At 37.1% G+C, this 72,089-nt stretch overlaps 6 protein-coding genes and 1 pseudogene across 6 annotated transcripts; 3 read left to right on the top strand and 4 right to left on the bottom strand.

Annotated features, from left to right (window-relative positions):
* The first annotated feature begins 1,484 nt into the window (after nucleotides 1-1,484).
* Or52s19 (olfactory receptor family 52 subfamily S member 19) lies at nucleotides 1,485-2,429 on the top strand. Its single transcript, NM_001000141.1, has one exon. The coding sequence runs from the start codon at nucleotides 1,485-1,487 to the stop codon at nucleotides 2,427-2,429; it is 945 nt and encodes a 314-aa protein (NP_001000141.1).
* A 7,711-nt stretch (nucleotides 2,430-10,140) lies between these two features.
* Or52ad1 (olfactory receptor family 52 subfamily AD member 1) lies at nucleotides 10,141-11,085 on the top strand. The gene is given in 1 exon segment (NM_001000140.1): nucleotides 10,141-11,085. A coding segment is annotated over 1 exon segment (945 nt).
* Nucleotides 11,086-17,914: 6,829 nt separating this feature from the next.
* On the bottom strand, nucleotides 17,915-18,862 carry Or52ab4 (olfactory receptor family 52 subfamily AB member 4). The gene has a single exon (NM_001000139.1). It carries the CDS (start codon nucleotides 18,860-18,862, stop codon nucleotides 17,915-17,917), a length of 948 nt encoding a protein of 315 aa, NP_001000139.1.
* Nucleotides 35,913-36,857, top strand: Or52ad1b-ps1 (olfactory receptor family 52 subfamily AD member 1B, pseudogene 1; annotated as a pseudogene).
* Nucleotides 48,808-49,758, bottom strand: Or52ab2b (olfactory receptor family 52 subfamily AB member 2B). Its single transcript, NM_001000745.1, is given in 1 exon segment — nucleotides 48,808-49,758. A coding segment is annotated over 1 exon segment (951 nt).
* Nucleotides 49,759-56,664: 6,906 nt separating this feature from the next.
* Nucleotides 56,665-57,612, bottom strand: Or52ab2 (olfactory receptor family 52 subfamily AB member 2). Its single transcript, NM_001000746.1, is given in 1 exon segment — nucleotides 56,665-57,612. A coding segment is annotated over 1 exon segment (948 nt).
* A 12,562-nt stretch (nucleotides 57,613-70,174) lies between these two features.
* Nucleotides 70,175-71,112, bottom strand: Or52e19 (olfactory receptor family 52 subfamily E member 19; the record flags this gene model as incomplete). Its single annotated transcript, NM_001000543.1, is given in 1 exon segment — nucleotides 70,175-71,112. A coding segment is annotated over 1 exon segment (938 nt), but the record flags the coding sequence as incomplete, so codon positions are not given.
* Between the last annotated feature and the right edge of the window lie 977 nt (nucleotides 71,113-72,089).

Raw genomic sequence — 72,089 nt, 5'->3', positions numbered from 1 at the left:
TTGATATTAAACTCAATGTATTTATTACTAATAAGCTGTAAATCCTATTGCCGAGGTCCATTTAGAACCTTTCGATTGATATAAACTTTTTTCAAAAATCCTCAATTAAGTTACATTTTTAATATGAAACATAAACACAAAATTAACAGACCACGTTTAATATAAACTTAGAGCAATCATTTTTCACACTAAAGTACAAAACCAAAATTTATGTAATGTTACCTTGAAGAATCTGTCTTTTAAATGAGTCCAAAGCATTGGTGGGTTATAGTTGACTGCATATTTAATATTCAAAGTAGAAAATAGTGAGTTTATCATGAATAAAATGACAAAAGCTTGCACTCAGGAAGAGGTGTGTTAAAAATGCCTGTGTCTCAGCGCCTCGTCTGTGATGATACTGGATTATCTGAAAGCTTACAGGGTTCTAATCTCTAACAGTCAAAATTGGAATGCTTTCATGAATTTTCTAACTAAGGCTTAATGCCTTTCCTAGGTTAGAAGCAATAAAGTAAGTCTCCTTCATTACCTTATATAAAATGATGTGAATTGAGGTACAGTCTCAAATTTATAATACTAGGATCAAAAGAAATACGTGATGTATTAATCTCTTTTGTGATTAACAGGCTCAGAAACAGTGTAAGTTGAGATAAATCAGGCACACTAGGAAAAACGCAGAAGAGTTGAAATGTAAGATGAGAGTTTCTCAAAGTTGAGATAAAATAAATGGATAGATACATACACACGCGCACACACACACACACACACACACACACACAGAGAGAGAGAGAGAGAGAGAGAGAGAGAGAGAGAAAGAGAGAGAGAGAGAGAGAGAGAATGGTACCATGTGAGGAAAACAAACAAACAACAAAAAAATAAGTGGGCAAGAACCTAATTGTCACTATCAAATCTTGGAGAGACTGCTCTGCCATGTGAAGGACCATGAAGTATACAAATATTTGAAGAACAGACCAGTATCTGCTCAAGGCTCCTGAGGAAAGCTTCTGAGCCACTAACTGGAAAACCTAAAAACCAAAAAAACATACTAGCTGACAAATAAAAAGTGTCTCTTGAGAGTACTCAGATAAGTGTCAGAAATTTATCTTTTTTAAGACATAAAGAAAGTTTGAATAAATATGTTGGATATGTTCTTTTTAATTTGATAGCTATGAAAAGATAATCGATAAATAAAAGGAACACCAAATTCACAAATGAGAAAGGAACTTTTACTTTATCATATAAATGTTAGCAAAGCTTTCTTTGAGTAAATTTGTGATATGCTTGATTTATAATGAGATTTTGCTTCAGGGTGCACATTCTAAAGAAGTATATCTAAGGGGTTCTGCACACAGGAAACAACAATGAGAATTATCTAACATGGTATTTTTTTTATTTTCTAGCTTTATTCCTCAATTATTTTCAGAGTTGTTTCGAAAAACATGCACTTTGCATGAGGACTTCAGCCACAAACAGTGGGCAGTGCCACCATGGGGCCAGGTAATGAGTCGCAACTCTCTCCAAGCACCTTCTGGCTGATGGGCATCCCTGGCCTAGAACACCTCCATGTCTGGATTGGGATTCCCTTCTGCTCCATGTACATGGTGGCCCTGATGGGAAATGTAACTATTCTGGCTGTGGTGAGAGCAGAGCGCAGCCTCCATGAGCCCATGTTCCTTTTCCTGTGCATGCTGTCAATCACTGACCTGGTCCTCTCCACATCCACATTGCCACGCATGCTCTGTCTTTTCTGGATGGCAGCCCATGATATCACCTTCGATGCATGTCTTGCTCAAATGTTCTTCATCCACAGTTTCACTGCCATGGAATCTGGCTTTTTCTTGGCCATGGCCATTGATCGCTATGTAGCCATCTGTGACCCACTGCGCCATGCCACAATTCTCACCCACAGCCGCATCGCCGTGATGGGAGCAGTTGTGGTGCTGCGGGGAGTAGGCTTCTTCTCCCCACACCCCATACTGCTCAAGCAGCTGCCCTACTGCAGAACTCGAATCATTGCACACACCTACTGTGAGTTCATGGCTGTGGTGAAGTTGGCGTGTTTGGACATAGGTGCCACCAAGCGTTATAGCCTTGGTGCTGCTTTTGGCATTGGCTCCTGTGATTGTTTCTTCATTGCCATCTCCTATGTTCTGATTCTCCGTGCAGTCTTCCGGCTCCCGTCTCGAGAAGCAAGTCTTAAAGCTCTAGGCACCTGTGGCTCACACGTCTGTGTCATTGTTGTATTCTATTCCACAGCTGGGTTTACTTTCCTGACCCACCGTTTTGGCCACAATGTGGCCCCCCAAATTCATATTCTAGTAGCCAATATGTATTTATTGGTTCCACCATTTCTCAACCCCATTGTTTATGGTGTTAGAACCAAGAAAATTCGAGATTATGTTCTTAATACACTAAAAGTAAAAGGTAGCTGATCACGCTGAAGTTGTTTGAAAGTGCTGTAATAAAGCTTAAAGGGAAGAATGCATCCTTTCTCACGATGGAATTTTCGAGTATAAACATTAGTTTTTAATGTGGAGGAGCTACTCCGTATAGCAAAGTAGTTCAAATTCTGATGAAATTAGTAGCTGTATTTTTATTGTGTGTTCTTTGTTTATAGTAAGCTTCTTTAAAACTTGATGCTAAGTAAATGCAGCCTTTATCTCTGTTGGTTCTTCCAACCTACCTTTTAATTTAGTATAGCAGCTTACTTTAGAATAAAAGCAATTAAAAGGGAACGAAACACACGACCATTTTTAAATGTTCCTCAAGAACAGGGTACTGAAAAGTTAATGATCACTGTCAATAATTGACATGAAAGTTATATATTTGGTTTGGCCTCTAAATTTATGAAAATGTCCTGTTTATTTATAAAAAAATATTGGTACACAGACCTTGATGGGAAATATACACTATCCTTTACAATGATCTAATAAACAAATACTTAATATTCTTCTATTTTAAATGAGTATGTATAATATGGGTATGTGCAAATGAGTAAAGCTATCCTCAGAAATATAAGTGCTGGATGGCCTATAGCTGGAGTTACAGGTGTTTTGTGCAGTGTGGCTTCTGGGATGGAATGCTTAGCCTTCCACACATTCTTTTTTTTTTCCGGAGCTGGGGACCAAACCCAGGGCCTTGCCCTTGCTAGGCAAGCGCTCTACTACTGAGCTAAATACCCAACCCCCCTTCCACACATTCATATAATAGCCACAGAGGCATCTCTCCAGCCTTATTCAACTATTATTTAAATCACCTTGTAATTATAGACTATTTTCTATAATGAAAGAACTGTAACCAGTTTTAACACAAGCTAACTAACATTTGGCCTCTTTAAACCTTTCATTTTAGTAGACTAGGATTCTATTCATGACTATCTCTACATTCTTGGGAATCACCCCAAAGCTTGCTCAGACACAATGATCTTAATTTTATTTAATTATTATTTGTACTCATAAATTAATAGTTACTTGCTTTTGTAAAAGTCTATTTTTTAAATAAATCAGCTTAAAGATTTGAACCATTATATATAAGCAATAGAGAAAATATTTTTTTCATTTATTCATTTTTATATATAAGTACACTGTAGTTGTCTTCAGATACACCAGAAGAGGGCATCGGATCTCTTTACAGATGGTTGTGAGCCACCATGTGGTTGCTGGGAATTGAACTCAGGACCTCTGGAAGAGTAGTCGGGTGCTCTTAACCAATGAGCCATCTCTCCTGCCCTAAAATTATTTTTTAAAAATACATTTTCTTCTGGAACAATTTGAGCAATTGAACATTTACTCTTGATAAAATTTAACTCACTTCCTTATTTCTTTTCTTTTGTTTTTTGTTTTTTTGTTTTTTTTTTTTTTGGTTCTTTTTTTTTTCGGAGCTGGGGACCGAACCCAGGGCCTTGCGCTTCCTAGGTAAGCGCTCTACCACTGAGCTAAATCCCCAGCCCCCCTTATTTCTTTTCTTATACAATATAGATGTGCAGAAGAATTCAATAAATATTTGTGAAATTGATGTTGTCTCTATAGTGGCTTAAATTTTACAAAAATATTGATTATACGTTAATTTTGGATAAGGCATGTGGATATGTTTGAGGTGGCTTTATGTGTATAGTCATGTTCACAGATGTGTGAGGACACAGGTATGTGTGTATGTATGTATATATGTATATGAATGTTTATATGCATGTATGTATGTAAATATATGTGTATGTATGGGAGCTAACAGACAGGGAAGGAAAAAGAGGTTGTGGAAGTGGGGTTATTAATATCACATGGACAGAAAGTGTGAATCGGGGTTGGGGATTTAGCTCAGTGGTAGAGCGCTTGCCTAACAAGGGCAAGGCCCTGGGTTCGGTCCCCAGCTCCGGAAAAAAAAAAAAAGTGTGAATCATGAGTTGATGTGGGTCTTCAGATAGTATAGGATGTGAAGTCATGGAAGAAATAAAGCAAAGCACTGTTATACTGAAAACAGAGAGATGATTCAGACTGGTATAGTATCAGGCAAGGGTGAGAAGGCATGACGACTGTACTCAGCTAAATACTGAGCTAGTAGCTGAGCAAAAAGGGCAAGATGAGTAGTGTGTAGATGAAAAATATATGCAGTTTGCAATTTGAAAAGATATTATTGGGCCTAAAAACAAAGAAGACTCTGCCTCTTCTTTCAATATGAAAGAGTAAAAGGGACAGCATAATAAATTTAATGATCCCAATCCAGAAAGAAAAATAACTGCATTGCATTTGTGAAATCAAAAGTAAATAATAATTAAGAAGGGAAGAAAACTCTACGCAAAAAAAAAAAAAATACAGGCAACTAAGGAATGCTTAAGAGTGAGAGAAAGTTTTACCAAGGGAAAAGTACAGCAGTTGGATATTCAATACAAAATAGTCAACACTGGAAACATGCCTGTTAGTAATATTATGTACTGAATGAGTAGGTTATACTTAGAGAATTATATGTAAAGGCATAAACAGATGCACCTGTAACAACAATTAATGAAAAAAGAAGTCATGAATTTGAAGAGAGCAGGGAGGAGCATGTAAGAGGGTTTGGAGGGGGAAAAAGCAAGGAGGAATGATATAACTACATAATAATCTCAGAAATAAAAGAAAATACATTTTCAAAAAGTGTATTAAACAGAGAAAAGAGAAGAAACATAGTTACTAGGGTGGCCTAGGCTGACAGGGAAAAATAAACCAAATGGTGCACAGTTAACGGCTATGAAAGATAGGTCAAGTATTGATGTAAAGAAATAATATCTACAATGATTAGATATTGTAAATTCTGAGTTTAATGTATTTTATCTTTCTCTAATAGATATGCTAATTCACTCAACTTCATTAAATACTTCACAATGAACAGCATTGCATTGCACAAGTTAACTTTATAAATTAAAACATATATTCATAAAAAGATTTTTGTGTTCACAATGTTGTAAATAATAGTGAGATAAAAATAGAAGAAATGAATGAAGTAGATGTCATAAGGGAACTTTCACTGTCCAGAAAGATAATAAAGACCTAGATTGTTCATAATAACCAAAAAAGAATGTATTTTATTGAACTTACTTGAGTATCATGAACTTACTTTACCCTGAGGAACATAGCCTAGTAAAGATTCTGCTAACCTCTGAACTCACATAACTGTCATTTTCCCTTGGCACTGTTATTCTAGGTCTAAGAGCTCACAGTTGACAATTGATGAAAAACCAGTGTGTGTGTGTGTGTGTGTGTGTGTGTGTGTGTGTGTGTGTGTGTGTGTGTAAGCATGTGGGCACGTGGTTAGGAATGTTCACATATATTAATAGATATTATTATTGTTTGAAGGCCAGTCTTTGCCTGGGCAACAATATTTGGGCAAATAGAGATTAGCTCCCAGTAAACTTCCTGTCCATCAGGAACTTACAGTCTTCCTGCCCCTCCTTCTGCAATGATCACTGAGCCTTAGGTATGGGAGTTGTATTGAAAATGTATCCATTGCAACAGGGATCCACAACTTTTCATTTATATTGGTTGTGGTTTTCAGTAATGCTCTTCATCTGGTTTAACCAGAACTTTCCTTGATGGGAGTGAAGAGTACTGTTCTCTCTGTGTGTGCAAGGACAAAAATTTATAATGTAATCTGCTTAGATATTGGGTCTCCTAGAAATTTCAAAAGCTATGTCCATACAGTCTTATCAGCATGACTGTCTAAATATTCTGGACAAGAACATCAACCATAGAATACTGCCAACTGCCAGAAAAATTCCATGAGGTCTTAATTCTACATAAAGGGATACAAGCAACCAAGGAATGTTGAGAGTTGGAGAAATAGTTTTTTTTCCCCCGGAAAGCATATAGCAATTGTTTCTCAAATAAAAAACTTGTCATATATATTTCAAATGTTTGTCATTATATGTCATATATACATACATACATGTATATGTATCTAATATAAATACAAGCACTGTTTAACTACCAAGAAGATGAGATTGTACATATGTTTAGAAATATATATGTAAATAAGTATACATATATTTATGTAACAATAAATCAAACAAGACATAATTTGAAAGAGCAAGGAGTAGTGTATGTGAGGATTTGGAGAGGGGAAAAGGAAAGATGAAGAAGAACATTCATACTATAATCTAAAATTTGAGAAATAATTCAAAATAATAATAATTAGAATAGATAATGGAAAAGCAAATAGGTAGACCCCTAATCGTTCTCTTCAAGATATTTATACTCTACCAGTAATTTCGAAACAAAATAAAAATTTTTCTTTCTTTTTAGGCATATCCACAATTCTGCCAAGAGTCATTTTTAAAACGGTTCCTCCAGAACATTATCTTTTACCATATTTATCATCTAGCACTCCAATCTTGCTCAAATTTCCTTCAGTTCTTCCCTTTCTATTTATCTCACAAAGTTTACTTTGTCTATACTTTTTCTAAATATGCCTGGGCTTCGATCCCATTTAAGAAATTAAGAGCCCTGATATCTGCTTCTAATTTATTTATGGAACCCTAAAAGTGATTAGAAGTAAAAATAAATAAGTAACTTGAAAACAAATCAATGTACGTGTAATTACAACCTACTACAGCACTGTTTTGACTGTGACTCCCCATCTGCCTAATCTATTTCCAAGAGTCTTAAGATACCCATTCTGATTCAACTGCTCCTGCTTGTTCCCCTGTGATTTCTAATCCCTATCAAACTGCTACCAGCAACTCATTCACAGCGAAGTCTATGGCACTTAGCAAATCTTGTAGGTCCTTAGTGATTCACTTTAAGGGTTTTGTCTAACAACTTTCAAGCCAAGAGCAGCACATTTGGGTAAAGACAAGGTCACTTGAGACCCAGGGAAGAAACCCAAACCAACTTAAATGGGTCTCAAGCTGAACTCCTCCATCTTACTCTCGAGTGACACAGCACTTCTTCAGACTCTAGTGTACTGGATCATTCCGGGTCTGCTAACCAGATCTCTCTGCAGCTAGGACTCCAGGAGAGGAAACAAAGGAGCGAGAGGAAAAGGTAAAAATGTCCTGGGACACAGACAGTTATGTAGGTAGAATAGATTCTCACTTGCGTTCAACCAAATAGAGAAAAAAACCTAAACCCTTTGTAAAGTGTTTCATGTTTTAAAGAATGATCAGAGGCACTTGTGTAAAGAAAACAAATCAAAATGAGAGAAAGTTGAGTGTCAACTCTTGAATTGATTGAATTTTTCTATAACATTCACATAATTTTACCAATATTTTGTGATAACACAGAGGAAAAACCTTGTCACTTTGTTTAAAATTCTGGTGCTGTCCTAAGAAACTGTCTTGTGGGGAACATCACCCATAGAACTCCTGATAGATAACTATACATTCTCCCCTGGGAACTTCAACATGTACAAGTTTCTGCTTTTGTGGTGCATCTCTTTTGTTGTCAAGCAGTCATTTATGACAGGATACTGACTTCTAGCCGTTTATACATTTAACTGTTCTAACTCCCACTATGTCCCCAGATATTTAGCTACAGTGGTGCCAAGTACTTTCTCTGTAAAGAAATTATTAACCTAGAAATATTAGAGTATGAAGGCATCAAGATTTTCAAATATTTGTGCTTAGTGAATCAGTTCAAGACTTTTCTTTATCTTCATCACAGTTCCTGCTAACTAACAAACAGAATACAATACTTCTACATCCTACTTCAAATTGATAATACATTGAAAAACAAGAACAGTTGCAGTTTAGAACAAAACTTTTTTAGGAATGGTGCCAAATATATACATGTAATATTTGTACAGGGACTAATTTTGCCTTATTTGGCTTATCTAATTTTTGACATGAAGAAGTTTAATTTAACACTTAATTTCAAATAAAGCAAGAAAGATAATATGTGAGAGTTTAGAGGTAGAATAGAGATGGTAAAAATAATAAAATTATAGTATAATATAAAAAAGAAATTAAAAAGATAAGATCCAGTCACATAAACTAAGATTTAGGTCTGATATTCCAAACTTCATATATTTACTATGCCAGATCACCTCCTAGGAGATATGTGTATTGTTAAACACCAGTGTGCCATTGACAAAATGCAATTTTAATATAAAATATTGAATCAGTCGACTTACTATGTAAAAATGCTATAGTAGAATTTGAGTACTAAGTCAATTATCACAACATATTGGACTCTTACATATTTATAATAATTTAATTATATAAAGACCATTTATTTTGTATATTACTAAGCCTAAGCATATATGTATGATTTAATTGCCATTATAAATCCAGGGATATTAATATACCATAAACTTAACAATAGCTGGGTAACGGGCACGTGAGGGAGTCTCCAATGTTTGTCTGTAATACCAGCACTCAGCGGGTTGAGGCAGAAGAGTCCTGAGTCAGACAAAGCCCTGATTGTCTAGTGACTTTGAGACCAAACTGGGCTACAGAGAAAGACCCTGTTTATAAATAAAATCCAAAGGAAAACAACAGTAACAGGAAGAAAATCCAAATCATTAGACTTACAAATGATTTGGAAATATGTTAAATATGTCATCATGTGGATGTAACTATAAAACACTAGTAATCCAACATGTCAACTACAGGCAGGAATTACGTCCCAATATTAATATCATATTTCTAGGTAAAGCAACTTTGAAATATATGCTTTGTTTTGTGATTTTAAGTTTTTATTATTATTTCTCCTTTTGTACAATATTTGCTAAAATTATACAGTTGAAATGTTAAATAAAATTGTGAAGCCTCATGTTTAAAAGCTTGTAATTGTACTTGTATAATTTTAAAAACTTACTACTATATTTTATATCAATATTTGTTGTGACTTCCCTTTTCGCATATTGACATACATTCATGACTTTCATTTAGTGACAGAAAATGTTGTATTTCTATCAAAATAATTATATAGTTCAAAATATTTAATAACTATAATAAGGTGCACTTTTGGTAAAAATCCTTATGTTAACCCCAAACACTACTCCCTGCAGAAACACAACCAAACGTTTCCACAGAAAATTGTTAAGTCGTCTTGACTCTTAACCAACTCCCCGTTTGTCCTTGACTGGATGTCTGGAAATGCTGAATTGTTATCTGTTGAGACATTTTGAGATTGCAGGTTTGTCATCCCACACATCCACTATTCTACCAAAACGATCATCTTCCTTTCTACATAATTTTCCCACATAGTTCCTGGATATTTTATAAGAATAAATTATTCATAATGAATGTTCTTAGGGAAGAATCCTAAAGCACAAAGACCAATGCTACAAACAAGATGATACACAATTATATTTAGCTTCCCTACCTGGGATAAACACTTCAATGACTGACATGTTCATACACACACACTCTGCCTGTAATATGGGATGCATGCCCTGCTGTACCCTACCATCTAGGTGGTCATATTAGGAAATGATAAGATTGGAGTATTACTCAATCAAAGCAACTGGAAAATCTAAATCACGGAACAGGCATGTTTAATGAGAAATTATTTTTGAGAAGGTGTCTTTCTCGTAGCAAGTTTTCCAGTATTTTCTGCATTCCCACTAAAAGTAGCTCAAGGGATGACTTGATCATCAATTAACTAATCATTACCAATAGAAACTGTTGTCCTTGTCTCTCTAGGAACCAGACCTTGAAGAGCTCCTGTGACAATGCCCTCATGTAATAACTCCATTCCTCAGCCCTTGATATTCATCCTGACTGGAATCCCAGGCCTCGAATCCTCCCATGGCTGGTTCTCAACATCCTTTTTCTTGATATTTGTAATAACCATCATAGGAAATGGCACCATTTTAAATATAATTTGGATAGAGAAGACTCTCCATGAGCCAATGTTTCTCCTCTTGGCTACACTATCAGTTGTGGACTTGTGCCTGGTTACAGTCACTGTACCCCGAATGCTAGGAATCTTCTGGATGAATGCCAAAGAAATCAGCCTTGAGGCCTGCCTCACACAGATGTTTTTCATTCCTTCCTTTTATGTCATGGAATCGGGGATCCTCTTGGCCATGGCCTTTGATAGATTTGCAGCTATCTGGTACCCTTTGAGGTACACAACCATCCTGGACAGAAACATGCTTGTGAAGATGGCACTGGCTATACTGGCAAGGGCAGTGGCCGTGGTCACCCCTGCCCCCATCCTAACTAAAAGGCTGGAACGATTCCAAACACAGGTCATCAGTTATTCCTACTGTGCCTACATGGCTGTGGTGATGATTGCTTGTGGAGACATCTCCAACCACGTTGTCTACGGCCTCATGGTTATTGTAGCATCTGTGGGGATTGATCTCCTTTTTGTCATTCTGTCCTATACTCTGATCCTTTGTGCTGTCTTTCGTATTCCATCTGGGCAAGCCAAGAGAAAAGCTCTCAGCACGTGTGGTTCTCATCTGTGTGTCATTGGTCTGTTTTATTCTCCAGTTGTCTTTTCTGTCTTATCCCAGATTTTAGGGTACCATATGGCTCCCTACTTACAGATTGTAATCGACAATTTGTATTTTCTGGTGCCTCCTATGGTCAACCCCTTAATATATGCAGCCCGAACCAAACAGATGAGGGAGCGGGTGTTGCGCGTACTGACCTGTCAGAGAAACTGAGCTGACGCCTGTGATGCAAGGAAGACATGGGGGCATGGGGTTGGGTGCTATCCACAGCCAGAAGTTCAAATAATTTCTACCAGTTCAGGATTCTCTTCAGAGGGGGAAGAGAGTACTAATTCAAGAAAAGAACTCTGTCAGGTTAGAAATACAACTTGCATGTATTCGTTTGATCTTAATGTATGAAAGCTTAGTAATTCCTAAGTACTTGCTTATATGTAAGAAAATAGGGACATTGCATTGTAACTTTTATTGTTTATATGATCAAATGATATTACTTGAACTGAAAACATTTTCCAAATGGTGTAAGAGTGTGTCATCAACATGGTGAGGCTTTAATTTTGTCTTTTCATGGTTGTGATTCACTCTTTCACCAAATCATAATCATAAATAATATAAAAGAATTTTAAAAATAGATATGTAAATATATCTATGAACATATTGATAACTAATGAGCTTTATTTCTCTACTTATATTGTACATTAAAGAATCATATTGGGTATGTTATAAAATGCCTTTAGAAGTTCTAACCCCCATTGTTGGTCATTTTGGGTAATGTCATCTCCATATGGTACTGGGAGCCTCCCTCGTCCTTGGTGTCTTGGATGTTACAGTTTTTTCCTCTCCACAAGACATACACACTGTTGCATATTTCCATTCATTCGTCTCGCCCACTGGGCTTCTCTTCTGTCTCCTCTGCATACCTGATCCCGTTCACCTTTTAATCCCTCCTCCACATCTTCCTTCCTTCCCCCTGCCTCCCATGATTAATTTTCTCTCTCTTATAAGTGGGATTGAATCATCCATACTTAGACCCTCCTTCTTGTTAAGCTTCATATGGTCTGTGAGTTGTAGCATGGGTATTTTTGCTAATATCCACATATCAGTGAGTGCATAACAGGTGTGTTCTTCTAGAGTGTTTCCTCACTCAGGATGATATTTTCTAGTTCCATCCATTTCCCTAAGAATTTATGAAGTCATTGTTTTTAATAGCTGTGTAATACTCCATTGTGTAACTTTACCACATTTTTTATATCCATTCATCTGTTGAAGGACATCTGGGTTCTTTCCAGTCTCTGGCTATTATAAATAAGGATGCTAAGAACACAGTGGAGCATGTGTCCTTGTTATATGTTGGAGCATCTTTTGGGTATATGCCCAGGTGGGTATAGCTGGGTCTTCAGGTAGAACTATTTCCAATTTTCTGAGATACTGCCAGATTTATTTTCAAAGTGGTCGTACCAGTTTGCAATATCGCCAGGAATGGAAGATTGTTCCTCTTTCTCCAAATCCTCAGCAGCTCCTGCTGTCACCTGAGTTTCTTCTTTTTTTAAAAATTGTGCAATGTTTTATTTTGTCAACTACATTTGTTTTTAATCACAAGGTTTTGTAAACTTTTCCCCTTTTTATATTAACCATTTCATTCGTTTACGTTTCAAATGATATCCCCCTTCTCATTTACCACTCCATCAATCCCCCAACCCATTCTGCCCTCCTCTATACCTCCCTTCACCCATTCACCCACTCCTGCCTCACTCCTCTAGCAACCCCCTACACTGGGGCATCAAGTCTCCTTTCCTTTCACTGATGTCAGATAAGGCCATCCCTTGCTACTTATGCATCTGTTGTCCTGGCTCCCTCCATGTATATACTTGATTGGTGGTTCAATCCCTGGGAATGCTGGGTGGTCCAATTAGTTGATATTGTTCTTCTTATGGGGTTGCAATCCCCTCAGACCCTTTAGCCCTTCCCCTACCACTTCCATTGAGGCCCCCCGCTCAGTCTGTTGGTTGGCTGTAAGTATCGGCATTTATATTGGTCAGTCACCCGAGGTTTGGATCTTAACCATTCGGATTGGTATAAGGTGGAATCTCAGAGATGTTTTGATTTGCATTTTCTTGATGACTAAGGATGTTGAACATTTCTTTAGGTGCATCTCGGCCACTTGAGATTCCCTGAGAATTCTTTGTTTAGCTCTGTACTCCATTTCTAATTAGGTTATTTTGTTTTCTGGGGTCTAATTTCTTGAGGTCTTTTTATGTTTTGGATATTAGCTGTCTGTCAGATGTATGGTTAGTAAAGATCTTGTCCCAATCTGTAGGTTGCCTTTTTATCCTATTGATAATATTCTTTGCCTTATAGAAGTTTCTCAGTTCATGAGGTCCCATTTGTCAGTTGTTGATCTTAGAGCCTAAGCCACTGGTGTTCTCTTTGGGAAATTTTCTCCTGTGCCACCTCCAACATATAAACATGGCCAGGAAAGAAAGAGGTTCCCAGAACCCAACAGGGATGACTTGAGGTGAAAGTTTCAGTGAAGTGGGAGATAAAACTTGTACAGACCACCTCCAGTAAATAGGCATGTCCCCCAGTTGAGGGATGAGGATGAGGCCACCTATGAATCTCAAAGTTTTTAATCCAGAAATGTTCCCGTCCATAGAAAAGGCAGGGACAAAGAATGGAGCAGAGACTGAAGAATGGTCCATCTGGGGACTGCCCCACCTGGGAATCCATCCTGTCTTCAAATGCTAAATCTGACACTGTTGCTGTTGCCAAGAGGCACTTGCTGACATGAACCTGGCATTGCTGTTCCCTGGGAGGTTCTGCCAGCACCTAACCAATGTAGATATGGATTCTTGGAGCCAACCATGAGACTGAGCTTGAGGACCCTGGTGGAGGAGTTGGCAGAAGAAAGGGAAGAACAGAGGGGGATTGCAACACCATAGGAAAAACAATGTATGTTCACCAGATCACCAAGTACTTCCACAGACTATAGCACCAACCAAGGAGTGTACAGAGAAGGATTCATGGCTCATGATACATATATATATATATATATATACATATACATATATAGTGGAGATACATATATAGTGGAGGATAGGCCTTGCCTGACATCAATGGGAAGGGAGACCCTTGGTTCTTTGAAGGTGTGATGGCCCAGCATAGGGGATCTTAGAGTAGTGGGGCAGGAATGTGTAGGTGGAGGGGGGAGCACCCTCATAGAAGCAAAAGGGAGGGGGGAGTGGGTAGATGGGATGGGGTTTGTGGAGGGGTAATCTGGAAGGTAGATATCATTTGAGCTGTAAACAACAAGAATGATTAATTAAAAAATACAATTAACCAAAGGTCATAAAATGGTTACTAATGACTTTTTGTAGGTGAAAAGACAGAAGATAAAATATTGACTGGGTTTATTTATACAAAATTTCAATATCACTATTACTCTGTAATACTGATTGATGGTCAAGCAAGAGGGAGGAGGAATGGGATGAGGAGCTGTTGGAGGGGGACCAAAGAAGGGAGCAATGACTGGAATGTAAATAAAAAGAAAAACATAGAAACTAAACAGAGGAGAGAGAGAGAGAGAGAGAGAGAGAGAGAGAGAGAGAGAGAGAGAGAGAGAGAAAGAGAGAGAGAGAGAGAACTAGAATCCCCAGAGCAGGCCTCCAACAATACTCCCCACACATGGACAGTGCTCCTTCCAGAAGCTGAAAGCTATTAAACAATAGTTATGTCAACTATGGGATACCTCCCGATGATAGTCAGATAGGACCCTGAAGCTCCAAATTAATACATGTTTTTGATCTTGCATGCCCAGCAAAGCACTCTTTATGAAGGCATCATGCACTTAGGTCACATGTCATAGAAAAAATGAAACCAGAGTTGACTTGGATGTTTTCTTCCTAGCTACAACTAACTGCTAAAGTTACAGAAGGGTTTTTTGGTTGTGGGTGCCATTTTATTTGGTGGTGTAGCCACTGGCTTAAGTGAATAACATCCCAAACATACTCAGGAAAGAAATTGTGTGTGTTCAGTGAAGCACACAATCAAAGTCAGAGGACTGAACAGGAAGAAGGGAAATCAAATTTCAGAGAGAAATCAAGGAGATACCTTTCCAAAGGAAAGATAATTCAAATGACTACTACTTGCAATATAAATGCACAAGAGTTTATCCTGTCTTTAAGAAATGCAGGCACAGGTGATGAAGCAGAGACTGAGGAAAAGACCAACCAGTAATGGGCCCAAATTGAGACCCATCCCATAGAGAAGCACCAATACCTGACACTATTAATGATACTCTGTTATGCTTAAGTCAGGAGTCTAGCATGGCTGTCCTCTGAGAGGCACCACTTAGCAGCTGACTCAGAGAAATGGAGACACACACAGCCAAACAGTGGATAAAGTTTGGAACTCTTATGGAAGAATAGCCAGAAGGATTGCAGACACTCACTGGGATAGGAACTCCACAGGAAGGACAACTGAGTCAATTAACCTGGACCCTTGGGGCTCTCAGAGTCTGAACCACAGACCAAATACACAGTTTGGACCTAGTCCTCCCCTCTCATATGTAGTAGATGTGCAGCTTGGTCTTCATGTGGTCCCGTACAACTGGAGCGCGGCTATCCCAATAGCTGTTTATAGTATATGGGATATATTCTAGTTGGGCTGCCTTCTATGAACACAGTGGGAGAGAAAGCATCTAACATTGCAAAGACTTAAAATGCTAGGGTTGGGGGGATACTATGGGATGTCCCCATGTGTTCATAAGAGAAGGAAAGGAGCAATGGGGGAAAGGATTGTGGGAGAGGATGACCAAGAGAAGGCAGTGAACTGGGTGTAAAGTGAGTAAGTAAAAAGTAAATAAAAAATATAAACGTATAAAACAGAAAAGTAATTAAAGTGAAAAAACATGCCCTTAAAAAGATACTCTTTTTCTTATTTCAAGCTTTCCGTTTCATCTATATGGTTTCACATATTTGCATACATTAATATATCCAAAGCTGTACCTATTATTAAAATACTATTATTAAAGATTATGTATTTTGTTACAACACTGTCTCTATAGGAAACAAGTCTTTTCTTTATATCTAGTAAAATGAAAGTATAATAAAAGTAAACACTGTAATAAAATGCAAGTTTCCATTGAATAATATGACTTGCAAGCTTTTTACATGTTGAAAAGTGGCACTTTTATTGCCTTTCTAAATATCTATGGCTTTAAATTTGTTTTCACAAATTCTTAGGTTTGTCAGTACATAAACGTGTGATGTATCCATCAGTTTTCTGTACCCTATTATCTTCTATGTGACATAAGGGAACGTAGAAGAATAATTTATTCTGCTTATACAGTTTGTTTCTGCTACTTAAAATATTTTAGGTGCCATAGTAAAGACTGCTCCCAGGCTGCTCTAGTGGTTTCCTGAAGAGATCCATGTTCATAGCAACAGAGTGTTAACACTCCATCTATGAAGCTTTTGTTGGTTTGTGAAGTAGCATTCACTAATGAATACAATGTACCAAGAGTGTTATACTGCACCTTAAGGCATTGCTCTCCACAAAGAGGGTATATAGGGATCACTGGATAAATCTTGTACAGTTCTACTCCCCATTGTGGTCATGGGGAACTCTACTTCTTATACTAATTCAAAATACCCTCAACAGAAGAAAGCTCTGAAACTCTCACATATTTAAATAAAATAAAACTATCCGACAACACTAAAGTTTTCACTATGGTTTTCTTTAATAGCATATCTTTATGTCAGTGATCTAATTTTAGGTTGAAACCATTTTTCAGGTAATTTTATCTTTTTTCTTTTGTAAATATAGAATGTTATTAATTTGATCCTCAATAGGAAAGGAAATCAAAAGAGCGAATGAAGAGATTACTGAGTTAATATTTTTAGTACTCGTGTGGTGCCAGCCAAGATGGGACAGACGCTCTCAGTGCTTAGATCCTAAAGAGTGAAGACTGACAAAGTAGCCAGAGACACAAAGGTAAATTCAATGTCTCTGTTCTCTTCTTTTGTTTGTAGGAGCTTTTGCTTCATAAAGATAAGAAGAGAAAATATAATGGTCTATTTAACATGATATCTGCTCAGTTAAATAGTAGAGATCTCAAACTCTTCACATTGTCTCCTAATTAACTTTTGGTGAAAAGTTAATTTAGTGTGAGTCTTAAAATGACACAGACAAGGCATTTACAACAGTACTAGATTTTAGGCTGTTGAAATGGGTGTGTTGGTAAAGGCACTTGCATTTTTTGTAATGTGTATTTTATGTAAATGCACATTTATATGTAATGGATATTTTGCATTTGTGTAAAACTGTGTATCAGATGGTAGGGAAATTAGCAGTGATCTCATGCAACAGGATGGTCTGTGTATTTTGTTAAAATTGAATACAGGCTGCTTCTCAGGACCAGAATTCTCAAAGAATTCAGACTTATATATCAGCACAGCTTCATGAATTTTAATGACATTAATTTTAAAACTGATTTAATACTATGAATAAAATCTTTATCATCTGAAATAATGTTTGACGTTCAAATCTCACATTTAACATTACGTTCTCCAGGAAATCTTGTATGACTCCTTTTAAAATGTAGTTTTTTTCTCCGTGTATAGCCAATTATATTGTCTTAACCTTCTTATGCATTACACTATATGTGATCAATATTTTTATCTACATGTAAAATCATAGAACAGATACATAAGTGTCAGTGTTTGCCATCAGGGAAAAATTACCTTCTGCATTAAGAAAGCACAAGATATGTCTGGGTTTGGAGAAAGAAAAAATAGGGATCTAAGAATGCAAGAAAGAACGAAAAATGGAGAATAAATCTTAGGTGAGGGATCAAGGAGTATATGATATTTGTATCTTTCACCTGTGTTTATTCCATGTCTATACTGGCTTTCTGTTGAGAATATGGACTGACTTTTCATGAAAGATCAGTATATTGGAAAAAAATAATGAAAATAGTCATATATGGTTCAAGCAGTTTTAACAGGCAGTTCTCTAGTTTTCCTCTGACACAAGATTTTAAGGTTCTTTATTGAGTATTAGACTTCAAAACAAAAATGTGTACAACCCATTTGCGGATCTCCTTTGTCTTCACACCATAGACAATAGGGTTAAGGGCAGGGGGCAGGAGCAGATAGATGGTAGACAATAAGATATGGATATACGGTGACACATGACCAAAACGGTGACTGAAAAAGGAAAAAAAGGCAAGGATATAAAACTCTAGGAAGACAACAATATGAGCTGTACAAGTATTGAAAGCTTTGCTCCGTGCCTCTTTCTGAGGAAGATGTAAAACAGCTTGGAAAATCAAAAAGTAGGAGATGAAAACGAATATCATGTCAAAGCCCAGAATTGCAAAAGCCACAAAGAGCCCATATGATTTATTAATAGTGACATCTTCTGCTGCCAGCTTGACGACAGCCATGTGCTCACAATAAGAATGAACGATCACAATGGAGTGGAACCGTTGCAGTCGCTTGAGGAGAACAGGTAAAATCCCAACAAGTACAGTTGCCCGGACTGCAACCATCAGAATGACTCGAAGTAAAAATAAAGGTGTAAGGATGGATGGGTGCCTCAGAGGGTCACAGATGGCGACGTATCTGTCAAAAGCCATGGCGAGCAGAATGCCAGATTCCATTCCTTGCAAGGCATGGATGAAGAAGAGCTGGGTGAGGCAAGTATCAAAAGCCATAGAACATGAACCAAACCAGAAGATGGCCAACATCTTAGGAGCAATGGCTAAACAGAGACCAAGGTCAGTAGCTGCCAGTACTGCCAAGAAAATGTACATGGGTTGGTGTAGGCTGCGTTCTCTGGGAACAATGATTAGCAGGAAAAGGTTTCCCAGCAAAGCCACAAGACATACAACAAAGAAGGGAAATCCAATCCAAAACTGCACATGCTCTAGTCCAGGGATGCCAACCAGAATCACTGTCCTTGGGTTCAGATATGACAAGTTGGTATAGCCCATGAATCTGAAAAATCCTGTCATCACCACTGATACTGACACCTAATCAGATAGAACTGGTGAATGCGAAGGTGCAAACACTCAAATTTCATCTTGGAATCTTATACATATGGACCATGTGGCTTTAAATCTTTGAGCATCAACCAAGTTTTATAAGAATGTGGTTCCTTGATATTCTTTTGAAAATCCAGTGTACCTTATAGATAATGAAGATGGTATTATATCCATCTTCTAGAGATTATACGAGTGAAAATGTATGGCCTAATTGCATTGATTCTGTAAGTTTCTGGAATCACCCCAGCTGGTCTCAAAGAAAGCAAATGTGTCTTTTCCCGTATCTATCTATAAACTCTGTGTACCTTCCAGGCTATGTTCAACTTCACTGTGACAAAGAGCATCTTGTAGCCTGATGATGATGATGATGATGGTGGTGATGATGATGATGATGATGATGATGATGATGATGATGATGATGATAGTGGTGGTGGTGGTGGTGGTGGTGGTGGTGGTGGTGGTGGTGGTGATGATGATGATGGTGGTGAAAGTACTCACAAATCTCAGAAAACAGTGGAGTTTAAAACACAGAGATGTCAATGAAGCAAAAAGGAACATAAGCTAATAAAGGACAGTGTCAAACCTGGAATATTATATAGCTTCTAGTTAACTGTGTTTAAACATGCTTATTACACTAATGCACTTCATATGCAGGAAAGCAACAGGCCTCTCAGGCTGAGTGGAATTCAATGTAACTTATTTTATTTTACTTTTTTATTGTTTCCAGTTGGCAGGTAAATTAATTTCTAACACTTTTGAGCTTTTCCAACACAAGGATGGCTTAAGTTTCTCCTTTTTTAAATATTTGCTATTTCTCTCTCTCTTTGGCAACGAATTAAAACTTCAACTCTACAAATCTACTCTTTTGTCTTTTTAATTTTTTCACTAACAACTCTATGAACATGAAGTTGTATATGATTTTCATTCTATATCCTCTAATATCAATCATATATAAACATAATCACTGAACAGGGAGGATAATATTGAGTGGAATTTTAAAAATACTTTTTATTTTAATGAAGTGAGAGGCTGCCTTACTAAAACCAAATGAAAAGATTATAAACATAGGACTTAGCACATTAATACATATGAAGGTATGAACTGAATTTCTCCAGTGTCACGTAATATAAAATATTAAAGAAGTTGATAAAAAGTAGATATCTTTCCACATGAGCTCGTCTATTCACAGAAACTATGAGAATATGACCCAGAAATTAGAAATGTTGATTTAAATATTGGGAAATACTGCATTACAAAGTTATTCAGATGTCTATCTGAAAGGAACTTAGCAGTAGAAGTGGAAATCTATTAAAAGTCATTACTCACAAAAAATTTAATGTTTTATGAACAGGACACAAGTTGTGGTAAAAGGTAAAGGAACTGCAGAAGGAAATTTCGTGTTGAGATAATTATTTAAATGCTGATCGATGATCTAAGGACACACGACAAAATTAGTTATGGTTTCACCATGGTAGGTAGAAAATAGATAATGGTGCAAAGTATGTCTCATAGTGAAAAATGCACAGATCACATTCAGCTTCTCCATTTTAGTATGAACATGCAAATACACACACACACACACACACACACACACACACATATATATATATATACATACATATGTAATTTTTAAATAGGTATCTATGATTCTCTTTTGTGTATCAATAAAAAAGCATTTGTTTTGAGCAACATAAATTTCCCTGATAATCTGAACTTCAGGGATGAGATATGAGCTGTAACTGCTCAGAAAGCAGGATTAGATACTGAGCTAAGAAAAGTGGAATGCTCCTGTGTTTCATTCTGTCTTCGCATACTTTCAGTTGTTCTTCTCAAAGTATATACATGTTTGTACACACACACACACACACACACACACACACACAGAGAGAGAGAGAGAGAGAGAGAGAGAGAGAGACTGCACACACAAATTTCCAAAGCACAAACTATCTCTTCACATATAAAATTTTAATATGCTAATAGTAGGCAACAAACTGATTGAAATGACACTTTGATAATCTTATTCTCACCTTGTTCTTGCTACTAGTTAATGTCTTCCTCACATATGTCTTCCTCACATGCAACTAAAGCAATGATACAAAAATCACCTTCTATTTCTTCCATCCCTAAAGGTGTTTCTATATTTAGATGTGAGTCTAATCCATGTTACATAATATTAAGAAAAAAACCCTGTGTCCAAGAAAGAACACTGACTCATGCTAGAGGAATATCCATCAATAAGACACTTGAGATGAGATTATCTGATACTCTTTTTTCTTAATTTGGTTCTTCTTTTTTTTTAAATTGCTGCAAACAGAAATGCTTAGCTGTATGAAGGTCTTAATACAGGGAGAAGAAACTCACCCAGACAGAAAAACAGCCAGCTTAAATAGATCTTTGCTGACACTCAGATTTGGGAAGGAATTAATAACTTGCCAACTTGCATCATCTGCTTATGGTCTCTTCTTTTCTTGGCTTTTCTTAGAACTGAGCTGATCCCAGGTTGATGTTTTGACCTATTCCCTGGAGGACGACAGTACATTTCTGATATTCATGTCTAGTTAGTAGAGGAAAGATTCTCATTACTTCATGCTGCACATCCTGAATACAATAATCACAGAAAGCCAATTCTAAATTACAAGTTTTTTAGGCCTCAAATGATTTGGCACCTTGACTAAATGAAGAGGAGGCAAAAAGAACAAGTAGAATAGGAAAATAAAAGATTCATTATTGCTTTTGTCCAACTTGTGACCTGCGGTCAGTGTTATAACAAAATGAAAGAAAATACTACTTATCATAGAAAATATTTAACTAGAACAGTCAATCATGCACTCCTGACAACTACTATATTACTAAATTTATTTGAAAATATTACAGTACTTTGAAGTTTCAAGAACAAAAGAGATTTAGAAATCATCTTATTTCTTTTCTCCTTTTTACATTCTTGTCTATTTATTTTATTATGCCAATTTTAATACAGATGTACTGAAAATAATAGAAGTCAAATGCCTTTCAATTGTTCCAAGGATTAGGGAGAATTTTTAATAATCTCCAGCAACAGTGAAGTCAGCCAACAATGGAATCTGCCTTTAATTGTTTAAATGTTTGCAAAATTAATTGAATAATTTTTTCAATTTACTGACTGCATTTTCTGAAAAAAATTTCTGATTAATATCATTTTTGATTAGATAGTTTGGTAGAATTATCATAGGAAGATGATTAGTTGAGCTATTTGAAATGATCTTTTTCTTTTTATTTATTCATCTCTCATGAAATGTATCCAGACCACAGCTTCCCCTTCCTCCATTTTCCCAGTCCCACTCTATCCCTTCATCACCCTGAATCCACTGCTCCTCCATTTTCCTTTAGACAATGACTCCTGCAATCCTTCCTCCACCTCTTACATGGTTTTCCCTGAGTTCTGCCAAGTGTTTGGCTGTGAGTCTCTTCATCTGTTCCCATCAGAGACAGGAGGAAGCCTATCTGATGAAGATCGGGGCTAGACATCAATCTATGAGTACATCAGAGTATCATTAAGAACCATTTTGTGATTTGTTTAAATGTGTTTGTTCATTTGTTTGTCCATCATTTTTAGTTCCACCCCAGGTCTCTGCACCATCCAAATTTCAGTTCCTGGCTAGTCAAGCAGAGTCACTCATGGGTTCACTCTAGTGTCTTCAATCTCAAGTTACACCATACATTGGTTAACCACTCCAACAAGCTCTGAGCCACCATTGCCCTATGACATCTTGCAGACAACACAGGTTGTGGGTAGAAGGTTTTGTGACTGGGCTCTAAGTCTCACCACTGGAGTCTTAATTGGTTATCAAAGATGGCCAGTTTAGGTTCCTTATCTTCCATTACTAGCACTCCTCACTTAGGTCACCCTCATAAGTTCCAGAAAGTTTCCTATGCACTATTTGTCCACATAACACCCTAAACACATCCACCCCATATTCCAATAGTCTCTCCTTGGACTTTCTCAATCTCCCAACCTGATCCCTTCTGTTCCCGTCTCTATCCTCCCCAAGTCCACCCTCAAATCTATTCTAGTTCTCCTTTCCAAGAAGATCCACATGTCCCTCTTAAAGGATTTTTTTGTTTTTCTCCCTCCCTCTGAGTGACGATGATTATCTTTAACACCTAATACCCCCTTGTAAGTGGATTCACATCATGCTGGTCTTTCTGAGACTGGGTTGCCTTGTTCAGGATGATTTTTCTAGGTCCACTCATTTGCCTGCAACTTCCATGATAATCATTCTTTTCTGACAGCTGAGTAATTCTCTATTGTGTAAATATTCCACATTTTCTTTACTTATTCTTTGGTTGAAGGACATCTAGATTGTTGGGCTATTATGAATAAAGCTGCTATGAAAATAGTTGAGAATATGTCTTAGTGGTAGAATGGGTGGTCTCTTAGGTAGATGTCCAAAAGTGGTATAACTTGGTCTGAAAGTAGATAGGTTTTTGATTTTCTGATGAATCACCATATAGATTTCCATAGTGTTTTAAAAATTTTGGTTTCCTATATGCAATGGAAAAGTGTTTCCTCCTTGTTTCATATCCTCAACAGGATGAACTATTACTTCTTTTTTTTTAAAATCTTGGTCATTCCAACAGGTGTAAATATAATATCAAAGTAGTTTTAATTTGCTTTTCCCTGATGACTAAATATGTTGAATTGTTCTTTAACTGTTCTAAGCCCTGTGATATTCCTGTTTGAAAATTCTCTGGTTAGACCTCTATCACATTTTTAATTGTATTATTTGGTTTGGTTTGTCAATGTCTAGTTTCTTGATAAGTTTATATACCCCTTTACCAGATTTGATAGAAATCTTTTCCTATTCTGTAGGCTTCTATTTTGTCCTATTGATAATGTCACTTAAAGTAAACAATTTTTTTTGGTTCTTTTTTTTTTTCGGAGCTGGGGACCGAACCCAGGGCCTTGCGCTTCCTAGGTAAGCGCTCTACCACTGAGCTAAATCCCCAGCCCCTGAAGTAAACATTTTCAGTTTTATGAGACCTCATTTACTGATTATGAAACTTAGTGCTGGTTCTAACAGTGTTCTGTTTCGGAAGTTTTCTACTGTCCCAATGCATTGAAGAATATTCAGCATTTGATATGCTATCAGGTTAAGTGTGTCTGATATTATGTTCAGGTCTTTCTTAACCATGGACTAAACAAGTTTTTTGCAAGGTGAAAGATATGGACGTACTTGCATTCGTCTGCATACAGATATCCAAGTAGACCACCAATATTTGTTAAAGATTTTTTCTTCTTTCTGTTGTGTTTTTCTGACTCCTCCATCAAAAACAAGTGTCTATAAGTGTGTGGATTTATCTCTGGGTCTTCAGTTTGATTCCACTGATCAACCTGTCTGCTTCTATGTCAATACCATGTGATACGAATTTTATTACTACAGCTTTGTAGTACAGCTTAAAATCAGGGATGGTGATACCTACAGAAGTTCTTCATTATTCAGGATTGTTTTAACTATCTTGTTTTTTTGTTTTGTTTTGTTTTGTTTTACTTTTCCACATAAAATTGATTATTGTGCTTTCCAGGTCTGTAAAGAATTGTACTGGAATTTTGACGGTCATTGACACTGTAGATTGCTTTTTGTAGAATGGCCATTTTGCTATGCTAATTCTACTGACCCATGTGCATAGGTGGGCTATCCATCTAATGATATCTTCTTCAGTTTCTTTCTTCAATAACTTCAAGTTTTTGTCATAAAAGACTTTCAATAGTCTGGTTAGGATTATTCCCAAAATATTTCATATTATTTGTGAAGGATATTGTTTCCCTGATTTCATTTACAATCTATTTATCATTTACATGTAGAGGGTCTACTCATTTTTGGGTTTTTCTGGGCTCTTTTTGATTTGTTTGTTTCCTTTTTAGTTAATTATGTATCCAGCCACATTGCTGAAAATGTTTATCAGTTATAGGAGATCCCAGGTAGAATTTTTGTGTTCACTTATGTGTACTATATTATCATCTGCTAATAATGATACTTTGACTTCTTCTTTTCCAATTTATATCCCCTGGATCTTATTTAGTTGTATTGTTCTAGCTAGAACTTCATGTACTATATTCAAAGGACATGAAAATAGTGAACAGAGTTTTAATATTAACCAATGGAAAAGCTGAGGGAAGAACTGAAGGGGCTGAAGGCGATTGCAAACCCAAAACAAGAACAATTACCAACTAACCGGACCACCCAGAGCTTCTAGAGACTAAACCATCAACCAAAGAGTATACATGGATGGGTCCATGGCTTCAGATACAAATGAAGCAGAGGATGGCCTTATCTGACCTAAATTGAAGGTGAGGCCTTTGGGTGCTTGATACTACAGTAAAAAGGGATGCTAGAGTGGTGAGGCAAGAGCGGGTAGAGGAGCATTCTCAGAGAGGCAAAGGGGAGGAGGAGAGAGAGGATGAACATTTCTGGAGGGGTAACTGAGAAGGGGAATATCATAAGAAATATAAATAAATAATATGTAGATGTTTTATAAGAGTGATTTGGAACTACTATTCATTACATTCATTCCTTGAAACCTTCATATATGTATATAATGCATTCTGATTATTCTCATTCATCTTTTGTCATCTCCTGCCAACAGCTCCCTTTCCTACAAACACCTTTCCCACATTTATGTCTTTTTATTTTATTTTTGGTATACCGTGGCTTCCAAAAGCAGTGGGTTGGTAACTAATCACTAAAACTTTGTGGACTCACCTGGAGTACATAGGTGATAACAATGCTTCTCCCTTTCCCATAATCTGTAAATAGACAACAGATCAGCAGGAAGAGATAGTGGCCTCTGTTTTCCTCTCCTATTGATGACAGACTTGGGTCAGCCCAGTATAGGTCAACACAATGCCTTTAAGTTAATAATTGAAAAGTCTATGCCATTCCCAAAGATGACATTTTGCAAGCCTTCTTTCTACCTCCTTCTTTTATGTTTTAGCACTCCCTCATCCTTCTTATTTTATCCCCTGTGTCTTACAGAGGTAAAATAAGTGTTTTCCTCAGGAATGAACCCTTAAGCTTCACTTATTCTGGGCTGCGAGCACACATGTGTCTCTGGATTCACTGTCCATCATGATATAATATATATATATATATGTATATATATATCTTTTATGATTGAGACTGAAAGAAGCAAGTGTGAACATGTGTGTGTGTTTGTGTGTGTGCATCTGTTTATCTGTGTGTGTTTAATATTTAGATGCCATTTTGATACTGAGCTGATTTAGGAGGACAACTGTAATGAGATGCCAAAAATTAAGATTTTATTGCATTAACAATAGTAGGCATATATTATCATATGTATATTAGGACAAGCATCTACCTAGATAACTGTGTTAAAACATATATACTCCAGGAAGTGTATTAAGTATATTTACACTATTGAATTTTATTTCCATATTTTTATTTATATGTGTATAGTCATGTTGACAGATGTGTGAGGACACAGGTATATGTGTATGCATATATATGTATATGTATGTTTCTATGCATGTATGTATGTAAATATGTGTGTATGTATGGGAGGTAACAGACAGGGAAGGAAAAAGAGGTTGTGGAAGTGGGGTTATTAATATCACATGGATAGAAAGTGTGAATCATGAGTTGATGTGGGTCTTCAGATAGTGTAGGATGTGAAGTCATGGAAGAAATAAAGGAAAATACTGTGTTATACTAAAAACAGAGAGATGATTCAGACTGGGATAGTATCAGGCAAGGGTGAGAAGGCATGACGACTGTACTCAGCTAAATACTGAGCTAGTAGCTGAGCAAGATGAGTAGTGTGTAAATGAGAAATATATGCAAGTTTGCAATTTGAAAAGATATTATTGGACCTTAAAACAAAGAAGACTCTGCCTCTTTTTTCAATATGAAAGAGTAAAAGGGGCAGCATAATAAATTTAATGATCCCAATCCAGAAAGAAAAATAACTGCATTGCATTTGTGAAATCAAAAGTAAACAATAATTAAGAAGGGAAGACAACCCTACACAAAAAAATACAGGCAACTAAGAAAAGCTTATGAGTGAGAGAAAGTTTTACCAAGGGAAAAGTACAGCAGTTGGATATTCAATACAGAATAGTCAACACAGGAAACATGCCTGTTAGTAATATTATGTACTGAATGAGTAGGTTATATTTAGAGAATTATATGCAAAGTCATAAACATATGCACATGTAACAACAATTAATGAAAAAAGAAGTCATGAATTTGAAGAGAGCAGGGAGGGGCATGTGAGAGGGTTTGGAGGGGGAAAAAGCAATGAGGAATGATGTAACTACGCAATGATCTCAGAAATAAAAGAAAATACATTTTCAAAAAGTGTATTAAACAGAGAAAAGAGAAGAAACATAGTTACTAGGGTGGCATAGGCTGACCGAGAAACATAAAACAAATGTTGCACAGTTAACAGCTATGAAAGATAGGTCAAGTATTGATGGAAAGAAATAATATCTACAATGATTAGATATTGTAAATTCTGAGTTTCAAGTATTTTAGGTATCTTTCTCTAATAGATATGCTAATTCACTCAACTTCATTAAATACTTCACAATGAACAGCATTCCATTATACAATTTAACTTTAAAATTAAAACATATATTCATAAAAAGATTTTTGGGTCCACAGTGTTGTAAATAATAGTGAGATAAAAATAGAAGAAATGAATGAAGTAGATGTCATAAGGGAACTTTCACTGTCCAGAAAGATAATAAAGACCAGATTGTTCATAATGACCAAAAAAGAATGTATTTTATTCACTTGAGTATCATGAACATACTTTGCCCTGAGGAAAATAGCCTAGTAAGGATTCTGCTAACCTCTGTGCTCACACATTTGTCATTTTCCCTTGGCACTGTTATTCTAGGTCTAAGAGCTCACAGTTGACAATTGCTGAAAAACCAGTGTGTGTGTGTGTGTGTGTGTGTGTGTGTGTGTGTGTGTGTGTGTGTGTGTGCATGCGTGTAAGCATGTGGGCACGTGTGTAGGAATGCTCACATATATTAATAGATATTATATTGGTTTGAAGGTCGACCTTTACCTGGGCAACAATATTTGGGCAAATAGAGATTAGCTCCCAATAAACTTCCTGTCTATCTGGATCTTACAGTCTTCCTGCCCCTCCTTCTGCAATGATCACTGAGCCTTAGGTATGGTAGTTGTATTGCAAATGTATCCATTGCAACTGGGTTCTGCAACTTTTCATTTATATTGGTTGTGGTTTTCAGTAATGGTCTTCATCTGGTTTAACCAGAACTTTCCTTGATGGGAGTGAGTAGGACTGTTCTCTCTGTGTGTGCAAGGACATAAATTTATAATGTAATCTGCTTAGATATTGGGTCTCCTAGAAATTTCAAAAGCTATGTCCATAAAGTCTTACCAGCATGACTGTTTTTTTTTTTTCTTTATTAACTTGAGTATTTCTTATTTACATTTCGATTTTTATTCCCTTTCCTGGTTTCCGGACCAACATCCCCCAAGCCCTCCCCCTCCCCTTCTATATGGGTGTTCCATCCCCATCGTCCCCCCATTACCGCCCTCCCCCCAACAATCACGTTCACTGCGGGTTCAGTCTTATTAGGACCAAGGGCTTCCCCTTTCACTGGTGCTCTTACTAGGCTATTCATTGTCACCTATGAGGTCAGAGTCCAGGGTCAGTCCAAGTATAGACTTTGGGCTGTGGCTTAGTCGCTGGAAACTCCGGTTGGTTGGCATTGTTGTTCATATGGGGTCTTGAGCCCCTTCAAGCTCTTCCAGTCCTTTCTCTGATTCCTTCAACTGGGGTCCCGTTCTCAGTTCAGTGGTTTGCTGCTGGCATTCGCCTACGTATTTGCTGTATTCTGGCTGTGTCTCTCAGGAGAGATCTACATCCGGTTCCTGTCAGCCTGTACTTCTTTGCTTCATCCATGTTGTCTAATTGGGTGGCTGTAAATGTATGGGCCACATGTGGGGCAGACACTGAATGGGTGTTCTTTCTGCCTCTGTTTTAATCTTTGCCTCCCTATTCCCTGCCAAGGGTATTCTTGTTCTCCTTTAAAAAAAGGAGTGAAGCATCCGCATTTTGATCATCCATCTTGAGTTTCATGTGTTCTGTGCATCTAGGGTAATTCAAGTATTTGGGCTAATAGCCGCTTATCAATGAGTGTATACCATGTATGTCTTTCTGTGATTGGGTTAGCTCACTCAGGATGATATTTTCCAGTTCCAACCATTTCCCTATGAATTTCATAAAGTCATTGTTTTTGATAGCTGAGTAAAATATTCCATTGTGTAGATGTACCACATTTTCTGTATTCATTCCTCTGTTGAAGGGCATCTGGGTTCTTTCCAGCTTCTGGCTATTATAAATAAGGCTGCGATGAACATAGTGGAGCACGTGTCTTTTTTATATGTTGGGGCATCTTTTGGGTATATGCCCAAGAGAGGTATAGCTGGATCCTCAGGCAGTTCAATGTCCAGTTTTCTGAGGAAACTCCAGACTGATTTCCAGAATGGTTGTACCAGTCTGCAATCCCACCAACAATGGAGGAGTGTTCCTCTTTCTCCCCATCCTCGCCAGCATCTGCTGTCACCTGAGTTTTTGAACTTAGCCATTCTCACTGCTGTGAGGTGAAATCTCAGTGTTGTTTTGATTTGCATTTCCCTTATGACTAAAGATGTTGAACATTTCTTTAGGTGTTTCTCAGCCATTCGGCATTCTTCAGCTGTGAATTGTTTGTTTAGCTCTGAACCCCATTTTTAATAGGGTTATTTGTCTCCCTGCGGTCTAACTTCTTGAGTTCTTTGTATATTTTGGATATAAGGCCTCTATCTGTTGTAGGATTGGTAAAGATCTTTTCCCAATCTGTTGGTTGCCGTTTTGTCCTAACCACAGTGTCCTTTGCCTTACAGAAGCTTTGCAGTTTTATGAGATCCCATTTGTCGATTCTTGATCTTAGAGCATAAGCCATTGGTGTTTTGTTCAGGAAATTTTTCCCAGTGCCCATGTGTTCCAGATGCTTCCCTAGTTTTTCTTCTATTAGTTTGAGTGTGTCTGGTTTGATGTGGAGGTCCTTGATCCACTTGGACTTAAGCTTTGTACAGGGTCATAAGCATGGATCGATGTGCATTCTTCTACATGTTGCCCTCCAGTTGAACCAGCACCATTTGCTGAAAATGCTATCTTTTTTCATTTGGATGGTTTTGGCTCCTTTGTCAAAAATTAAGTGCCCATAGGTGTGTGGGTTCATTTCTGGGTCTTCAATTCTATTCCATTGGTCTATCTGTCTGTCTCTGTACCAATACCATGCAGTTTTTATCACTATTGCTCTGTAATACTGCTTGAGTTCAAGGATAGTGATTCCCCCTGAAGTCCTTTTATTGTTGAGGATAGCTTTAGCTATCCTGGGTTTTTTGTTATTCCAGATGAATTTGCAAATTGTTCTGTCTAACTCTTTGAAGAATTGGATTGGTATTTTGATGGGGATTGCATTGAATCTGTAGATTGCTTTTGGTAAAATGGCCATTTTTACTATATTAATCCTGCCAATCCATGAGCATGGGAGATCTTTCCATCTTCTGAGGTCTTCCTCAATTTCTTTCTTCAGTGTCTTGAAGTTCTTATTGTACAAATCTTTTACTTGCTTATTTAAAGTCACACCGAGGTACTTTATATTATTTGGGTATTATGAAGGGTGTCGATTCCCTAATTTCTTTCTCGGCTTGTTTCTCTTTTGTGTAGAGGAAGGCTACTGATTTATTTGAGTTAATTTTATACCCAGCCACTTTGCTGAAGTTGTTTATCAGCTTTAGTAGTTCTCTGGTGGAACTTTTGGGATCACTTAAATATACTATCATATCATCTGGAAATAGTGATATTTTGACTTCTTCTTTTCCGATCTGTATCCCCTTGACCTCCTTTTGTTGTCTGATTGCTCTGGCTAGAACTTCAAGAACTATATTGAATAAGTAGGGAGAGAGTGGGCAGCCTTGTCTAGTCCCTGATTTTAGTGGGATTGCTTCAAGTTTCTCTCCATTTAGTTTAATGTTAGCAACTGGTTTGCTGTATATGGCTTTTACTATGTTTAGGAATGGGCCTTGAATTCCTATTCTTTCCAGGACTTTTATCATGAAGAGGTGTTGAATTTTGTCAAATGCTTTCTCAGCATCTAATGAAATGCTCATGCAGTTTTGTTCTTTCAGTTTGTTTATATAATTGATCACGTTGATGGTTTTCTGTATATTAAACCATCCCTGCATGCCTGGGATGAAGCCTACTTGATCATGGTGGATGATTGTTTTTGATGTGCTCTTGGATTCGGTTTGCCAGAATCTTATTGAGTATTTTTGCGTCGATATTCATAAGGGAAATTGGTCTGAAGTTCTCTTTCTTTGTTGGGTCTTTGTGTGGTTTAGGTATAAGAGTAATTGTGGCTTCATAGAAGGAATTCGGTAGTGATCCATCTGTTTCAATTTTGTGGAATAGATTGGATAATATTGGTATGAGGTCTTCTATGAAGGTCTGATAGAATTCTGCACTAATCCCGTCTGGACCTGGGCTCTTTTTGGTTGGGAGACCTTTAATGACTGCTTCTATTTCCTTAGGAGTTATGGGGTTGTTTAACTGGTTTATCTGTTCCTGATTTAACTTCGGTACCTGGTATCTGTCTAGGAAATTGTCCATTTCCTGTAGATTTTCTAGTTTTGTTGAATATAGGCTTTTGTAGTAGGATCTGATGATTTATTGAATTTCCTCTAATTCTGTAGTTATGTCTCCCTTTTCATTTCTGATTTTGTTAATTTGGACATACTCTCTGTGTTCTCTAGTTAGTCTGGCTAAGTGTTTATCTGTCCTGTTGATTTTCTCAAAGAACCAACTTTTGGTTCTGTTGATTCTTTCTATGGTCCTTTTTGTTTCTACTTGGTTGATTTCAGCTCTGAGTTTGACTATTTCCTGCCTTCTACTCTTCCTGGGTGTTTTTGTTTCTTTTTGTTCTAGAACCAGCATGACTGTTTAAATATTCTGAACAAGAACATCAACAATAGAATACTGCCAGCTGCCAGAAAAATTCCATGAGGGCTTAATTCTACACAAAGGGCTACAAGCAACCAAGGAATGTTGAGAGTTGGAGAAATAGTTTTTTGGTTTTTTTTCCCCGAAAGCATATACCAATTGGCTCTCAAATATATTTCATATGTATATCATTATATGTCATATATACATATATACATGTATATGTATGCTAGTATAAATATTAGCAATGTTTTACCTACCGAGAAGATGAAATTGTATAAATGTTTAGAAATATATATATAAGTTTACATATATTTATGTAACAATAAATCAAACAAGACATAATTTGAAAGAATAAGCGGTGTATGTGAAGGTTTGGAGAGAGAAAAAAAAGAAAGAGTACATTCATGTTATAATCTCAAATTTGAGAAATCATTTAAAATAATAATAAATTGAATGGATAATGGGAAAGCAAATAGGTAGATCCCTAATCATTCTCTTCAAGATATTTATACTCTACCAGTAATTTCTGAACAAAGTAGTTTTTAAAAGTTTTTCTTTCTTTTTAGGCATATCCACAATTCTGCCAAGAGTATTTTTTTAAATAGTTCCTCCAGAACATTATCTTTTACGATATTTATCATCTAGCACTCTGATCTTGCTCAATTTTTCATCAGTTCTTCCCTTTCTATTTATCTCACAAAGGCTCTTAGTTGACTTTGTCTATACTTTTTCAAAGTATGCCTGGGCTTCGATCCCATTTAAGGAACTAAGAGCCCTGATATCTTTTTTTTAATTTATTTATGGAACCTTAAATATGACTAGAAGTAAAAATAAATAACTTGAAAACAAATCAATGTACGTGTAATTACAACCTACTACAGCACTGTTTTGACTGTGACTCCCCATCTGCCTAATCTATTTCCAAGAGTCTTAAGATACCCATTCTGATTCAACTGCTCCTGCTTGTTCCCCTGTGATTTCTAATCCCTATCAAACTGCTACCAGCAACTCATTCACAGCGAAGTCTATGGCACTAAGCAAATCTTGTAGGTCCTTAGTGATTCACCTTAAGGGTTTTGTCTAGCAACTTTCAAGCCAAGAGCAGCACATTTGGGTAAAGACAAGGTCACTTGAGACCCAGGGAAGAAACCCAAACCAACTTAAATGGGTCTCAAGCTGAACTCCTCCATCTTACTCTCGAGTGACACAGCACTTCTTCAGACTCTAGTGTACTGGATCATTCCGGGTCTGCTAACCAGATCTCTCTGCAGCTAGGACTCCAGGAGAGGAAACAAAGGAGCGAGAGGAAAAGGTAAAAATGTCCTGGGACACAGACAGTCATGTAGGTAGAATAGATTCTCATTTGCACACACACACACAAAAAAAAACAAAAACAAAAACAAAAACCCACTATACCTTTGCAAAGTTTTTCATTTTTTAAAGAATGATCAGAGGTACTTAGGTAAAGAAAACAAATCAAAATGAGAGAAAGTTGAGTGTCAACTCTCAAATTGATTGAATTTTTCTATAACATTCACATACTTTTACCAATATTTTATGATAGCACAGAGAAAAACTTTGTCACTTTGCTTAAAATTCGGTGCTGTCCTAAGAGATTGTCTTGTGGGGAACATCACCCATAGAATTCCTGATAGATAACTATACATTCTCCCCTGGAAACTTCAACATGTACAAGTTTCTGCTTTTGTGGTGCATCTCTTTTGTTGTCAAGCAGTTATTTATGACAGGATCCTGACTTCTAGCCGTTTAAACTACATTTAACTGTTCTAACTCCCTCTATGTGCCCAGATGTTTAGCTACAGTGGTGCCAAATATTGTCTCTGTAAAGAAATTATTAATTTAGAAACATTAGAGTATGAAGGCATCAAGATTTTCAAATATTTGTGCTCAGTGAATCAGTTCAAGACTTTTCTTTATCTTCATCACAGTTCCTGCTAACTAACAAACAGAATACAATACTTCTACATCCTACTTCAAATTGATAATACATTGAAAAACAAGAACAGTTGCAGTTTAGAACAAAACTTTTTTTTAGGAATGGTGCTAGGTATACACATGTAATATTTGTACAGGGGTTAATTTTGCCTTATTTGGCTTATCTAATTTTTTGCATGAAGAAGTTTAATTTAGCACTTAATTTCAAATAAAGCAAGAAAGATAATATGTGAGAGTTTAGAGGGAGAATGGAGATGGTAAAAATAATAAAATTATAGTATAATATAAAAAATGAAATTAAAAAGATAAGATCCAGTCACATAAACTAAGATTTAGGTCTAATATTCCAAACGAATCATATTTTTACTATGCCAGATTACCTCCCAGGAGATATGTTTAATATTAAACACCAGTGTGCCGTTGACAAAATACAATTTTAATATAAAATATTGATGTCTGAATCAGTCGAATACTATGTAAAAATGCTGCAATAGAATTTGAGTACTGAGCAAATTATCACAACATATTGGACTCTTACATATTTATAATAATTTAATTATGTAAAGAATGTCTATTTACATGCATTACTAAGCATAAGCATATATGTATGATTTAATTGCCATTATAAATCCAGGGATATTAATGTACCATAAACTTAACAATAGCTGGGTGAAGGGCACATGAGGGAGTCTCCAGTGTGTGTCTGTAATACCAGCACTCAGCGGGCTGAGGCAGAAGAGTCCTGAGTCGGACAAAGCCCTGATTGTCTAGTGACTTTGAGACCAAACTGGGCTATAGAGAAAGACCCTGTTTCTAAATAAAATGCAAAGGAAAACAACAGTAACAGGAAGAAAATCCAAGTATTAGACTTACAAATGATTTGGAAATATGTTAAATATGTCATCAGGCGGATGTTACTATAAAACACTAGTAATCCAACATGTCAACTACAGGCAGGAATTATGTTCCAATATTAATATCATATTTCTAGGTGAAGCAACTTTGAAATATATGCTTTGTTTTGTGATTTTCAGGTTTTATTGGTTTGTCTCCTTTTCTGTGATATATGCTAAAATTATACAGCTGAAATGTTTAATAAATTGTGAAGCATCATGTTTAAAAGTTTGTAATTATACTTGTATAATTTTAAAAACATACTACTACATCTTTATATCAATATTTGTTATGCATATATACCTTCCATTTTAGCATATTGACATACATTCATGACTTTCATTTAGTGACAGAAAATGTTGTATTTCCATAAAAATAATTACATAATTCAAAATATTTAATAACTATTATAAAGTGCTATTTTGGTAAAAGCCTTATATTAAGCCCCAGACACTACTTCCTATAGAAACAAAACCAAACTTTTCTACACAAAATTAGTAAGTCATCTTGACTCTTAACCAACTCCCCGTTTGTCCTTGACTGGATGTCTGGAAATGCTGAATTGTTATCTGTTGAGACATTTTGAGATTGCAGGTTTGTCATCCCACACATCCACTATTCTACCAAAACGATCATCTTCTTTTCTACATAATTTTCCCACATAGTTCCTGGATCTTTTGTCACAATGAATTATTCATAATGAATGTTCTTAGGGAAGAATCCACGAAGACCAATGCTACAAACAAGATGACATACAATTATATTCAGCTTCCTTACCTGGGATAAAGACTTCAATGACTGACATGTTCATACATACACACTCTGCCTGTAATATGGGATGCATGCCCTGCTGTATCCTACCATCTAGGTGGTCATTATAGGAAATGATTATAGGTCATTACTCAATCAAAGCAACTGGAAAGTCTAAATCATGGAACAGGCATGTTTAATGAGAAATTATTTTTGACAAGGCATCTTCTTCTTAGCATGTTGTCCAGTATTTTCTGCATTCCCACTAAAAGTAGCTCAAGGGATGACTTGATCATCAAGTAACTAATCATTACCAATAGAAACTGTTGTCCTTGTCTCTCTAGGAACCAGACCTTTAAGAGCTCCTGTGACAATGCCCTCATGTAATAACTCCATTCCTCAGCCCTTGATATTCATCCTGGCTGGAATCCCAGGCCTCGAATCCTCCCATGGCTGGTTCTCAACATCCTTTTTCTTGATATTTGTAATAGCCATCATAGGAAATAGCACCATTTTAAATATAATTTGGATAGAGAAGACTCTCCATGAGCCAATGTTTCTTCTCTTGGCTACACTATCAGTTGTGGACTTGTGCCTGGTTACAGTCACTGTACCCCGAATGCTAGGAATCTTCTGGATGAATGCCAAAGAAATCAGCCTTGAGGCTTGTCTCATACAGATATTTGTCATCCCTTCCTTTTATGTCATGGAATCGGGGATCCTCTTGGCCATGGCCTTTGATAGATTTGCAGCTATCTGGTACCCTTTGAGGTACACAACCATCCTGGACAGAAACATGCTTGTGAAGATGGCACTGGCTATACTGGCAAGGGCAGTGGCCGTGGTCACCCCTGCCCCCATCCTAACTAAAAGGCTGGAACGATTCCAAACACAGGTCATCAGTTATTCCTACTGTGCCTACATGGCTGTGGTGATGATTGCTTGTGGAGACATCTCCCACCACGTTGTCTACGGCCTCATGGTTATTGTAGCATCTGTGGGGATTGATCTCCTTTTTGTCATTCTGTCCTATACTCTGATCCTTTGTGCTGTCTTTCGTATTCCATCTGGGCAAGCCAGGAGAAAAGCTCTCAGCACATGTGGTTCTCATCTGTGTGTCATTGGTCTGTTTTATTCTCCAGTTGTCTTTTCTGTCTTATCCCAGATTTTAGGGTACCATATGGCTCCCTACTTACAGATTGTAATCGACAATTTGTATTTTCTGGTGCCTCCTATGGTCAACCCCTTAATATATGCAGCCCGAACCAAACAGATGAGGGAGCGGGTGTTGCGCGTACTGACCTGTCAGAGAAACTGAGCTGACGCCTGTGATGCAAGGAAGACATGGGGGTATGGGGTTGGGTGCTATCCACAGCCAGAAGTTCAAATAATTTCTACCAGTTCAGGATTCTCTTCAGAGGGGGAAGAAAGTACTAATTCAAGAAAAGAACTCTGTCAGGTTAGAAATATAACTTGCATGTATTCGTTTGATCTTAATGTATGAAAGCTTAGTAATTCCTAAGTACTTGCTTATATGTAAGAAAATAGGGACATTGCATTGTAACTTTTATTGTTTATATGATCAAATGATATTACTTGAACTGAAAACATTTTCCAAATGATATAAGAGTATGTCATCAACATGGTGAGGCTTTAATTTTGTCTTTTCATGATTGTGTTTCACTCTTTCACCAAGACATAGTCATAAATAATATAAAAGAATTTTAAAAAAATAGATATATAAATATATCTATGAACATATTGAAAACTAATGAGCTTTATTTCTCTACTTATATTGTACATAAAAGAATCATATTGGGTATGTTATAAAATGCCTTTAGATGTTCTAACCCCCATCGTTGGGCATTTTGGGTAATGTCATCTCCATAGGGTGATGGGAGCCTCCCTCGTCCTTGGTGTCTTGGATGTTACAGTTTTTTCCTCTCCACAAGCCATAAACACTGTTGCATATTTCCATTCATTCTTCTGGCCCTCTGGACTTGTCTTTTGTCTCCTCTGCATATCTGATCATGCCCACCTTTTAATCCCTCCCCCACATCTTCCTTCCTTCCCCCTGCCTCCTATGATTATTTTGTTCCCCCTTCTAAGTGGGATTAAAGAATCCATACTTATGCCCTCCTTCTTGTTAAGCTTCATATGGTCTGTGAGTTATATCATGGGTAATTTTGCTAATATCCACATATCAGTCAGTGCATAACAGGTGTGTTCTTTTAGAGTGTTTCCTCACTCAGGATGATATTTTCTAGTTCCATCCATTTCCCTAAGAATTTATGAAATCATTAATTTTAATAGCTGTATAATACTCCATTGTGTAACTGACCACATTTTTTTGTATTCATTTGTCTGTTGAAGGACATCTGGGTTCTTTCCAGCCTCTGGCTATTATAAATAAGGATGCTAAGAACACAGTGGAGCATGTGTCCTTGTTATATGTTGGAGCATCTTTTGGGTATATGCCCAGGAGTGGTATGGGTGGGTCTTCAGGTAGAATTGTTTCCAATTTTCTGAGAAACTGCCAGATTGATTTTCAAAGTGGTTGCACCAGTTTGCAATATCACCAGCAATGGAAGAATGTTCCCCTTTGTCCAAATCCTCACCAGCTCCTGCTGTCACCTGAGTTTCTTCTTTTTTTAAATTTGTGCAATGTTTTATTTTGTCAACTACATTTGTTTTTAATCACATTTTGTAAAAGTTTTTCCCTTTTTATATTGACCATTTCATTCGTTTACATTTCAAATGATATCTCCCTTCCCAATTACACCTCCACCAATCCCCCAACCCATCCTGCCCTCCCCTTTGCCTTTATGAGAGTGCTCCTTCACCCATTCACCCATTCCTGCCTCACCCCTCTAGCATCCCCCTATGCTGGAGCATCAAGTCTCCCTCCCCTTCCACTAATGTCAGATAAGGCCATCCTTTGCTACTTATACATCTGTCGTCCTGGCTCCTTCCATATATACACTTTGATTGGTGGTTCAGCCCCTGCAAATTCTGGGTATTGGGAATAATACCCTTAAAACCCTCCGTTATTGATGTTAATATTATAGTTAAAGTTAAGTATGACTGGGTTCATGGAAAATCCTCAGCCAGTTGCAGAACACTAATAAAAATCTAGTGGTCAGGATGCCCAGGAATGTGACAAACGTGTGACCTTTCTGAGAAACCAACATCCTACTGACTAATGATATAACAAATTTGTGACCTTTCTAAGAAATACATCTGATGTTAGGATGCCCAGTGATAGAACAAACCTGTGACCTTTCTGAGAAACCAACATCCTGTTGACATCAGCTTACCACAAGAGCTATGTCCTTGGCCTTTGTAAATGTTTCCCACTTCTCCGCTCCCTCTGTTACCCCTTCTATGGTATAAATTCAGCCTTGGGAAAAAATAAAATTGCCGCCTTGATCAGACTCTTGGAGTCCTTTTTCGTATCTCTTGTCCCTCATTCTCTTCCAGGTACCCTCTACACCCACGTTGACTGTCCTGCAGGATGGAACAACTGGACAGGACATCTGAATGGTCCAGTTAGTTGTTCTTCTTATGGAGTTGCAATTCCCTTCAGCTCCTTTAGCCTTCCCCTACCTCTCCCATTGGGGTCCCCCTGCTCAGTCTATTGGTTGGCTGTAAGTATCAGCATTTATATTGGTCAGTCACCTGAGGTATGGATCTTAGCCATTCCAATTGGTATAAGGTGGAATTTTGGAGATGTTTTGATTTGCATTTCCCTGATAAAAAAAGGATGTTAAACATTTCTTTAGGTGCTTCTCAGCCATTTGCGATTCCTCAGTTGAGAATTCTTTGTTTAGCTCTGCACTCCATTTTTAACTAGGTTATTTGGTTTTCTGGAGTCTAATTTCTTGAGTTCTTTATATGTTTTGGATATTATTGGTCTATCAGATGTATGGTTAGTAAAGATCTTGTCCCAATCTGTAGGTTGCCTTTTATCCTATTGATAATATTCTTTGCCTTATAGAAGTTTCTCAGTTCATGAGGTCCCATTTGTCAGTTGTTGATCTTAGAATCTGAGCCATTGGTGTTCTGTTTGGGAAATTTTCTCCTGTGCCACCTCCAATAGATAAACATGGCCAGGAAAGCAAAACATTCCCAAAACCCAACATGGATGACTTGAGCTGAAATTTGCAGTGAAAGGGGGAGATAAAACTTGTAGAGACCACCTCCAGTAAATAAGCATGGCCCCCAGTTGAGGGATGAGGCCACCTATGCATCTCAAAGTTTTTAATCCAGAAATATTCCTGTCCATAGAAAAGACAGGGACAAAGAATGGAACAGAGACTGAAGAAAGAACATTCTGGGGACTGCCCCACCTGGTGATCCAGACTATCTTCAGACACCAAACCTGACACTGTGGCTGTTGCCAAGAGGCACTTTCTGACAGGAACCTGGTATGGCTGTTCTCTGGGAGGTTCTGCCAGCACCTAACCAATGCAGATATGGATTCTTGGAGCCAACCATGAGACTGAGCTCAAGGACCCTGGTGGGTGAGCTGGCAGAAGAAATGGAGGGGCAGTGGGGGGATTGCAACCCCAAAGAAAAACAATGCATGTTTACCAGACCACCCATACTTTCACAGACTAGAGCACCAACCAAGGAGTATACAGAGAGGGATCCATGGCTCCATATATATATATTCCAATATATATATATATATATATATATATATATATATATATATATATATATATATATATTGGAAGATTGGCCTTGCCTGACATCAAGGGAAGGGGATACCCTTGGTTCTTTGAAGGTTTGATGGCCCAGCATAGGGGATCTTAGAGTAGTGGGGCAAAAAAGGGTAGGTGGAGGGGGGAGCACCCTCATAGAGGCAAAAGGGAGGGGGGAGTGGGTAGATGGGATGGGTTTTGTGGAGGGGTAATCTGGAAGGCACATATCATTTGAGATGTAAACAACAAAAATGATTAATTAAAAAAAAACAATTAACCAAAGGTCATAAAATGGTTACTAATGAATTTTTGTATGTGAAAAGACAGAATATAAAATATCGACTGGGTTTATCTATACAAAATTTCAATATCATTATTACTCTGTAATACTGATTGATGGTCAAGCAAGAGGGAGGAGGAATGGGATGAGGAGCTGTGGAAGGGGGGACCAAAGAAGGGAACAATGACTGGAATGTAAATGAAAAGAAAAAACATAAAAACTAAACAAATTGAGAGAGAGAGAGAGAGAGAGAGAGAGAGAGAGAGAGAGAGAGAGAAAGAAAGAAAGAAAGAAGGAAGGAAAGAAAGAAAGAAAGAAGGAAGGAAAGAAAGAAAGAAAGAAAGAAAGAAAGAAAGGAGGAAAGAAAGAAAGGAGGAAAGAAAGAAAGAAAGAATGGAAGAAAGAACTAGAATTCCCAGAGCAGGCCTCCAACAATACTCCCCACACATGGAAAGTGCTCCTTCCAGAAGCTGAAGGTTATTAAACAATAGTTATGTCAACTATGGGATACCTCCCAATGATAGTCAGATAGGACACTGAAGTTCCCAAATTAAAACAGGTTTTTGATCTTGCATGCCCAACAAAGCATTCTTTATGAAGGCATCATTCATTTAGGTCACATTTAATAGAAAAAAATGAAACCAGAGTTGAGTTGGAAGTTTTCTTCCTAGCTACACCTAGCTGCTAAAGTTACAGAAGGGTTGTTTGCTCATGGGTATCATTTTCTTCGGTGGTATAGCCACTAGATCTGGCTTAAGTGAATAACATCCCAAACATACTCAGGTAAGAAATTTTGTGTGTTTAGTGAATCACACATCAAAGTCAGAGGACTGAAGAGAAATCAAGTTTCAGAAAGAAATCAAGGATATACCTTTCCAAAGGAAAGAAAATTTAAATGACTACTATTTGCAATATAGATGTATGAAAGTTTATCCTGTGTTTAATAAATGCAGGCACAGGTGATGAAGCAGAGACTGAGGAAAAGACCAACCAGTGTTCCCAAATTGAGACCCATCCCATAGACAAGCACCAATCCCTGACACTATTAACGATTCTGTTATGCTTAAGTCTAGCATGGCTGTCTTCTAAGAAGCTCTACCTAGCATCTAACTCAGACAAATGGAGACACCAAACAGTGGATGAAAGTTGGGGACTCTTATGGAAGAATAGCCAAAAGGATTGCAGACCCTCACTGTGATAGGAGCTCCACAGGAAGGACAACTGAGTCAACAACCTGAACCCTTGGGGCTCTCAGACTCTGAAACACAAACCAAACACACACAGGCTGGACCTAGTTCTCCCCTCACATATGTAGTAGATATGCAGCTTGGTCTTCATGTGGTCCTGTACAACTAGAGTGAGGCTATCCCAACAGCTGTTGCTAGTATGTGGGATATGTTCTTCTAGTTGAGCTGTCTTCTAGGAACACAGAGGGAGAGAAAGCATCTAACATTGCAGAGACTTGAAATGCTAGGGTTGGGGGAATACTGAGGGATGTCCCAAGGTACTCAGAGGAGAAGGGAAGGAGCAATCGGGGACAGGATTGTAGGAGAGGGGTGACCAGGAGAAGACAGTGATCTGGATGTAAAGAGTAAGTAAAAAGTAAATAAAAATATAAATGTGTGAAACTGTGAAAAACAGAAAAGTAAAGTGAAAGAAAGTATGCCTTTAAAGTAATACTTTTTTCTTACTTCAAGCTTTCCTCTTCATCTATATGGTTTCACATATCTGCATACATTAATACATCCAAAGCTGTACCTATTCATTAAGATACTAATATTAAAAATTATGTATTCTATTAGAACAATGTCCCTATAGGATACTGAGACTTTTCTTTACATCTAGTAAAAAGTATAATAAAAGTAAACACTGTAATAAAACACAAGTTTCCATTGAACAAGGTGACTTGCAAACTCTATATGTTGAAAAGTGGCACCTTTATTGCTTTTCTAAATTTCTATTGCTTTAAATTTGTTTTAAATTTGTTTTCACAAATTCTTAGATTTGTCAGTACATAAGCAAGTGATATGTCGATCAGTTTTCTGTACCCTATTATCTTCTATGTGACATAAGGGAAGGTAGAGTATGATTTATTCAGCTTATACAGATTGTTTCTCCCACATAAAGTATTTTAGGTGCCATAGTAAAGACTGCTCATATAATCTCAGGCTGCTCTAGTGGTTTCCTGAGGAGATCCATGTTCACATCAATGGAGTGTTAACACTCCATCTATGAAGCCCTTGCTGGTTTGTGAAGTAGCATTCACTAATGAATACAATGTACCAAGAGTGTTATACTGCACCTTAAGGAGTTACTCTCCACAAAGAGGGTATATAGGGATCACTGGATAAATATTATATAGCTCTACTCCACACTGTGGTCACTGGGAACTCTACTTCTTATACTGATTCAAAATGCCCTCAACAGAAGAAAGCTTTGAAACCCAATGCTCTCTCACATATTTAAATAAATTAAAAATATACTATGACACTAAACTTTTTGCTATGGTTTTCTTATAGCATATCTTTATGTAAGTGATCTAATTTTAGGTTGAAACCATTTTCTGGTAATTTTCTCTTTCTTTTTATATTTTGTAAATATAGTATGTCATTGATTTGATCCTCAATAGGAAAGGAAATCAGAAGAGCGAATGAAGAGAATACTGAGTTAATATTTTTAGTACTCGTGTAGTGCCAGCCAAGATGGGACAGATGCTCTTAGTGCTTAGATCCTGAAGAGTGAAGACTGACAAAGAAGCCAGAGACACAACGGTAAATGCAATGTCATTGTTCTCTTGTTTGTAGAAGCTTTTGCTTCATAAAGATAAGAAGAGAAAATATAATGGTCTATTTAACATGATATCTGCTCAGTTAAATAGTAGAGATCTCAAACTCTTCACATTGTCTCCTAATTAACTTTTGGTGAAAAGTTAATTTAGTGTGAATTTTAAAATGACACAGACAAGGCATTTACAACAGTACTAGATTTTAGGCTGTTGAAATGGGTCAGTTGGTAAAGGCACTTGCATTTTTTGTAATGTGTATTCTATGTAAATCCACATTTATATGTAATGGATATTTTGCATTTGTGTAAAACTGTGTATCAGATGGTAGGGAAATTAGCAGATGATCTCATACAACAGGATGGTCTGTGTATTTTGTTAAAATTGAATACAGGCTTCTTTTCATGATCAGAATTCTCAAGGATTTTGGACTTATATATCAGCACAGCTTCATGAGTTTTAATGACATTAATTTTAAAACTGAATTAATACTATGAATAAAAATCTTTATCGTCTGAAGTAAAGTTTGACATTCAAATATCACATTTAACATTATGTTCTCCAGGAAATCTTGTATGACTCCTTTTAAAATGTAGTTGTTTCTCCATGTATAGCCCATTATATTGCCTTAACCTTCTTATGCATTACAATATATTTGCTCAATATTTTTATCTCCATGCAAAATAATAGAACAGATACGTGGGTCAGTGTTTGTCATCAATTTGCTGACTGCTTTTTCTGAAACTATTTTGTGATTGATAACATTTTTGATTAAATAATTTGGTAAATTGTTATAGAAAGACAATAAGTTGAACTATTTGAAAGAATTTTTTTTGGTTTTTTCATTTATTCTTCTCTCATGTAATGTATCCTGACCACAGCTTCCCCTTCCTCCACTTCTCCCAGTCCCACTCTACGTCTTCATTACCCTAAAGTCGCTGCTTCTCCATTTTCCTTTAGAAAATGACTCCTACAATCCTTCCTCCACCTCTTACGTGGTTTTCCCTGAGCTCTGCCAAATATTTGGCTGTGAGTCTCTTCATCTGTTCCCATCAGAGGCAGGAGAAAGCCTCTCTGATGAAGATCAGAGTCAGTCTATGAGTACATCAGAATATTATTAAGAATCATTTTTTGATTTTTTGAATATGTTTGTTCATTTGTTTGTCCATCAATTTTAGTTCCACCCCAGGTCTCTGTACCATGCAAATTTCAGCTCCTGGCTAGCCACGCAGGGTTACTCATAGACTCACTCTAGTGTCTTCAATCTCAAGTTACACCATACATTGGTTAACCACTCCAACAAGCTCTGAGCCACCATTGCCCCATCACAACTTGCAGAAAGTACAGGTTTTGTGGCTGGGCTCCAAGTCTCACCACTGGGAGTCTTAATTGATTATCAAAGATGGCCAGTTTAGGTTCCTCATCTTCCATTACTAGCAGTCCTCACTAAAGTCATCCTCATAAGTTCCAGAAAGTTTCCTATGCAGTAGTTGTTCACATAGTCCCCTAAACACATCCCACCCCCATATTCTAGTAGTCTCTCCATGGACTTTCACAATCACCACTCCCACCTGATCCCTTCTGTTCCTTTCTTTACCCTCCACCAGTCCAGCCAGAGATCTATTCTAGTTCTCTTTTCCAGGAAGACCCACATGTCCCTCTTAAAGGACTTCTTGTTTCTTTGCCTCTTTGAGTGACTGGGATTATCTTTAACACCTAATACCCACTTTTTTTATCTTTATTAACTTGAGTATTTCTTATTTACATTTCAATTGTTATTCCCCTTCCTGGTTTCCGGGCCAACATCTCCCTCCCCTTCTATATGGGATTCCCCTCCCCATCCTCCCCCCATTACCACCCTCCCCCCAACAATCACGTGCACTAGGTACCCACTTGTAAGTGGATTCATATCCTGTTCTTCTTTCTGAGACTGGGTTGCCTTGTTCAGGATGATTTTTTTCTAGGTCCACTCTTTTGTCTACAAATTCCATGATAATCATTTTTTTCTGACAGCTGAGTAATTCTATATTGTGTAAATATTCCGCACTTTATTTATTCTTTGGTTGAGGGACATCTAGTTTATTCCAGTTTGGTTATTGTGAATAAAGCTGCTATGAAAATAGTTCAGCAAACATCTTAGTGGTAGAATGGATTGTCTCTTAGGTACATGTCCAAAAGTGGTATAACTTGGTCTTAAAGTAGACAGATTTTTGATTTTCTGAGGAATCACCATATAGGCTACCATAGTGTTTTAACAAGTTTACCCTCCTATAAGCAACACAAAAGTGTTTCCCCCTTGTTTCATATCATCAACAATATGAACTGTTATTTGTTTTTTGTTTGTTTGTTTGTTTGTTTATCTTGGCCATTCCGACAGGTGTAAATGCAATATCAAAGTAGTTTTGATTTGCTTTTCCCTGAGGACTAATGATGTTGAATTGTTCTTTAAATGTTCTAAGCCATTTGAGATTCCTGTTTGAAAATTCTCTAATTAGACCTCTATCACATTTTTAATTGTATTATGTGGTTTGGTTTGACAATGACTAGTTTCCTGAAAAGTTTATATAACCCTTTGTCAGATTTGGTGAAAATCTTTTCCTATTCTGTAGGCTGATATATTGTACTGTTGATAATGTCACTTAAAGTAAACATTTTCAGTTTTATGAGATCTCGTTTATTGATTATGAAACTTAGTGCTGGTCCCACTGGTGTTCTGTTTAAGAAGTTTTCTGCTGTGCCAATGCATTCAAGAATATTCAGCATTTGATCTTCTATCAGGTTCAATGTGTCTGATATTATGTTGAGGTCTTTGTTAAACATGGGCTAAACAAGTTTTGTGTAGGGTGAAAGATATGGATTTATTTGCATTCTTCTACATACAGATATCCAAGTAGACCACCAGTGTTTGTTAAAGATTCTTACTTCTTTCGGTTATGTTTTTCTGACTCCTTTATAAAAAAGCAAGTGTCTATAAGTGTGTGGATTTATCTCTGGGTCTTCAGTTTGATTCCACTGATCAACCTGTCTGCTTCTATGTCAATACCATGTGATAGGAATTTTATTACTACAGCTTTGTAGTACAGCTTGAAATCAGGGAGGGCGATACCTCCAGAAGGTCTTCACTATTCAGGTTTGAACTCTCCTGTTTTTTGTTTTGTTCTGCTTTTCCGTGTAAATTTTGTTATTGTGTTTTCCAGGTCTCTAAAGAATTGTACTGGCATGTTGATGGGCATTGACTCTGTAGATTGTTTTTTTTGTAGAATGGCCATTTTACTATGCTAATTCTACTGATCCAAGAGCATGGGAGGTCTTTCCATCTTCTGATATCTTCTTCAGTTTCTTTCTTCAATGACTTTAAGTTTTTGTCATACAAGTCTTTCAAAGTCTGGATAGGATTACCCCCAAAATATTTTATATTATTTGTGAAGGATGTTGTTTCCCTGATTTCTTTTACAATCTATTTATCGTTTACATGTAGAAGGTCTACTCATTTTTTGATTTTGCTGGGCTCTTTTTAATTTGTTTGTTTGCTTTTTAGTTAATCATGTATCGAGCCACATTGCTGAAAATGTTTGTCAGTTCTAGGAGATCCCAGGTAGAATTTTTGTGGTCACTTATGTGTGCTATGTTATCATCTGCTAATGATGATACTTTGACTTCTTCTTTTCCAATTTATAACCCCTTGATCTTATTTAGTTTCCTTATTGTTCTAGCTAGAACTTCATGTACTATATTCTAAGAACATGAAAATAGTGAACAGAGTTTTAATATTAACCAATGGAAAAGCTAAGGAAGGACTGATGGGGCTGAAGGAGATTGCAAACCCAAAGCAAGAACGATTACCAACTAACCGGACCACCCAGAGCTTCTAGAGGCTAAACCTTCAACCAAAGAGTATACATGGATGGGTCCATGGCTTCAGATACAAATCAAGCAGAGGATGGCCTTATCTGACCTAAATTGAATGGGAGGCCTTTGAGTGCTCGATTCCACAGTATAAAGGGATGCTAGAGTGGTGAGGCAAGAGCGGGTAGAGGAGCATTCTCAGAGAGGCAAAGGGGAGGAGGAGAGAGAGGATGAACATTTCTGGAGGGGTAACTGGGAAGAGGGATATCATATGAAATGTAAATAAATAAAATGTAGATGTTTTTATAAGAGTGATTTGGAACTATTATTCATTGCATTCATTCCTTGAAAACTTTATACAGGTATATGATGCATTCTGATTACTCTCATTCATCTTTTGTCATCTCCTGCCAACAGCTCCCTTTCCTACAAACACCTTTCCTACATTTATGTCTTTTTATTTTATTTTTGGTGTACTGTGGTTTCCAAAAGTAATGGGTTTGTAACTAATCTCTATAACTTGGTGGACTCATATAAATATATATATATATATATATATATATATATATTATAACAATGCTTCTCCCTTTCTCATAATCTGTAAATAGACAACAAATCAGTAGGAAGGGATAGTCACCTATGTTTCCTCTCCCATTGATGACAGACTTCGGTCAGTCCAGTGTAGGTCAACACAATGCCTTTAAGTTAATAATTGAAAAGGCTATGCCATTCCCAAAGATGACATTTTGCAAACCTTATTTCTGACTCTTTCTTTTATGTTTTTGCACTCCCTCATCCTTCATATTTAATCCCCTGTGTCTTACAAGGTAACATAAGTGTTTTCCTCAGGAATGAACCCTTAAGCTTCACTTATTCTGGGCTGTGAGCACACATGTGTCTCTGGATTCACTGTCTATCATGATATAAAAGATATATATATATATATATATATATATATATATTTATGATTGAGACTGAAAGAAGCAAGTGTGAACATGTGTGTGTGTTTGTGTGTGTGTATCTGTTTATCTGTGTGTGTTTAATATTTAGATGCCATTTTGATACTGAACTGATTTAGAAAGACAGCTGCAATGAGATGCCAAAAATTAAGATGTTATCGGGTTAAAAGTAGTAGGCATATATTCTCATATATATATATATTAGGACTACGATCCACCTAGATAACTGTATTAAAATATTATGGGTTGGGGATTTAGCTCAGTGGTAGAGCGCTTGCCTAGGAAGTGCAAGGCCCTGGGTTCGGTCCCCAGCTCCAAAAAAAAAAAAAAGAACCAAAAAAATATTATATATTCCCCAGGATGTGTATTAAGTATATTTACACTATTGATATTTGTTGCCACAATTTTATTCAAAATATTATATGTCCTAAAGTAATATATGGAGAATACAAGTTATAATGTCATTTCTTCATGTCAGTAGTTTATGTGGATCTGGAGAGATGTCTTTGTTTTCTCTGTATTTTTATATATTAATTGCTCATTTGAATATCAGTACATGTATAATTGTAGAGTTGAGTATCTTCATGTTCTACGAAGAAGATATGCAACCCATACAGTGAACACAGAGCAAAAATCTTATCCATTTCTACAATGTAACAGCCTTTTCTATAAGGCAGTAAATGCCTGGCAGAACCCTACTGACGTCCACGATCTAGAAAAAACATCTGTGCCACCCGCTTTCGAATGACCATATTTTTCACTCCATAGACAATGGGGTTGAGAGCAGGAGGCAAGAGGAGGTAGATTGTTGAAAGAAGAATGTGAGTGGAGGGAACAACATGGCCAAGACGGTGACTGAAAAAGGAGAAAAAGGCAAGAATATAAAACTCCAGAAAAACAAAAATATGAGCTGTGCAGGTGTTAAAGGCTTTGAGCCGTGCCTCCTTCTGTTGAAGACGAAAAACGGCCTGGAAAATCAGGGCATACGATATGAGGATAAAAACCATGTCAAATCCCAGAATGCTAAACCCCACAAAGAGACCACATATCTTGTTGATCCGCACATCATCTGCTGCCAACTTCACCACAGCCATGTGTTCACAGTAAGAGTGGGCAATGTGAATGGATTGAAAATGGTGCAGTCTTTTTATTAGAAGAGGTAACAGGCCTACAAGCACTACTGCTCGAACTACCACCACCACTATCATCCGACCTAGAATTGAAGGTGTAAGGATAGACGTGTGTCTCAGAGGATCACAGATGGCAATGTAGCGATCAAAAGCCATTGCCAATAGAATGCCGGACTCCATGCCCTGCAAGGTATGGATGAAAAACAGCTGAGCTAGGCAGGCATCAAAGGCCATGGAATAAGCCTGGAACCAAAATATGGCCAACATTTTGGGAGCAATGGCTGCACAAAGTCCTATGTCTGTAGCTGCCAGCACAGCCAGGAAGATGTACATGGGCTGGTGCAAGCTCCGCTCAGCTGGGATGATGATCAATAAAACGACATTTCCCAAAACAGCCACCAGACACACTGTAAAGAATGGAAATCCAATCCAAAACTGCACATGCTCTAGTCCGGGAATTCCAATCAATATTACAGTCCCAGGGTTCAGATATGTCATGTTGTTGGGGTTCAGCATTCTGTCTTCTCACCACTGAGCATGATACCTGAGGAAAAGAATGTAGGAGAGAGGTTAAAATATCTAGTTCCTTAATTGATCTCTCTCTCTGTCAGACTAGCATTCAATCTCAGTGTATTTTTAGAAAGATTAGGGTCTCCAAGTGACTTTATTCAGTTGGTCATGAAAGATCTATGATGCTTGTCATATGAGAGGCAAAGTCTCATTGTCATCTATTCTCAAAGGAAATTTTGGAAGAATTTTTAGTCATCTTAGACTTAGAGTTTCTTTCAAGATATTGAACACTTTGTTGCTTGTATTACTGGTGGTTGTGATTATAAAATGCAATAGTAAAATAAAATTTTCCTTTAAAGAATCAGAATTTTATTGTTCTTCTGTAGAACATTGGAAAGTGAATAAAACGTCTTTTATTGAATCAGTTTCAATAAAAGTGGAAAAGAGTCAGGTCTTATGGAGAATAAATAATTTGTTTCTTGAACAAATTTAACCTCACAGTGTCCACATGTAGGCTTTGAGAAACTGTTGGAAATTTCCGTTGCATTTGGCAAATTGCCTGTAGATAATCTTGTTTTTCACCAATATTAAGTTAGACTACCTGCTTAGGCAAGAGGCATTCTCTAGGAGAATCTTGTAAGACCAAGTACGTAAGGTGGAAGTTGTGTCTGCAAGTCCTGTCTGTTTTAAAAGTGGAAATATCTCTTAAACCTCAGAAAGATATCCCAGGCAGTTCTTCCAACTAGGGCTAATATTTAATACTCTTGTGAAATGCCTAATTTTTAACAACTGGAGATGGATCACCTATGATCAGAGCCTTGATGTAGAACACATATATTGCCACACATATGTTATAGATTTGACTTCCAAATATATGGATATTATTGAAACTTTTGATACTGCCCAATGAAAGTCATGAACCAATACAGGCATTTGGATGCTCACTGCAGCAAAGTGCTTGAGGGTTAGTGTGGACTTTGGTTCTGAATAATCTAGTCTCAGGCCCCAGTGGAGGTACCACAGCTCACTGCTCTCTAAAGGAAAGCATGAATCACAAGATTCAGATCAGTGTGTACAACAATCACAAGATTATAGGAATTTTCACTTTGTTATTTGACATCTCTCTAAGTGGAGATATGTGTTTCTCACCTGAAATTTCTTTTGAAGAAACTGGAAGGAGAAACTTAAAGATGCTTTGGACCTCTGAGCCTCTGATGTCTTGAATGGTTGGGGAACTAGTTGTCCTTTTCTGCCAAACTACATTCAGCTGGCATGTTAGCTCCAAGGGATGTCAGTTGTGTGAGGCCAAGACATTGCTGTTCACACTGGGCTTTAGAAGACTTTTAGCTGGCATACGTTTTCTTGTTCAGGCCAAAAACATATGCCTGGCTACTGGAAAAATATTAGAAGTTTTTACTTCAATGCCTTTATATATGGTAAGCTGTACAAACTGATTCTTTATACCTTTTGTTTGAAGATACCAGTGAAGGTTTATTAGAACACAGTAACTAAATCATGGAACTGTATGCAAACATACATGATCATTGAAAAAAATATTTTTCTGGCTGTAAAGTTTTATGCAATATGTCGTGAAAATTTGAGAGTTGCATTTGCTTGAATCAAGTGGAAAATGAATAATATATGGCCTCAAAACATAATTTTAAATAAAATTTCTTGAAAATCTTTGAATATAATGCACATTTATTTTGGTGGGGAGGAGATCCAATTATTTAGCAAATCCTTTCCTCCTTTTAATCATGGTTTTATTAATCAGTGTATTTAAAATATCTAGAATTTTTCTTCAGTCCACCCATATGTAAACACTGACCCCAATATTTTCCATAGATAATTTATTTTCAGCTATTCACATCAGGGTGTTCATAAGAAAAGAAATTAAAAAACACAACTGGGTAGCTGTCTTGTTTCTTCCATGCATGACATTTATGTGGACCCTATCATTTAAGCATAGATTTCATTTTTAAATCATGAATGAAAATAATCTGGGACTTTTGATTATTTCTACTCAGTATCACTATTGAATGGATGGACTGTGGACTTAACAGTTTAACATTTGGGAAAAGCATTTTTCTCTGTTGTTTTCATTTGTTAATTGATGAAATTAGGGTGAGAGAAATGCTGAAAGAGCTCCATGCTGACTTTAACACAGAGGATTTGACGTGACAGAAATCATAGAAGCCACTTTGATCATTTGATAATTGCCTAACAGTTTAAAGGCAAAAAATGAGTTCTATTTCACTCACTGTATGAAAGCACCTTTATTGAATTATGAACATTGTTTTCAATAGATTTTTGAACAAAGGCTTGATATTATTCAGTAATATGATCTAACCTACCAGTACCTGATGACTATTTTCTACTAAGAAAATTTATTTAATTCTATTTTCCAATTTTATCATCTATAAATTAAAGATACCTACCTTAAATTATCACACATTTAATTAAATAATCTTCTGATGAATCACTACTTGGAACAATTCACACTAAATATATGAAAGTCTGTGAAAAATCTAGCATGTTACCCCAAACAAAACAGTCACTGGAATACTAAAGAATACAATAAACAGAATTAGAGAGAAATGAGAGATTCTTTGTAATAGAAAAGAAGAAAAATCAAGAAGAAAAGTAGGAAGAAGAGTAGGAAGAGGAGGAGGAGGGGGAGGAGGAAGAAGAGGAGGAGGCGGCTTGGCTAGAGACAAAGAGATGGGTGTCATATTCTAAAGAGCAGCTGTGACATGTTATGTTGGAAAAGACAAGGAATATCTAACTAGTTTGCTGCTCGAGTTAGCTATTTGTTTGAATTCTATGCAATATATGTAAGTTCAAATTTCTTAAATCAAGTAATTTTTACTATTCCTTTGAAGGTTTCAGAATCATATAGAAACTTGATGGAGAGTTAGCAGTACCTCAGTTTCCTAAAACTCAGTTTCTACAAGAGAGAGTAGATTCTTGACTCTATATTCCTTAAAATTCTGATAACACAATTACAAACATGTAATCAATCTCTACTGAACAAATAGAGTGATAACTAATGATATTCAAAAGATGTAAGAACGATAAAGGATGCTGGGATAATCTTTGCTCTGGGCAGATGGACCAGACAGTGAACCTTAAAGGTCCATTTTTGTTCTGTCTTTATCCTATTTCCTTCATTCTTTCTCAGAGATTAATTATTCTGAAATACTCCTTTTTCATTTTAAAAATATTATAGATTTGTAGGGTTCATTGCAATTGAGTATAGACAAGAAATCTGATTTATGTCATAAACTACTTAGAGACTGTAAGTGCAATAGTGTATTATGTAATTATCCTTAAAATCATAACTAAAGAGTGAATTATTCCTAACTATATAAACACAATCTCCATAATCTGTATACTGTTAGTTTTAACAATTTAAAAGGTAAAATATTCAAGAGTATATTGCTGGGTTTATATGAAAGAAAGGGAAGAGAGGAATTATGTAATTATATCATAATCTCAAAAATTAAAAAATTAAAGATTCATGGAACAAATTTATTCCCATTTTATGAGAAAATAATAAAAACAAAGAAAATAGGAAGGGCAATTGAATCAAGTATTCTTAAAACTTTTTATTTATATTTTTACTAAAATAAACTCCCATCATTCCCACTTGAAAATCTGTACAGAGAAAAACATACCTGGTAAGGCTGAAGCCTGGACTGGCTTATGCTGGTTGTGTTCCCACAAAGTTCCAACACATTTAGATGTTGCTCTAAAAGACATTGCACGATCTACTTCACCATGAGCTAAGAAAATCCTTTTTCATTTAATTCCCCAAGAAGGCCGTCATCTTTATGAGTCATACCTTCATTTACCTTAAGCATCAGGACACAACTTTCAACTTCACTTATATTTTAAAATAAAAGTACTCTCATTAGTATAAGAATGGGAGCTATATAGTCTTGTGTTGTAGCATGGGGATTCTGAGAACTGAAATAGCAGGTTAAAGTAAACATGAGCTTCAGAGATTTCTTAGTATGTACCTATCAAGGCTAAGTATTTTTGCAACCTGTGTCATCTGCCGAGACCTTGAGCTAAAGTAGGTGAGTAGCAACCATTCTGAACGCACAAGTGCTGCCTAGCACCAACTGCAGCCAACTACTTAATGAATGCCAGCTTTGGGATTCCCACTGCTATACATGTGCTTGTGAATTCCTGAGTTAGTCAAAGGTAAACAAATCCTTAAAATTACCAAGAAAGGATTAAGTTGCCAGAGGAAACCATAGTCCATAGTTTTACTTGTAAATACATTGAAAATCCACTTTAGGAATGTTTTTGTTTTTTCAGAGTTCCCACTATTGAAACATCTGAAAATTTGTCATTTCATTTTTTTAGGACACCGTTTTGGTTTTTGTTTGTTTTTTAAATTTGCCACTGCTCTTAAGATGGCTATTTTTTAACTCTTTTTAACTACACAGGATAGTATACGATAGTCTCAAATACAAGTTCACCATGTTATCCAAAAGAAGAGTCTAAGATGTCTTTTTGTCAACTTCTGCTTATAAATGCGCACTTAGATGCAAGAGAGCCAATTCTCTAAACTGTTAGGCAAAGTCTAGTGAAGGACATTATTACCAATGCATCTTCTTTCCTGTGGGGTCGGCCAGGTAGTTGGCTCGCTCCTTGAGACACAGTCTCAAGTTATCCAGGGTGGCTTCTAATTTGCTGTGTAATTGAAAAGATCTTGAACTCATGGTCCTTGTCCTTGCTCCTTTCAAATGCTAGAGTATTCAAGCTCAGCCACCAGGCATGAATCTAATACATCTTTCTCCAGTGCTCTCACATCCTTGTAATAACTTTATTTGAATTCTTAGCGCACAGTTCCCTCCTTAATATAGTTTGTCACTAAGTCACACACACACACACACACACACACACACACACACACACACACTCACACACAGAGGTTCATTAGGGATCTTCCTAATTCTCAAGGTAGAAAGCTCCATATGTCATTCACCATCAATGCATTCAGCATCAATAATCAGCAGATATTGAAAATGCTGAGTTTAGGAAGGCACTCATTGTCTAATAATACCAGTAACACAATAGTTACAAAACATATCTGCCTTTATCTGTCAAATTCTCAGGACACATCATCAGGCTGATGCTACATCATTTGAACAAGTATTTCACAATGTATTTTCTCAGAAACTTTACTCCCCTCAGAATGTGAATTAATTCCCTAATGCTCTCAATCCTGGTGGATCATCACTGATGAATTTGTGTTCAATATTTCAACATTCTAATATTTATCCAGCTTCACAATCATTAGTGAAGGCTCAAGATATACATAAAATTAATTCTGTTTGCATAGAAGTAAGTACATTCTCTTTAAGAACTGAAATTTTTAATTTTTTACTAAAATTCATTATTCTCTTACAGTACACCCTGACCACAGTTTTTCCTACCCCCATTCCTCTTACCTCCCCCTCTTCTCCAGATCTAGTCCTCTTCTGTTTTCCTTCAGGAACAAAAAGCAGGCTTCCCAGGGATATCAAACAAAGAGGGAACAACAAGATACAGTAAGGCTAGGCACAAACCCCCATTACTGGGGCAGAAAGATACCTCAGTAGGAGAAAAGAATCCCAAAAGGAGACAAAAGAGTCAGTGATACCCACTTCCACTATTAGGAGTCCCACATAGACACCAAGTTACATACAAGCATAAAATATAGGGGACCTAGTGAAGACCCATGCAGACTCTGCGATTGTCATTTCAGTTCCAGTGAGCACCTGACAGCCTGCTTAGTTGATTCTGTGAGCTATGTTCTCCTGGTGTCCTTGCAAATGTATTAAATATATGTATATTATTGATTTTTGCCAGATGTTGGGTTGGAGAGATGTTTTTGTTTCTCTGTATTTTTTATCTACTAATTACTCATTTGAACTTCCATTTATTCACCTTTAATTATCTATTTTTTCAATTTATTTGTTTTATGGGTAAGAGTGTCTTTTTTCATATATGAATTTTCAACAAGTGCATGAACCCTGCCCACAGAGACAAGAAAAAAGTGTCAGATTCCCTGAACCTGAGGTTGCAGGTGATTGTGAGCCATGGTCTGTATGATAGAAACCAAAGTCAGGACACTTGCAAGAGTAACATGTTCCCATACAAAGTGATCCATCTCTCTATCCTCACAAGTTATAAACACATCATTTATACACACATACACACACATTCACATACACATGCGCGCGCACACACACACACACACACACACACACACACACACACACACACGCACAGATACACAACAGAACAATCCAATAAATAATGAATAGGCTAGCTACAAAGCCACATAGTATAAAGGTTATATTGTGACAAAGCACAAATAGTACCTTCTAATGGCAAAATGAATTAGAAGTATATAAGAAATTATTTAGTATAAAAACATCTCAATAAGTTATTATTAGCATAGTAATCACAGAAAGAAATGATTTTATTAAATTTTAATTTATTTATTATTTTAAAATACATAAGGAAAAAACAATAATGAAACAACATAAGCAATACTAAAATGAAACCATATATGAAATAACCATACTAAAAGTATGAGCTAGCACAATCAGTGAATAACTAATGCTTTTATTTCAAATCAAAACCATATGCACTGCAGATTAAAATTAGGTAAAGGAGGAAAATATGACGTATATGTAGGTATATTTGAAATCAAATAAATAGGAGATGGAGACATGATATCAGTCTTATTCTGAATACTATCTACTTCAAATCATCTACAATTTTGAAAATGAATCTCTTCATGGACCCTGTGGAAGTTATGAAACCCTACAGTGAACACAGAGCATAGACCTGAGTGATTTCTACAAAGTTCTTTGTGCACTTTTCTGTAAGGCACTGTCTGGCAGATCCCTACTGACATCCTTGATTCAGAAGAAAGATCTGCGCCACCCGCTTTCGAATGACCATATTTTTCACTCCATAGACAATGGGGTTGAGAGCAGGAGGCAAGAGGAGGTAGATTGTTGACAGAAGAATGTGAGTGGAGGGAACAACGTGACCAAAACGGTGACTGAAAAAGGAGAAAAAGGCAAGAATATAAAACTCCAGAAAAACAAAAATATGAGCTGTGCAGGTGTTAAAGGCTTTGAGCCGTGCCTCCTTCTGTTGAAGACGAAAAACGGCCTGGAAAATCAGGGCATACGATATGAGGATAAAAACCATGTCAAATCCCAGAATGCTAAACCCCACAAAGAGACCACATATCTTGTTGATCCGCACATCATCTGCTGCCAACTTCACCACAGCCATGTGTTCACAGTAAGAGTGGGCAATTTGAATGGATTGAAAATGGTGCAGTCTTTTTATTAGAAGAGGTAACAGGCCTACAAGCACTACTGCTCGAACTACCACCACCACTATCATCCGACCTAGAATTGAAGGTGTAAGGATAGACGTGTGTCTCAGAGGATCACAGATGGCAATGTAGCGATCAAAAGCCATTGCCAATAGAATGCCGGACTCCATGCACTGCAGGGTATGGATGAAAAACAGCTGAGCTAGGCAGGCATCAAAGACCATGGAATAAGCCCGGAACCAAAATATGGCCAACATTTTGGGAGCAATGGCTGCACAAAGTCCTATGTCTGTAGCTGCCAGCACAGCCAGGAAGATGTACATGGGCTGGTGCAAGCTCCGCTCAGCTGGGATGATGATCAATAAAACGACATTTCCCAAAACAGCCACCAGACACACTGTAAAGAATGGAAATCCAATCCAAAACTGCACATGCTCTAGTCCGGGAATTCCAATCAATATTACAGTTCCAGGATTCAGATATGTCACGTTGTTGTGGTTCATGGAACTCAGCATTTTGTCTCCTCACCGCTGAGCATGATACCTGAGAAAAAGAAGATAGGAAAGAGATGGAAATATCTAATTCTTTAGTTGAGCTAACTCTCTGTCAGCATTCAACCTCAGTGTATTTTTAGCAAAGATCAGGGTCTCTAGCAGTATTTTTTTCAGTAGGTTATGAATGGTCTATAATGTTTGTCCTGGTGACAGAGGCAGATGCTCCCTTGAAGCCTTCTATAATGCCACGAAAGGGGCAAAATTGAAAGTGTCAGGATTTCAGATCATTTTTGTCCATGCACATACACCAGTGAGAACACTATTTTGCCTAGCACTGACCATCATCTGACTTGTTTGCTTCAAAGATCCCACTGTTCTTCCTCTGTTCTAGAAGCCAACCCTGACTCAGCAAACTGAGAAATTATTTTGAGTGTGAATTCTTAGAAGTGATCTCCTTTTATCTGAACCATGATCCCGTAAGAGCATTATCTATGAGCTAATCTGCTCCTAGCACAGTATTATTCTGATCATGGTCATCTGCTCTCAAGAACAACTTTGGAAGGACTTTTAATCATCTTCAAATTGGTCTTTATATCCTCATATTGAACAGTTTGTTGCTTCCCTGAGTATTGGTTGTGATTATAAGAGAGTGATGAAACACAGTATTCCTTCAATGGATTAGAATTTTATTGTTCTTCAGAAGAACGTTGGAAAGTGAATAAAAATGTTCTATCAATACAGTTTCAAAGAAAATTCAAAGATCTAAGACCTTATGGAGTACTAAAGAGCAATTTCTGTTTCTTGAACTGCTTCAACTTCACAGTGTCTGTTTGGAGACTTTGAGTAACGTTTGGCAAGTTCAGTTGCTTTTGGTGAATTGGCTGAGGATGATTTTGCTTTTCACCAATATTAGGTTAGACTACCCGCTGTAGACAAGAGATATCTGTGAGAGAATATGGGAAGACAAGTGTGTAGGGTGGAAGCAAGTCCTGCCTGTTTTGGAAGTATTTGCTGAACCTCACGATGATATCCCAGATAGTTCCTCCAATGAGGGCTAATATCGAATTCTCTACCACAAAATGCCTTATTTTTAAGAACCTAGATATGGATTACCTATAGTCACAGTTGATATAGAAAACATAAATTGCTACAAATATCTTCTAGTTTTGACTGTCAAGGACACATGGATCTTATTGAAACTTTCCATACAGCCCAGTGAAAGTCAGGCACCAATACAGACTTTAGGTGGTTCACTACAGCAAAGTGCTTGGTGGTTAGTGTGGACTTCGGTTCTGAAAAATCTAGTTTCAGGGCCCAGGGAGAGTACTGCAACCCAAGGCCCTCTAAAGGAAAGCATGAATCACAAGATTCAGGGGTATTTTCATTCTGAGTTATGATGTCTCTCTATGGGAAGATGGGTGTTGTTTCTCACCTGGAATTTCTTCTGTAGAAGCTGGAAGCAGTATCCTAGAGTGCTGTGGTCTTCTGAGGCTCTGATGTCTTGTATGCTTGGGGAACTAGTTGCCCCTTTTGTCCAGCTACATTTGGTCCTTGGGCTAGTTCTGAGGCACATCAGGTATGTGAGCCCAAGACATTGCTGTTCACCTCAGAGCTTCAGAAGGCTTCTAGTTGGCAGAGGTTTTTGATAGCAGTCATGAAATATGTGCCTGTCTGCTGTGAAAGTATTACGAGCTTTGATTTCAATTTTTCATCAAAGGTAAGCCGTACAAACTAATTATACCAGTCTTTAAGAGATCAGGAAAGGTTTATTAGAACATAGTAGATAATAATGGAACTGTTCTAAATGTGCATGAACATTATGCAAATATTTTGCTGATTATAACATATGAGAAATTTTTATGAAAATTTTAGAATTACATATGTTTGAACCAAGTGGAAAATGAATAAAATATGGCCTCAAAACAGGTAATTTAAATAAAAGGAAAGTTTTCTTGAAAATTGTTGAATGTAATGCACATTTTTTTTTTGTGGGAGAGATCCAATTAGTTACCAAATTCTATTCTTCCCTTTAATAATTATTTTATAAATCTGTCTATTTAAAATATTTATTATTTTTCTCCAGTCATCTCATATATAACACTGAACCCACTATGTTCTATAGAGGATTTATTTTTATCTATTCACATCACAATCCTTATAAGAGAAAAATGATGAAATATCTGTGGGCTACTGCCCCTTTTCTTTCCTGCATGACATTTATGTGGACTCTTGCATTTAGACATAGACTTCATTTTTACATTGTGAGCATTTATGAGAGAGTGAAAGTAATCAAAGGAGCAAGTTCTGTCATAAATAGGAAATGGAGGAACACTGAACTCCTGATTTTTGCTACTCATTAACAACACTAGTGAATGGACTATGGTTAAGCTTCTTTTTTAATTGGATATTTTATGTATTTACATTTCAATGCTATCCCCTTTCCTAATTTCCCCTCTGGAACCCCCATCTCATCCCCCTCTCCCTGCTTCTATGAGGGTGCTCCCCCTCCCACCCACTCACTCCCACTTCACTGCCCTAGCATTTCCCTAGACTGGGGAAATGAACCTTCACAGGACCAAGGAAGGGCCTCTCCTCCTATTGATGCCAGACAAAGCCATCCTCTGCTACATATGCGGCTGAAAACATGGGTCTTTCCATATGTACTCTGGTTGGTGGTTTAGTACCTGGTAGCTCTAGGGGTCTGGTTGGTTGATATTGTTGTTCTTCCTATGGGGTTGCAAATCCCTTCAGCTCCTTCAGTCTTTTCTCTAACTCCTCCATTGGGGTCCCCTTGCTCAGTCTAATGAATGGTTGGCTGTGGGTATCCACCTCTGGCAGAACCTCTCAGAAAACAGCTATATCTGGCTTCTGTCAACAAGCACCTTTTGACATTGGAATTAATGTCTCAGTTTGGTGTCTGTATATGGGATGGATCCCCAGGCTGGGCAGTCTCTGAATGGCCTTTTCTTCAGTCACTGCATTTCCTTTAGGCAGGAGCCATTCTGGGTTAAGAATTTGGAGATGAGTAGATGGAGCTTCATACCCCAACCAGGGTCTCGCCTAATTTCTGTGGTCTCTACAGTTCTCACTCCCCTTTGTTGAGCATGTCAGCTAATCTTACCCCTGTTGGGTCCTGGGAACCTCTTGCTTTCCTAGCATCTGGGGAAAGAGGAACACTCCTCCATTGTTGGTAGTCAAGTTTTTCAGAGACAATTAGCAGGTTATCTTGAAATACTCCTTTTCATTTTAAAAATATAGAGTTGTAAAGATCACTGCAATTGAAAATAGATCAGAACACTGTTTTATGTCATTAACTATTTGGAGTCTTTAAGCAAAATAATGTATTATGTAATTAACCCATAAAAACATAACTAAAAATGCATTAATCCTAAATACATAAACCCAGACACCTTACTCTGTCTATTAATTTTATCAATTTAAAGGGGGAAATGTGAGAGAGTATATGAGTGGGCTTCGAGGAAAGAAGTGGAAGGCAGAAATTGCATAATCAGGTCATATACTCAAAAAATGTTTACAAGTTAAAGATGCATTAATCTATTAAATTTAGACGTTCCTGATTTATAAAAAAATAATAAAAGCAAAGAAAACAGGAAAGGCAATTGAATCAAGTATTCTTACAACTTTTTACTTATATTTTTACCAAAATAAACTCCCATCATTCCCACTTGAAAATCTGTACAGAGAAAAACATACCTGGTAAGGCTGAAGCCTGGACTGGCTTATGTTAGTTGTGTTCCCACAAAGTTTCAATACATTTAGATGTTGCTTAAGAGCCACTGCACTTTTCACTATAGCATGATCCAAGATAATGCTTTTTTTTGCTAACTCCCAAAGAGGGTTGTTATCTTCACGAATCATACCTTTGTTTATCTTAAGCAAAATACCATCTTGACACACACTTTCAGCTTCATTTATATTTTAAAATAAAAGTATTCGCATTAGTATAAGAAGAGGAACTATATAGTCTTGTATTGTAGGTTGGCAAATCTGAGAACTGCATAGCAAGGTCGAGCAAACATGAGCAGCAGAGATGCTTTTATTATATCACTACCAAAGCTAAGCATCTCTTCTACTCGATGCCATCTGCCAAGGTCTTGAACTAAAATACACGAATAACAACTATTCTCATAAATTTACAAGGGCTGCCTAGCACGAACTGCAATCAACTATTTAATGAATGACAATTCTGTTGGGCAACATTGTTTAGTGGTTTCCATAGTGTGTGTGAGTGCCCATGCAAATTCATGTGTTATATGTGGGTAATCAAATCCCTATAAATGCCAAGAAAGAGTTAAACTATAGAGTAAACCACAACCCATAATTTTACTTTTAAATTCAATTAAAATCTAATTCTTCAAGTATATTTTTCAAAGTTTCTGCTATTGGAAAATCATAAAATTTGTCATTCCATTTTTTTAAGATTCTTTTAAATTTTTTATTATGCCACTGTTCTGCTCTGCTTTTAATGTGGTTATTTTTAAATCCTTTTAACTACAGACAACATAGTACATGATACTCCAAAATACAATTTCACCATGTTATCCAAAAGAAGAATCTACACTGATATTTTTTTTTGGCAAATTGCATTTAGAGGCAAATGAGCTTCTACTTCTCAAAACTGTTACTTCTCAAAGCCAAATGAAGCATATTATAATCGATGTACCTTTTATCCCGTTGGGTCATCTGGTGAGTTGGTTGGTTTCTTGAGACGGTCTCAAGTTATCCAAGGTGACTCTAAATAAAGACCTTGAACTCATGGTCCTCTTCCCTCCTTTCAAGTGCTGGAGTAGTCAGTGTTAGCCACTGTGCCTGAATCTATGCATCTTTCTCCAATACTCTCACAGACCTTGAAATAGCTCTATTTGAATTCTTCACACACAGCTCCCTTTTCCTTAATATTTATTGGTTGTTGCTAAGTGGCATATATATATGGTTTCATTAGGGATTTTACTAATTCCCAAGGTAGAAGGCTCCATGTATCATTAACAATTATGCACTTAATGTCAATAATTGGCAGACATTTAAAATGCTGAGTTTTTTGTAAGTCCTTCATTTGTCCTATGAAAGAGGGAACAGTGTTAACAAAAACAAAAATCTGCCTTATCTGTCAAGTACCCAGGTAACACCACCATGATGATGCTATAACATTTGGACAAATATTTCACAACTGGTTTTCTCAGAAACTTTACTTCACTCAGAATAAGACTCAATATCCTGATACTCACTCTTAACCCTGGTGTGTCAATACTGTTGGCTCCATGTTCAATATTTTAACATTCTGATATTTTTTCAGTTTCAAAATAATTTGTGAAGGCTCAGGATACAAACAAAATTAAATCTGTATGTGGGAATTAAACATATTATCTTCAAGTACTAACAATTGCCATCTTTTTTAAAAATTCATTCTTCTGTCATGAAATACACTATGACCACAGTTTCCCCTCTCACCACTCCTCCCATCTCCCCCTCCCACTTCCCATCTCCTCCAGATCCAGTTCTCTTCTGTTTTCCCTCAGAAAAAAAGGCTTCCCAGGAATATCAAACAAAGAGGGCACAACACGATAGAATATCTTGAATTGTTCTTTGACTAGACAGAACCCTCATATCAAGAATCAGCAAGGCAACTCAGTAGGAGATAAGGAGTTCCAAGAGCAGACAAAAGAGTCAGAGACACCCCTACTTCCTCTGTTAGAAGTCCTATTTAGATTCCAAGTTTCAAAAGCCTAAATTAAAGAGGACCTAGCATAGACCCATGCAGGCTGTACAAGCCATTTTATTTTAATTTACTGTATTCTGAGCTTTCACAAATTGTTGTGGAGCTAGATAAATATCAGGATGTTGAAATATTAAGTATAAATCCATAGTCTCATAGAGCCTTCAGGCTCACATAGTTCCAGTCGCAGGGACCTATGTGAGCCCTGCTAAGTTGATTCCATGAGCAGTGTTCTGGTGTCCTCCACCCCTCTGGCTCATATAATTCTTCCTTCTTCTTCTTCTACAGGACTTCCTTGTTATCTTTGTTCTATTTTTTCTTCCTCTCTGAAATTTGCCTATGATTTTATTATTCCTCCAGGTTTAGATTCTGTTTTAGTTCTCCTACTTCATTTAATTGTTTGAAGTCAAGTCTCATCAACTTCTACTTCTACAAAAATTTTCTTTTGTCTATTACCTCTCATTTCTTATACATGAAAATCAACAATATTAACCTAATTTTATCAGGTCCCTAAATATATTTCCTTGAAAACCATAAAATCGAACATCATTCTCATGTTCTATTATTCAAATAGCATATTATTGTTTTTGCTTTTCTATCTACTGAAAGGTTCTGAACAAATGATATCTATACCATTTCCCAATAATTCCATTCTTTATTTAGTCAAGGCAAGCAAGAGTACAATTCTGTAGTAAGATAAACGTGTTAACTTTACAACAGCTCTTATATAATGGTACTAAAGTAATACTAACCAAAAAACTTTACATAAATATAGTAACTTGATGCAATATAAGGTTTGTACCCTACTAGGGACCATCACTGAAAATATGATGCTGAAGGTCCCTACACCCAGAAAGTGCTTATTGCCTAGTCCATCTCACTATCTCCCTGCCATGACTCCAAAAGTTGAAGTTTCATTGAGTTTTGCCCATGATATATTTTGACTTAGATTTTATTTGAATCTTAAAAACAAAATTTAGTTGCTACTTGAATTTAAAACAGAAGTATTGCATTTACAAAGGAAAGGTAGGATATATATTATGCTTATTTGACACTTTAATTGTACTATAATTTCTGGTGTCATAAATGATTTGGAGGAGCAGTTTGGAGTGAGAACTAAAATTTGTCATCATAGGGGTTGGAGATTTAGCTCAGTGGTAAAGCGCTTGCCTAGCAAGCGTAAGGCCCTGGGTTTGGTCCCCAGCTCTGAAAAAAAGAAAAAAAAGAAAAAAATTGTCATCATTGTCCATGAGCACGTGCACATAAACACACACACACACACACACACACACACACACACACAGAGAGAGAGAGAGAGAGAGAGAGAGAGAGAGAGAGAGAGAGAGAGGGAGAGAGAGAGAGAGAGAGAGAGAGAGAGAGGGAGAGAGAGAGAGAGAGAGAGAGAGAGAGAGAGAGAGAGAGACATTTTAATATTATTCCTTCTAGGCCTCTTCTTTTCTGAAGAGAAATGGAGGAGAAGTAGATTGGGAGGGAAGGTGACGGGGAAGAAATGGGAGAAGAGAGAGGGGAAACTATGCATCAGAATATAAAGCAAATAAATCACTTAATGAAAACAGTAAAGCTCCCCCAAAATATTACTTCCATACATAAAAATAAATGTTGAAAGATTTGGCCCATTAGCAAAGGGTCTACTCAGTCATCATTTGCTATGAATTGTGAGAAACACTGTAAGAAAGGTGATGCATGAGTTTTAAGACATAAGAGCTGGAAAAATGGCTCTATGGTTAAGAGCATTAGTTGCTCTTACAGAGCACCTGGATTCAATTTCCAGCACCCATAGGGTATCTCACAACCACCCATAACCCTAGTTCTAGATTATCCAACAAGCATCCATAGGGTTCACATTCTTGTATGCAAGCAGAACATCCATATAATATAAAAATAGTCTTTAAAAAGGATGTTGCATATTTACTTAACCATGCAGCTGCTTCCATACATAACACAATCAGTATAGCAATACATCATATACATATACATCATATGCATACACATACATATACGTATTTGTGAGTCATGGTCTAAGGAGCCCAAGTGCTGGCTTGAACTCACTCTGGAATGTAAGAAGGACTTAAATTTGTGTTTTTTCCTGCCTCAGTTTCCTGAGTACTAGGAACACAAGCCTGTGCATCTACTACTCTGATATCTGAACCCACATGATAATGACAGACATCCCGATTCACCCTGATTAGGAAATACTAGAAAAGCAGGAAATCTCTATTGAAAAAACTAGACTGGATTTAGAAAAAAAAAACAATGTTCTTTATTTGCAATTCATTCTTAGTTAACATTGTAGTGAAGTTATAAGTGAAACAGGAAGGAAAAATCAAGATATATTTCATAATATCATAAAATATTCTGAAATTAAATTAGGATGATAATTCCACAAGTCTCTACCCAAAGGCAATGTGAAGAAAGCCTTCTGATTTTGATGTGTCCCTCATCCAGTTGAGGTAGGTTACCCATTTCCTTCATGTTCTCTGAAGTTTTTTATGAGAAACTGCTTATCAGATTGGACCTGATAATTTTCAAACATATACTAAAATGGCCTTTTGATAATGTTTTTGGTTATGTTGGGCCAGGGAAATGTTGATGATCACCAAAAAACAAACAGGAACCAATTTGATGCAACTCACAGCAGGGTCTTTATTCTATTTGAGCTAGCTCGGGCCCCCGCCCCCGCCAATGCACCACCATCACTTAGGACATTTTTGGTGGTGAGGGGACCCCAAATGTCTATCACAGCAAGGCTTTATAGTAAGAAAGGAGTATGTGTGCAATCATCTAATTGGAAAGCTACTATAGCCTTTAACTTAATTGGCTGGTGCTGGGAGTCATATCATAAACTTAATTTCTGCTCCACTCTGCATTTTTGGTCATTAGGTAGGGGTTAGTCTTGCAACCTTGGGATTCAGGTTTGTTGGGGGAATAACTGGGAGACATTGGTCTTGTTGAGAGTGTAACCTGGAAATGCTGACCTTGTTGGGGATTAGCCAAGGGACTGGACCTAGGCTCAGGTTTTGTTGGGGGACAACTTGGAAACTCATGCTAGGTACCCGCCTGTTAGTTTACCTGAGTTTAAACTTTACCTCAGGTTCTCTAAAATGGAGTCTGAATTTAATTTTTGTCATCTCAGTTACACACCAAGATAAATTGATTAGATTTAAAATTCAAAGACATTTGCTTGCATTTGAGAGATAAATGCTATTTAGAATATAAGGTCATATTAACTTCAAATTCATAAGCTTAGTCATTTTTAAAGATAAGTTTATAAAAGTCTTTATTGTCTTGTTTTATTTTTTTGGATTGAAATTTTTTATTAAACTAATTTCTTTATCACTTTATATCTCAACATTAGCCTCCAGGCTTCCTCTTCCACACTGCAGGACTAGGGGCATCCTCTCTCATTGAGGCTAAACAAGGCAGCTCAGTTAGGGGAACAGGATCCACAGGCAGACAACAAATTCAGGAACAGCCCTAGCTCTAGTTGTTGGGGGGATTCACATGAAGACCAAGATGCACATCTACTGCTACATACATTCAGAGAGTCTAGACTGGGTGTAATTTTACAGAGAATTTAATAAAATAATAACATATTATGGAGATTTAGAAAGGGATAGGTCAATATGGACTAAGACCATTGGACAAGTCTTCACACAGGAAGTCAAAGATGAGATGCGCTTCCTAGGACATATTGATTTTAATGTGCTCTTTAAAATGAAAGAGAAGTGTGCACATGTGTTTCTTGGAAAAAGATGGAAGGTAGATGTGTTTTGTTGTGTGTAAATAACCACAGGTATTTAGGTAGGCAACTGAGAAAGAAAGCACAGGGCATGTGACATAAACAGCTATTAAAGATGCTATTAAATATCCTATAAAAATAATAATGAAAGAAAGGAGGAAAGAAAGAAAGAAAGAAAGAAAGAAAGAAAGAAGGAAGGAAGGAAGGAAGGAAGGAAGGAAGGAAGGAAGGAAGGAAAGAAGCTCCTGACTGTCATCCCTGATTGATGAATACAGGAGTTCCATTAATCCTTCATGATGTTACTTCACCCTGACGGAGCTTCTGTCATGCTCTACTGAGACTCTCATATGAGCCTTATTTTGATGATGGAACCATTTAAACCATAATTTTCAAGATCTTTCCAGGCCTAGAGCATCTCAACTAACATGACTGACATCATTTACCTATTAGAAAAATTAGCTGACAACAGCATCAACACTGTAATTCAAACATGTAGGACCAAACATTGTTTAGCATGTGCATTCTCCTCCTTGTTGAATTGTTTGGAAGCATTTGCATTGTTCTTTTTTTTTATTCTTCATACTAGATCTCTTGAACACAATTCCATATGCCTAGCTCCTCTGGCATCTCTTGGTCTTCAGGTGCTTTGAGACAATAACTTATTATGAATGGCATGTTTCCATAAAATGTGAATCTGCAAAAAAGCCCTTAGCTTCTATACTTTTCTAAAATTGAGACAAATCAGACCACAAGTTACTATTTTGTGTCAAATAAAGAAAACCTCAGATTAAATACTCTGATTTTTTTCTTCACTCAGAATTTCTTCTCCTGCATAACCACAAGTTCCATATCCTTTGTTCTGTCTTGTAATCTTATGCCTTTTTGTCCTGCCAAGCTCTGATCAAGACCAAGAATATTTTTACATCCTAATCTTGATACAACAACCTTCCCCATCATCTCTCCCACTGTTGACTGAAATTCCACTGACTGTCTACTATAAAACCACTAACTCCCCTGACATGGGAGTAAGGGAAATGCACAGAATAAGTAAGGGTTTCTGACACAGAATAAATAGCAACAATGATATGAAGTGATTCCAGCAAAAGTTTCCCAGTGAATGTTCTTGTCTGTTTTTAACAAAAGAAAACATCAGTTCAGATCATGTTGAAGGCGAGAAAGTGGACATGCAAATCACAAGGGTCCCAGGAGTCTGGCTTTGGCAAATGTCCTTCAAAACCCAAATGAAATGGACAGAGACAGTGAGTAGACAGGCTCTTGGTTCATCTGTGTTTGCTCATTGCTCACAGCCTAAGAGTTTTGACCGTTAAAGAACAGGACCCAGCACAGTGCCTTCCACAACAGGAGAGGATAAATGAAAGCTACTGAAGTTTACAAATTCGGGACACTTTGAAAACGTGTGATAAATACATCTATCAATTTGAGGCTCTGGGTAAATGCAAAGGGAAATGCAGTGAGGGTTTATCATGGCAGGAGAGTCATCTCTCCGCTAGGCCAGCTACAGCGAAGACTAATTTCAAATTACATGTTTCAAAGGCACTAATATTCAACTGGCTGATGGGATGGACACCATTCTTAGGCATCCTGAAGGCATTGAGATTTATGAAGCTTTGGGATAACCAGGAGTAGTGAATACATTTTTACAAAAAGAGACCCTATGTAAATCCAAGGTAGTTATGGATTTTATAGGTTTGATATTTGAATGCATTGCAAGTATAAAGTTATTGCTACTTTCTAGATAAAATGACGATGTTGGTTTAATGGACAGGTGCAGTCTCACTTGGAATCCTAAGATTCTGGCATCAAATACAAAGCAAGAAATTCCCTAATCTATCCCTCTCATTTTGCAGATGAATAAGGACAGAACAAGAAGACAAAATGATTTGCCAAAAATAGCAGTGACATTTTGAGATTTTGAGACTGAGCTCAGGGTCAGGAGACCCAATTCTATTCTGTTCTTCAGTGCAGATATTGTCTTGTTTTATTTTCATATAAAACTTGTTTCTGATTTTGGTACTATAGGAGTATCTACAGCAGAAATTGGATGGAATTCAGAGATAGGTATGAGGATTAGATATCTTAAAGGCTTAAACTATATCCAATTAAGGAGAATCAGCTAAATAATATTAATACTGGAAGAGAAATGTGTACTTAAAGTATATGGCTAAAAATTATTGACTCATGAGTCATTTCTTAAGATATGTGTGCCATCAAATTTTTCTTTTTTATAATCCTTTTCTGCTACTAACAGTAAACATAACTTTCCACATATTTGAAAAGTATCTTCATACCTTTACTTGATTTCATTCCTCTGTGGTCTCTAGCTCTCACTAAAAAGCAAAGTCTCGAGACCTATACCATGAGAGGGAGCCATACATGATTCTGCCTAAATGACCAGGAACAAGAAGCTGAACAGCCCAGAGACCCAAGGATTGCAGGAGCCAGAGAAGTCTATGGCAACGTGAGAAAACAACCACAGAATCAACTAAGCAGGGCTCACAGGGCACCATAAGACTGAAGTGACAATCACAGTCAGTATGAGTCTGATCTAGGTCCTCTGCACATCCATTATTGTTTTAGCTTGGTATTCCTGTGGGACTCCTAACAGTGGGCAGGGGAGATATCTTCGACTCTTTTGCTTGCCCCTGGGACCATTTTCCTCCTACTGGATTGTTGCTTTGCTTAGGCTTGATATGAGGGCTTCTGCCTAGTCTAATAATAATTTGTTATGCCATGTTTGGTTGATATCCCGGAGAGGCCTGAGAGGCCTGCTTTTTTTGTTTTGTTTTGAAGGGAAATGGAAGAGGAGGAGGAGTTCTGGTGGAAGGGGAACTGGGAAAGTTTAGAAGAGAAGAAACTGGAGTCAGAATAAAAGGAAAAAATACAAGAAACATTTAAAGTCTTCTAGAGATTTTGTAAAAGAATCGTTGAGTGACAACTCCATGGTAACGGCTGAAGCACAGGAATCCCCCTTGGTCTACTTATCAGTTAGAGAACACTGAGAAATACAAGTGCTGGAGAGCAGCCTGACACCATTTATGAACCTCTGATATTTGAGTTATTCTTTCTTTACAAGTATTTTTATGACTCCCTCCCTAATTTGTTTTGTCCTCACTCCATAAATGACTGGATTTAAACAAGGAGGGACAACCACATAGAGATTGGCCAAGAGAATGTGAATGTAACGAGGAACATTTCTACCAAACCTATGAGTCATAAAAGAGAAAAATGCTGGTGTATAAAAGGCTAAGATGACACAGACGTGGGAACCACATGTGCTAAGGGCTTTGTGTCTGGCATCCCTTGAAGGAAGGCGGAAAACAGCCTGTAGGATCCAAGCATAGGAGAGAGCAATGAGGATTAAATCAAAGATCAGAGCAGCAATGGTGAATAAGCCATAGATGATGTTTATCCTTATTTTGGCGCAGGCTAGACGAGCTATCCCCATATGCTCACAGTAGGTGTGAGGAATAATGTGGTGTCCACAAAAGGGCAGGCGTTTTAGGAGAGGACAAAAAGGGATGACAAGAAGGACAGGTCTCCCTATCACAATAGATGCCATGACAGCTACCACCTTGTTGGTGAGGATAGAGGTATACCTAAGTGGGTAACAGATGGCAACAAAACAGTCAATTGCCATGGCCAGGAGTACGACAGATTCCATGCCTGTGTAAGTGTGGATGAAGAACATTTGGATGAGGCAGCCTTCAAAGCTTATCTCCCTGAGGTTGAACCAGAAGATACCCAGCATCTTGGGAATGGTGGAAGTAGAGAGGCCAAGATCAATGAAAGAGAGGAGGGCAAGAAAGTAGAACATGGGCTGGTGGAGACTCTGCTCATTCTTGATCACACAAAGGATTGTGAAATTTCCCACAAGTGCTATCAGATAAACAACGAAGAAAGGGAAGGCTATCCAGACGTGGAAAGCTTCCAGCCCAGGAATGCCCAGCAGATAGAAGAGAGAGGGGTGTGAAGCAGTTTCATTAATAGAGGACATCCTTCTCAGACTCTTGAGAGACTATCTACAACCTTCAGCATTTCTGGGAAGAGACAAGAAAATACATGAAAGTTATTGATTAATCCATATGAAGACATTTCAAGTAAATACTTAAAACCATAATTAGAGAAAAATCAAACAGCAATTTACTATAAGAAATATTCAAATAATCAGCTATTCCATTTAGAGTTATAAGAAGAATGTGAGAATTAGAAAATCTTTTTCAGACAACAGTGAAGTTATGATCAACAATTCCCCTTAGTCCATTCTTTTTCAAACTTTTCTTCTACAAAAAATGGAGAATCCTTTTAGGAATTATTTCCTTTATAACACTTTTAGATTACCTCGTATCAGTCATATTACAGAGACACACAAATACTATACAAAAAAGGGAGAAATTACAATGGGGAGAGGCTGTAACTCTGTCATTCAGAGTCCCTTATCCATAGGTTTTGCCCAGATAGTCAATAGTTTAAAACAGTTCCAACCAAAACATCAGAAATGAAATCTATTTTGTAATGACAATAAATAAATTGTAAATTTACCCTTAAAAATTATGGGATATAACTGAATGCATTAAAAGATTTCAAGATTATTCGGAGAATAAGGAATAAAAATGACAACTGAAAAATAAAGGGCAAACAAGGAACGTAGAAAACATCAGAAACATATAGGTACATGCAACTTGATTTATTTTATTTTTTTCATTTTAAGTTGTTTTATTTATTTACATTCCAAACATTACCCCCCATACTGGTTCCACCTCCAAGAGTTCTTTACCCTATTCCCCCTTCCTTTGCCTCTCCTACTCACTCCCTGCCCTCAACCCCCTCACTCACCTACTCACCCCTACCTTATGCCTGATACACATCCCTCTTCCCTGAGGCACCAAAGACAACCATTGGACTGAAGTAATGGACCACTAAGGAAGAGTTAAGGGAAGCATTGCAGGAGCTAAAGAGGATGGCAACCCCATA

The sequence above is a fragment of the Rattus norvegicus genome, chromosome 1, assembly GCF_021556685.1.
Source record: "Rattus norvegicus strain SHRSP/BbbUtx chromosome 1, alternate assembly SHRSP_T2T, whole genome shotgun sequence".
NCBI lineage: Eukaryota > Metazoa > Chordata > Mammalia > Rodentia > Muridae > Rattus > Rattus norvegicus.
The sequence above is the reverse complement of the archived record's forward strand: the minus strand, read 5'-3'. Positions and strand labels throughout refer to the sequence as shown.

Excerpts from the sequence above, each read along its gene's own strand:
- Or52s19 (NM_001000141.1), top strand. The coding sequence starts at position 1,485 with ATGGGGCCAGGTAATGAGTCGCAACTCTCTCCAAGCACCTTCTGGCTG.
- Or52ab4 (NM_001000139.1), bottom strand. The coding sequence starts at position 18,862 with ATGGGCTATACCAACTTGTCATATCTGAACCCAAGGACAGTGATTCTG.